This window comes from Etheostoma cragini, chromosome 6 (assembly GCF_013103735.1).
Source record: "Etheostoma cragini isolate CJK2018 chromosome 6, CSU_Ecrag_1.0, whole genome shotgun sequence".
NCBI classification, from domain to species: domain Eukaryota; kingdom Metazoa; phylum Chordata; class Actinopteri; order Perciformes; family Percidae; genus Etheostoma; species Etheostoma cragini.
This window is the reverse complement of record NC_048412.1, coordinates 17,358,041-17,420,555: the sequence shown is the minus strand read 5'-3', so window position 1 is coordinate 17,420,555 and position 62,515 is coordinate 17,358,041. Positions and strand designations below refer to the sequence as shown.

Genomic DNA, 62,515 nt, shown 5'->3' with positions numbered 1-62,515 from the left:
TGGAAAAAGGCTGCAATGAAACAAAGAGTGAAAAATTTAAAGGGGTCTGAATACTTTCCGTACCCACTGTATTTATACAACACCAACCATATGCCAATGCCTCACTCAGACAGCTAATGGGAAATAAGACAAACAGTTGTCCAATAATGACGTAGAAAAATGGGTCCTTCCACCATATGTTTTTATCAGCTGTCAAAAGTATATTTGTTTATGTTTTTGTTTGTTTGTTTTTGTTGTATTTTATTTCCTAAATGCTCTGCATGTGTCCCTTTTGAATTAAGAACGGATTGTTTCATCCGTTTCTTCCACATGAGAGTCTATAAACACAGTAGTGTGTGTCTGCCCTGGGGTGATTTGTGATGGGTCAGTGATGGAGAGGCTGGTTCAACAAGCAAGAAAGGCCTGAGGAAAGGTCAAAGGTCAGGTCTGCATTTTTAAAGATCAAAGCCATTTATTGAGCTTCATTGTGGACAATGGAACAGAAATAGTAAGACAGAAATATATATTTAGGAGTGTATCTTCTTCTGTATTTGTTATACCTGATTTTATCGAGGTAAGACTCATGGTTTTGGTTAAGGGAAGGCAAGTTTATGGATATAGTTTTATTGAATGTCAGGATTGACAAATGCAGAGCTGCAAACCGTTTGTTGATTTATAGATTTATTTTAATTCTGATCAATTGTTGCACCCCCCAAGGAATGAATGCAGTTTAAAAACAAATGTGTGTGGTTGTGGAGGGTTAGCTCATGTGGTTTTGAGCACAAATGCACCGTTGGTACATTAAGTTTTCTTGTTATCTGCTGACATAAAATAGACCCAACCAAATTAGGTAAAATAATTTATATAATAGTTAACTTTCAAAAAACTAGGTTCTCCAATCAGTGTCCTTGATTGAGGCTCAGATCTGGGCTGTCAGATGTCTGGGGGAACATTAGGACTGGCAGAAAATAGGAATAGGAATGGTGGGAAGCCACACTGTATATATCTTTCACAAGTCAATATTGTCAACAGAGATTAAGGGGCAGCAGAGAAAGATGGAGAGTTAGGAGCAATGAAAGCAGAGGGGAGTGACAGAAAGGAGTAATAATGGGCCCATTGAAGGGAAAGGTTAGTCCACAGTTTTGCCCTGCAGCATACGTCAGAGGTGTGGTGGGAGAAATATGTGAACGAGAAAGTGAATAATAGAATACAAGGAAGAATGATAAAGTGGGATGGCAGTTGCTATGCCAACGCTGTAGTATACAGATGAGTCCTCACTCTACCTGATCTATCTCTCTCTCATCTCCCTCCTAATTTAAAGCCACATGAAAGCTTGACTACAGAACAACATATAGGATACTGTATAAATCACGTGAAACATCTTAGTAACACAACAGGTAGGTGGGAGAGAATGGACGAGAATAATGTTGTGTATCGGGTGAAAAATAAAAGATGCAGAGGAAATTTAAGAATTTGGACAAGGACGCTCAGAAGTGAAAGGAGAGAGGGATTGATTAGATTCTGACCAAAAGGACAAAAGAAAATTCCCATGAATCTTTCCATCAGTTGTATGCTTCTGCCAACCAAGTTGCAGTTTACACCCATGTCTGTCCAGACTCAGAATGTACAGTAATTAGACTTCAGAGGAATTCAATAAAAGGTATTAAGTGTATTTTGTGGCGGAATGAAAGTTATCACTATATTGACATGTACGATTCCAGTAAACGTTTATTAAATCTTCTGTTAATTCTTAGTAAATTCCTGGAAACAATCTGGTTATATTCCAGAAATATTCCAGAAGATTCTGGGAAAAATTCAAGGTTCAAGAGCCAAGGGTCACAGTGCCTTTAACCTTTGACCAACAAAATCTGATTAGTTCATCCTTGAGTCCAAGTAGACGTTTGGGCCAATTTACAAGAAATTAATTGAATATATATGATAATATGCCTCTGGCTGTGGTTATCACCGGCTCAGAGGCAAATAAACACAAGCGGCAGACTCTGAATTTAACTAACTTAGCAACTGTTACGAAGTTACACACACACACACACACACACAAACACACACACACACACACCCACACACACACACACACACCCTTAAATAACACAAGGGGTGGGAAAAGTCCTTTACTACAAAGAAACAGTTTGATATTTTGGGAAACATGCGTATTCTTGCTGAGACATCAATGAGAAGATGATATTGAAATGAAGCTACAGCCCATTTAGCTTAGCTTAGCCCTTAAACTGAAAACTGGGGGAAACAGCTAGCATGGCTTTTAGCTGTCAGACAAATGTAGTGGAATAAAACATACTCTAAAAATGTGGTAGAGTAGAATAAATGCATTTACTAAATTATATTTACTAGGTACAATATAAAATGTATACAACGTAGTGAATAACAAAACTGCTCTCTGACTGAAGTACAAGGTGAGTCAATGAAGAAAAGTAAGTGGAGAAGCTCTTTTTTTCTCTTTCTCAAAATCAGACACCTGTTGTTAATTTATGATACAAAGATGATGAGTCAGTGCATTGCATGGCTGCATGGTTCTTCTTAATATACCACTCAATATACCACTACACTGGCCCCACTCTATCAGAGATGCTCTAATCACTGTCCTACACCGGCTGCAGTGTATCCTAATGGCTCAGATTGCATTAGGGGCCTGGAAGCTGTGCGGGCTAACCCACAGCCTAAAACCAACCACTATGCAGATGGATCTCTGCACAGCAAACAGCACTCTGATCTGACTGCTCGAGAAGAGAGACTTATCAAATACAGAGAGAGGGAGAGACTACAGGGGTAAAAGATACAGGGGAGGAGGGGATGTGGGGTAGCTCGCAGAATGCTGTGCGTCTCCCATTCAAGTGGCAAGCAAGCAGCGCAGAACATCTCGCCTCGAAACAACTGAGTCCTTTTAATGAAAGGACTGACACACACACGCACACACACACACACACACACACACACACACACACACACACACACACACACACACACACACACAACACATACTGATGATTGCTTTATGAAACTTAATGTCAGAAAATTGTATCAAACACCAAACAACATGCTTACTGCTCCATGTCAGGTCTTACAATATGAGCTACTATGTGGAAGTAGAGTATGAAGAGCTAATTTGTTATGAGTGCTGCTTACGCATGTCATTTAACTAATTATTTGGAAGTGTGAGTGTGTGAGTTTAGAAGCTAAATGCAGTTTGCAGTTTCTGCATGAAGTGTATGCTGTGCTGGTGCTGATGTACTGGATGTGTGTTTGTGTCAGCTCTCTCCTGACCAAAAGACACTCGTCAGCAGACTGGTGACATGGTCAGATTTCATTTCCATTTTTCCTGTCACTTTAACATTCAGGTCTCCCCTAGCCAACACCATCCTCTGTTCTGTTGATAGCGATGGTGTGAGAATTCTGTGGCCTTTTCTGTGTTGTCATGGTTCTGAGAGGCCCTGTCAAATTTAGGCCTTTCTTAATGCATAGGTAACAGGGGGTCAAGGTCTCAAGCCTTTTGACAAAAGGAATGCTGTATCATGTGCTTTGAAGAGGCAATCAGCTAAGTATGTATGCAAGCGTATGCAGCTGTACTGATACTAACATTTATAAGTGTTTAGAAGCTAATTACAGTTTCAAAGTGTCAGCATGATAGTAAAGTTTAAGTGGTTGATGTTTGTGTGTGTGTGTGTGTGTGCTTGTGACTGTGACTGCAGTCTTCCCAAACAGTTGCCTCCTATCTCTCAACTAAGTGACATGGCCTGATTCCTGCCAGAGACACTGTATTCCTTAAAAATTAAAGACAGCGAAGTTAATTCTACTAGATCTAATGTACTGTGCCATCGTGGTGGTAACCAATTTTGAATGCAACACCTAGATGAGCACACGGCACATGTACAGCTACGAGCGAATGGAGCATTTCCCGGTATAAAATGCCATTAAACAGTTCCAAAACTTGATTGATCTAGTCATATTAAATCGTTTAAGTGTTGATAAGTTGCTTATTTATTAGGTTGCGAGCAATGAATCTATGGTATACAATTCCTGTAGAGTTATAAATGTGTTTGTACTCTGGTTGTTTTTTTGCTGTTGAGTACCATAAATACTGACAAACTGAGGGTGGCAAGCCTTGCCCAGCACACACTAACACACACTAACACACACTGACACACACTAACCTACCTGGGTAGTAGTATTAGAACTTGAAATTGAACACACACATCCGGATATTTCACCCCAAGACTGCACACTCTCTCTCTTGGAGGTTGAACATTTCCTCCTCAATACAGAGGAGCAATAGAGTTGGAACACTTAACTCAAAATGGACCTAATTTTCCAAGTGTATTCTGTGAGTGTCTCTTCTACCCAATAAGGTTAGGACCAGAGGTGCAACACAGTCATTGGACAGCATCCATTTACTTTGACTAATCTTCAGGTTCTGAAAAGTCAAGTAATGGCCACATTCAGTGAGGCTGTATGCAGGCACAGTGGTACTTTGAGCTAGATGCTAAATCCAGCATGCTAACAGTTTATGCATGCAAACAATGACAATGCTAGCATAATGATGTTAAGCAGGTGTAATGTTCACTATCTTAGTTTAACATATTAGCTTGCTCATATTTGCTACTTAACACAGAACACAAAGTACAGCTGAGGATAATGTGAATGTCAATCACATTGGACCATGATGGTGCTATATGAAAGTCAAAAGTTAACCAAAGTTATTACAATTGATTCTGAGGAGACCAAGAATATCTCTATGAAATAAAATGCTGACAGTTGTTGAGGTTTACTGAAAACCACAAATGTCGACCTCCTGATGGCACCAGTGGAAAAGTCAACCATTTAAATCTGAGCATGCGCAACTCACATTTGCACTCGACAGCATTGGTATTCGTACCAATATTTGTGCCAATCAATCAAGTTGTTGTCGAGATTTGGTTGACAGACAAAACTGCTGGTGGTACCCCTGGAGAAGCTAGGAGGCCACCAAAGCACAGTAGGAGTTATCCTCTTGGCATCATAAATGTGTGTACAAACTTTAATGGCAATTCATCAGATAGTTGTTGTGAGTTTTCCGTCTGGACCAAAGTGATCGACTTACTGAATGACCAAAATTATTATGTTTTTAATATTTGTGTAACACCTTTCTTATGCATTAGGTTTCTTAGTTCAAGACAGCCCAAATCCATCTAAACAAAAGGTCAATGTAAAAGCTACAGTATTAGACCATATAATAACTAGACTACAGTGGTGACATTATTTTTTAGTTTAGCTGGTACAGCAACGTATAATATGGGTACATTGGTGCACTTCCAGAGTTTACTAAGAATACTTTTATTGTAAATGTAAACAATTATACATTTACTGTTTATTGAGCCCATAAGTAACATTCTTCGTTTTAATGCCTCAGTATAATTTAAGTAGAATCCCACTATGTACCGTTTATTTAGTGACCAACACCACTGCAAAATTCCATTCAATATGGACACATCCACTGGTAGTGACTGTTAGATTATTGCACCATAGTAATTTGTAAGATGGCAGTAAAATTGTCAATTTTAAAGTGTCTGTGCATTACCCCTTTATATTATTTTATACCAAGGCAGTACAACTGTCATCTTAAGGGCCTGTATATATCATGGTATAAACTGAATTCACCAACCACTTCCCTCACAGTACCATGATCCTTTTCCAGGGCCCCTCTATTACTTTGTGATGATTCATGGACTTGAGGCTCCCTCTATTGTTTAACCCTTGATGACCAGATATAAATTTGGTCACAGGTTGTCACAATCTTGTTTTGTTTTTTTAGCTTAGCCTCTGAGCCATTTCTCATCAGACTTATCCTTTATGCATTCCCTCCTTCCCTTCTCTCATTTATTTCCATTGGAGAGCATCGATTGGTTCATTTAAGCCCCACGGTCTGGACTAATATTTCACTTTACGCAGCCCTGTTCCACTTATCCATTCTTCAATCAATCGTGCTTTACTCCTCTCCCTCTACTATTAGCCAACCCTCCCACCATCCAAATACTTGACATGAGAGACTGTATGAATCAAACTTGCTAGGATCCGGAATGAATCACTATTGCACACAGACCATGCATCTATACGTTTGCCCACATGTTTATATATTTATTGTCAAATTAAAGGAAATCTCATGGATTTCTTAGATCACCATGTAATTAATGTAGGGATATTTTCATGCACATCAGTAGAACCACATTGTGCGTTAATATTGTGATTTATCAGAAGTTGTTGGGATCCCACTGCTGCACACTCTCCTCTAGTGAAGCGGGCAGTTTGGGGGGCATTAACGATAAAATGATTCATGAGTCACCACACTGATTGGCTGGATCTAATGCTAAACAGAGCCGATTCAATTAATCTATTATATGGATGTTTACTGTGTGCAATGATAAAACAGTGGAAACGAATATACACTACTATACTAATAACAACCTTTACCCAAAATATTTCCTAAACTTAAACTAGTCTATAGACAATGCTGGTGCCAGCTAAAATGTCCTCATCTTTAAATATCTATAGTTAAAAGCAGAGAAACATATATACACTCAGACTTACACTGCCAGAAAATTAAAGGACCAAATTATTGCAAGCTTGAAGAATTATGTAATTAATATAAGGTGCTAGTTTATGGATAAAACAAATGTCAGCGCTGCCCAGATCTTGAAAAGTAAATCTACACACAGATTTTGTCAAGCATCCACCATGAATATTACCTTGGACTGATTTCATAACCTTACTCCACATGCATTCACACAAGCACACAGCCTCCTGCCCTAAGTTGAGGACATGCTTCCATCTGCTGATCCTTTGCAACATTGCAATAGGCTCCGCGGCTATTTCAAATAACACTGGATCAAAATGCCACCCTAAGGAAAATAGCCCCCACTGTAATAATTAGCCGCTCATAGTTGCAAACATTTCAGCCTAGAAAATCTATTTTAAATCAATGTTTATGGATAAATGTGATACAAGGCTACGTCTTGGATGAGGAGTCAGAAGCAGAGGCACTACTAGACATTGTAGTCCCCTCAACAGTAGCTCTGACACAATAAACATCCATACCCCCCCCCCCCCCCCCCCCCCCCCCCCCCCCCCCCCCCCCCCCCCCCCCCCCCATGTCACTCCTAGGATAATTCAGATAAGTCAACCCCCCGGTAAAAGAAAGTACTACTCCTGTGAAGAAATATAGCGGTGATATATTTAACAGACCAGAAACACATCACTTCACTAAAACGTTGCTACTCGTTTTATTTCTTTTAACTTTCCAAACTTCCTTGGTAAAAAAACAGCATATTCCATCGCAGTTTAATTAAAACATCAGGAAAAAAATATATAGAAAAGCAATTGTAGATGATTTACAAAATATATACATTAAACTTATACATATACATACACACAGACATATATACAGCTTTGTACTAAAACATCAATTTTTGCATACAGTGGGGTCCAAAAGCCTGAGTACCTACCAGATCTGTACATTTTAATAATAAAAAAAGTGCTGTAAATTGACAAAATTCCTCTGTCTATTGTTTTTAAGCCAGTCTTAAATCTGAAAGGGTTAAACAATAGTATACATGACTACTAATTAAAACTCAAACTTTGGGGATGTAAGAGAGATAACTACACACTGACTAGAGAGCGGTACCACTTTACTGACGTATATCATCACTTCAAGCTAACTCTTCATTTCTGATCAAAACAAGGGCTCTGTGCAATCACCAAAGTGCACACCAAACAGTTTGAAGTATCATGAGTCCTGACTTGCATGGCTTTCACTCGGTTGTTACCTGACTTTAACACAATAAACATCTGTGAGAGACAGAAATGGTAACATCTGATGTGCTCTTAAAAATGTGTGCTTGGATAATGTGGATTCTTAAAATGTTTAACCATTAATAATACAATTAACAAAAAACCGTATGCAACGTTTCGAACAATAAAATATAAGACTTAACATTGTTATAAATGTTTATGAATGAGTTTCTGGATCTGTACTCAGGCTTTTGGATCCCACTGTAACATCTGTGTGTACATGTATTTGTATATACCTGATGTATATATTGCACCAGCCATCTACATGTAACCAAATCAAGAACAGAATGCACACTATTAGACAACAAAACTCTCCTCACTAGGTAGTCCTCAAAAACTGGCCATGCAAGAAAACCTAAAAGCCTTTTCATATCTAGATGTAAATCAACAATATGCAGGCAGTCTGCAGGCAGGACAGTTAAAACTGTGTAGGACTTGCTAGCATGGCCAGCTACTGTTGAACGTTTTTGCCAGAAGAGAAGAAAATAGGAGACCTACTTAAAAACACACAAGCAATAACAGAAATATTGTACTTCTTGAAGGTCGTGACATCAGTAATTCTATATAAAAGCCCCAAAGCACAGAGAAATGATAGGACTGACCAAAGGGTTTCTCTGACCTATGCTATGCTAATGAAAACCAAAAGCACGTGTTAGGATGGACAGGTGTACAGTAAGTTTAAATTTTACTCAGAAAGGGGCCTGATCAAATACTTCAGGAGATAAAGCCTCAAATGTCAAACAGTGAATGTTTGGTTAGCCACTGATCAGACTAAACGTTGGCATTGATGTTCTTCTTATGAACAGTGAAAGCTGGGACTGTGCTGAGCAGGGACTAATTTACAATTTTCATCATTTTTCTAGGTTGAGTGCAATTTTCCAAAATCAAGATTCCTGCTGAGAGCGTCCCATCATTTCCACTCGCTGTTCTTAAAGCCCCCGCTTATAACAGCATAACATAGAGAGCAGAAAATAAGCACTTCATGACAGAGGACTTAAACTCTAAATTAAAAATAAAGTAATCACAATCACTATTACAAACACTGCTGCAATGACGGGTCATATTAGGTTGAAGCAGCACTTGTCAGCTACTTAAGCTCTCAAGGCAAAATTAGAAAAAATGGCATTCTAAAGAGGCAAAATAATCTGAGTCCAAAATGCAACTGCAATAGTCACAGAACCCGCAAAAATAAGATTAAATATAAAGTAGAACAGTGGAAGAAAAAAAATGGCAACATATGCCTAACATCACAATGACAAGATAAAAACTAAAATTACAACTTAAAACCAACCCACAGGTATAAAACAGTGATTATACAACCCAGAGTTGTAGCAGTGTTTCCTATGGTGATTTACTGACTTCAAATCAAATTCCTTTTTCATGTCGTGTTTACATTATCTGTACACGCCGTGGGTCTCTCCATAGCTCTGTTGGTCTATGTGACAACATTCATCCTTCAGGCTTTGCCCTTGCACTCTTCCTCTCCTTTATTCTGCCCCTTTCCGTCACTTTTTGTCTGCAGCCATGTTCCATCAGATGATAAAGTTCTGGCTCCTGGCTATGCACTGTTTGATTGTCCTAATCCACCTTTTCAATCAGCCTTGTGCTTTTCACCCTCCATATATATATATATATATATTTCTATTTACTGCCTAAAAAAAAGACAATTTGCAGATTTAAATCCGGCTCTGTGTTACTGCAGTGTTCACACTGCCCACACACTGATTACACAGAGCTGGTTTGAATAAGAAAACTATCCCTTTAACAGTAATGAACATCCGCACCATTCTATGCTTCCTCTTGCTTGAACTCCATTGCTCCTCCGTTTCTACTGCTGCCGTACCCCACTGGGACACCTGTTCCATTTTTCCCCTCCCCTGACTCAAAGCTCTTCTCCTCCAGCGGCTTGCCAATCCAGGCGCCGTAACCGTGGCTGCTGAGAGCTCGGAAGAACTGCTGCTTGGCTAGCTGGAAGGACATGGCCGACATCTTAGCCTGAGAGTAGGAGGGGAGGCTGAGCAAGTCAATGCGGCCACACCGCTGGCACAGAGAGCGGAACAGACCGAACAGGTTGGACTTGGACACCCTGGACACACTCAGTTTGTTCCTAGAGGGAAGGCAATAGACGGCTGTTTAGTTAGAGTGCTCATTATACAAGGAAGAACATCACAGCCTGGCAAGCTGAAGTGACATTTCCTCTGATCATGCAGTGTTTCCTACCTAGATTACTTAACTGCTTGCTGCTGCTGTTGTTCCGGGCGATTTAATCAAACTTCAATTAAGCTTGTGGTTACTTGACAGTTTTTACAGAGTAAAACAGAGCACTTGAGATTATTAAAAAGTGCTTGATTGACCTTCAACATTTTTTTTTAATGGAATCAAATTCCAGTGTTGTCTCTTCCCAATTATATTGTGTTTGCCAATTTTACAACCAGATATGTGTCAAACCTCTGCTGCAGTGACACAAAGCCGGTTGAAAATTGGCAAAGTAAGCCTTCAAATATTAAGTTGTTAAGGCGCTATTCAATTTTGGCCATTTCATCACACACTTTTAGCTGGCAGGTTTTGCTATAGAGCTCCCCCTACAGCTTTCTGCATCTTTTTTGCAGGCTTAGCGATGACTATCATCGCTACCTTGTTAGCGGGTTCCTGAGTGGGCGTATGTGTCCAGTGAAGCAATTTGTTACATTGCGAGACCCAATATCACGCGATACTTTGAGACGACCACCAACTCGGAAAAAAAGTCACATAACCATTCCAATGACTTAGAAGCTGTTAAGGTAAATTAAGCTAAACAAACTGCATAGTTCCCCTTTGTGTGAACAATCCAAGACTATAAAAACAATCCTAAACTATTAATAAACAATGTGTGTGTTGCCATGAGCGACAGGATTTGGTTTAGCTGCATACCCATCCAGTTTGCCTTTGGTCCCGTCCAGCACCTCTACACTGTGCTGGTCTGGAAAGCTCCAGTTGACACTGGACTCCTTTGTCTTGCCGGTGTGCCGCGTGGAGTCGTACACACTCACCCTGCCAACCTACAGTCCAACCAGGTGGTGTTGGTGGTGGGAGAGAGAGAGCATATTTTGTTAAATCAGGCAAATTTAGTCCTATAGTGTGAGTCAGCAAGTGAACGGAGCATGTGAAATTAGTTGTGTAACGCAAGTGTCAGTGTGAATTAGAGTTGTTCTTGGTGGCCTGTTTTAATTTTCGTTTTGTGTCAAACTGTCATTTGTTTTTAATCACAATCATATTCTTTAGTGTAATTAAGTTTCAGGTAACTAAAAGACTGAGCATTTTAGTCTTATTTTAGTCAGATTTACCCATGACTAATTAAGTCAACAAAAATTGATGATAATTTAGTCTATCTATAAAATGAGAAACATTACCCACTGCCTCATGGGCTTTCTAAAATAGAAAGTAACGTTATGTTTATGTCTTGACTTACCTCAATTTCATTATGGAACGTCTTGAGATTTCTCTTAAGATTGGTGATGTTTTTTCCTGTGATTTTGCAGTCGCATTTATCCCAACCCTTTTCCACAACACAATCAGTTTTCTTTTCCACTTCTATGTAATGAAAGTTTTTCCAAATGTTGTTTATTCTTTTTGTCCCAAAGACAAACTCAGACTTACTTTTGTTTGTTCTCTAACTCCCCGCTGCATCTTCTAAATTAAATAATGCCGCAACAGGGCTTGAGTAAGTAAAGTCGCCTGCGTCTGCGCACTGTGACCTGATGCAGCCCCTGAAGTGAGCCACAGGGAACAGAAATACTGCAAAATAATAATAATAATGCGACTAAACGAGACAAAATATTGTCTGGTCACGTGGTCAACGAAAATTGACACATTTTAGCATAGTTTTTGTTTTTTAAACCACATTTAGTGTTGTTTTATTCGTCAACAATACTGCATTGTACATTTAATTATAGTCATCGTCACATGACCAGCATTTACGTTGCGTCTCGTCTTCATCACATGATAAAGGTTTGTTGTCGGTATTTAGTTTCGTTGTCGAAAACACTATTGTGACGGCTGCGACGATTAGGAACCCTTGATTCAACCATTTTCACTCATGTCTAGATGAAAGCCAAGAAAGTGTTAAAAACGGGCTAAAACAAAGAACAAGCAGAATTGTGCTCAACTGCCAGCTACTGCATTTCTCAGACATTTTGCCCGGCGGTATGAGAAGGACCTACCTGCTTTTTGTTAATTGACAGATGAGATCAATTTAAAGACCATGAGCATTGAAAAAACAGTTGTGCAGGCACAAATACGGGTGTTGGCAGCTTAATTAATAACATTTTTGAGAATAAGCTCAGTACTCCTGATTAATGTCCACATTTGACATTGCCGCAAACTTGTGCCGTTACCTCTGGGTGATTTAGCATGAAAGGAGGAGGGAGACTTTGGGTGAACGCTTCACCATCTCTGGCCAGCCGACAGCAAACAGCACGTGTGAGGTGCCCGTGGCTGTACAGATAGCCTGACGGATCAGAACAAGAAAGTCATGTTGTAGTACAGATATTTGAGACAAAAAGAAATATAAAAGGTTGAACGTTAAGTCTCATGAGTATATTCAAAAACAACAGTTTGTCTTACCAAGCGTGATGGACTTCAGGTAGACTGGATGGAGGAAATGGGAGAGCAGCGCCCCCTGCAGACCCAACACGTTCCAGCGAAGAATCTTATCGCTGCAGCTCATGGTTCGCAGTCTCTCACCGTGCTGGATACCGTCCCAGGTGGGGACAATAGCACTTGACTCCACTGGGATGGTGCCCTCACCTGGCAGAACACAGTCACACAGTCACAGGTCTTGCGTACAGACCAGTAAGTGGACTGTGCACCGATACATAATTGTGAAGACAGATGTGACCCTCTAATCTCTCACCATTCTCTACTTTGGTGCGGAGCTTGCCCTGCTTTGCATTCTCAAACAGAGGCTGATGGCCCTCGACATCGTCCCCTGACTCACTGCATGACTTGTCAAATAGAGCACCATCCCCACAAGGTGCCGTGCTATGGATAAGAGAGTAACAGGACATAAGGTATTGATGTGACACACACAAAAATGACATGCAGCCTAAAAAGGAGGAAGACAACCCTAATCCAAACATGAAACACTAATGCATCTGAGTGACGGACGTGACAGGAATAAAAGAGGAGAGCATGGGGGAGGTTGGGAACAAGGAGAAAGAAAACATCCGACACTCCCACCTGATGTAGAGGTGAAAGGTGATGTCAGATTTGATTTTCAGTTTGTCTTTCTCTGCTTGATCAAATATACTGTCGTCTGTGCCATCATAGTGCTTGAGCAGCTCAATGTACAGAAACCTGAGAAGGAAGTAGACAGTGAGTTAGACTTATAATGTCCTGCAGACTGCGTCTTGGAGAAGAGCAGGGTATTTTCACAATAGGGAGAGAAACATTGATATTGAGCAAGATGTTTTTCACCGAACAAATCCCCTTCTGGAGATGATTTCAGCGTGGCAATCGTTAACGGTGTCCCCTTTAAGGCTCAGTTCTTCCCCTTTAACACAGCGATTTCCTGACAGAAAAAAAAAACAAGACACATTCAATGTCAAAGTATACAAAAATGCAACGCCTCATGGTTCTGCAGTGACATAGTTCTCTTCCAGATTTCTGACAGTACATGCCTCTGAGAACACAAATCCATAAAACTTCTTCACATCATGGAGAAATGCCAATGTAACGTAAGTTGCAACACATTTGCTTATACCTGTGGGCTGTTATCACCAACTACCTCTGCTTCATAGGATATGCTAAAGTTAATGTATATACCGGTTCCCAGGCTGACAACAGTCCCCAGGCCCTCCCCCCTCCTCATGACGATGGTGGCCAGAATCTTGCGTCCCAGAAGGCTGTGCTGGATACGTGTGGTCAGGGCGTTGAAACGCTGGTGACTCAACATTGCTATCTGGTCATGCAAAGTGCTGCCACTCACTGGAAGCTAGAGAGAAGGATGTATACAGGACAGGCAAAATAGAAAAGGCAATGAGGATTATTTAATATTCTAACTGTGCATTCCAATGATACATCTCAGACAATATATTTTAGTACATTATTATGGCTTTCCAAACAAATCAAAGGCTCTCAGAGAATATAAGAAAACATATGTGGCTAGATAATGTGCATCGTTTGTATGCTAATGCAAATTTAACTCTTCCTATAAGTGCTAGAAAGCTAAAGCCTTCCAGTGAAGAAAATTGATTCAGTTACTGTGAAGCAACAAATGTGGAGTTATGGACTCCAGTTTACTTTAACTGGTTATGTTTTAACTGAGGTTACATGTTATATACTGTACTTGTGCTTATATTGTTATTTTATCAGTGAATCCGATTAAGTTAGGTGAGGTGGTTAGGCAATTATATGCAGGTGTGAACTATAATTCTATTATGTCCTGCCTAATTCCCATGTTGAGTCAAAGAAGGCTCATGTTTCATGGCAGAAAACGTGAACCATTGAAAAGTCAGTACCTCGGCTGGGATAAGCTCCCCAGTGCGGGCTGCCCTCTCAGCCTCTCCAATCAGAACCCGTAGAGCCGCATCTGCTGCTTCCTGTTTTCCCTGCTTCTTGTTGGATGCACACACTGGCGGGAACCAGCGTCCGCCCAACTTGGCCTGGTAGGTGAACCTGAGCAGGGACAAAAAGGAATTGGTGGAGGATTTGACAGGGTTTTCTCACTCACTTTAAGAACTAAAGGATCCCAGGGAGTGAGCAAGAAACATTCATGCAAGCAATTTCTTTAGCATTCCAAGTGTTGCTAGAGATAAATTATTCAAAAGGGCCTGTATTAATGTTCCAAAAGCTTTTTTTATTGTACAGTTCTTTTCTCAGGTACACAAAGAACATATTTTTCCAAGGATGTGGTAATCTGGACAGTAAGAGATTTTGTTTTATCCAATGTGTATGTGTTAAATGTGTGCGTGTTTGTGCATTAATGCAGTTAACACATACTTGGGCTCATGTGGTGGCCCGGACTGGCCCACCAGTCGGATTTCGGCGGCAAAGCCCCGAGCTCTAGCGTACTCCAGAAGACCCGACACAGCGTTGTTGTTCAGGTGGTTAATAAGGTCTCCAACCCCTGCCTCGTGTGCTGCTCGCAACTCATCTGCAGTCAGAGGAGGAAGGGAGGGACATGTAGTCCCAGAACCACTGCCATCACTATCACTGGAGGAGCCCAGGGGCAACTGGGGCTGGAAAAGAGAGAAGGGAGAAAGAGTAGAGAAAAAGATGTGAACGATATTGAGCCAACAGAACAGAACAGAAAAGAAAAGCGTGACATTGGCAACAAATAATTTCTTTCAGCCCGAGTAATCTGTGGTTTTCTTAAAGTCTTTCAACTCATTTTGGGGACATGTAAAGCCCCTCTCTATCCTCACAAATGAACAACTCAAGTTTTTCTTTGCTACTCACACCTCACCTTATTAAGCTGCAGTCTCCCGTCAGCCATTAGTTCTTTGACGGCCTCCTCTGCTGCCAGCTGGCGGGCTGCCTTCTTGCTTGGAGCTGAGGCCTCGGCAAACAGGCTCTCTCCTACCTTCACCCTGTAAATGAACCTGAACACAGTGCAGAGAAGGTTAAGAAGAGAGGGATGAGAGAAAAAAGAGATGGGGTAACACTTGCGGGGTGGGATCAGACTCGCCTGACTTATCAAACTTAAATGAGAAGACGCAACAGAGTAAAGGCTACGGAGTATTGGTAACCAAGACAGAAGCAAGTGATCCAAAGAACACAAATGTTTTTATTGTATTTACCAGATGGTTCCCCGAAGGAATAGATCATAAACAGAAAGAGTGGAAAATAGTGAAAAGACAGAGATGGTACTGGGTGTTTGTCAGCTGACTATAGTACTAAGTACAGATTGAACAGGAATAGCTGATCAACTGCTACCTGAGGAGGAACTTGCAGTGTGGGTGACCAATTCAGAGGGGACGGGGGGGTGAGAGGGGGGGTATGCTTAAGGAGCCAGTACCTTGGGTCATGCGGTGGGCCCGCCTGCCCAGTGATGATGAATTCGATGGGGTTACTGCTGCGCTGGCTGTACTCCATGAGGACAGACACCGGATTCTTTCCACCAGGCAGAGAGCGGGACAGTGGCTGGCGAGGTCCCTCTACTGTCCCCATCCCTTCCACACCGGTCCCAAAAATTCCCGCCGTGCCTTCAGCTGACGCCTGGTAGACAGCAGAGGAGACATCACATATATTTTAATTAAGGATATTTTTGGGTGACTGTAAGTATGAATAAAATGATAAAAAATAATTTTGCTACAAAATTGTCACAAGCTAAATGTTGACTTCCACAACCTATAACTTGCCTGATATATATTAACTTTGTTATTTACTGTTTTCATGTTGTCATGTTAAGTGCCTAACCCATGTCAGGTGTTTAAAGCAAAATTTGGCAGTCTTTAGATGGCTGCTGGGCACTTATTTCCAAACATTAATACAAAAGCTTACACTGTTGTCTGGGAGTAGATCCATCACTTGGTCCACACTGGCAGTATTACCCTCGTGCCCTGTGCTCGACCCCCCCTGCATTTCAGCAATGAGAATGCGCAGGGTGGCTGCAGCAGCATCTTTTTTTGCAACCTTCTTACTAGAAGCTTCTGCGACAGGAAACAGCCTCCCGTTGAGCATCACCTGCATACGAAATCTGACAAAATGAGAGAAAATATACAGATGAGCCACAGTGATCCGTCAATAGAACCTTAAACTATTGTGTTGCATAACAAGCAATGCAACTTTCATTCCTGATTAGCAGCATCATGTGTCTTCATTAAGAATAGAAAGGTTTGTCACCTTTGTTACTTTTAATGCCAACAACGTGGCAGTCTGTAGACTTCGTAAAAATAATCCCTGAGTCAGAATAACCGCAGCAGAAAAAAACGTAGATTCTGCTCACCTATGCCTGTCCAGCAGCTCACGCGTATACAGTATGTCCTGTATGAGTATTGTTTCAGATATCTCACAGTTATAATGGCGCACATATAAAAAAGTTGTCAGGTTTAAATCAGGCTCTGGCTCATAATTCCCTTAGAAAGGAGAGAAAAATTGCAAAAAAAAATGTACTGTTATTTTATTTTTAAGTTTAATTTATGTTGTTTATTTGTGTCCTCCTGAAAGTGACTTGAAATGTAAATTTGTTACATCTCATTTCTTATTCATATGCTGCTAAAATTGCACTTTTTTACTGTAAGATTAAAGGAAGAAGAGCTTGGATGTAAAACAAGAGCTTATTCATTATTTACTGTAAAAAAAGCATATGGGCTACTCTTTTTTGCACTTGCTCTGTTTACTTTAAGGTTTAATTTTTGTTTCCTCCTGAAAGTAACTTTATTTTGTTGTTGGACTGATAGCCTACATTTGGCTTCAGGTTGCACTACAAATTAATTACTTGAACAGTGCAGTGTGAAACTGAATAATGAATTGGAGATTTAAACCTTTTTAAATTAGTTTTGTGTAAATTGTTAATAATTCTGCAATGGGAAAATAATCGCTAATTGAAAAAGGAATCGTTTGATTAGTCAACTAATCGGAAAAAATAATTGCTAGATTAATCGTTCAAAAAAATGATTGTTTGAGACAGCCCTACTTTAATGTAAATGGGTCAATACCTGATCTACTTTGTAAGGTCAGTATTGGCCCTGGCACATTGCTACACAGACAATGATCACAGACTAATTTAGCTAACACAAAACTTTACAGTGACAAATTTAAGATGATGTGACAAACCTTGGGTCATGAGAGGGTCCAGACTGGTCGAGGAGCAGGAACTCACAGTTTTGGCCCAGATACTGGGCATACTCCATGAGGCCGCTGACGGGGTTCTTCAGCCTCACCTCTTGTAATTTGGCCCACAGGTTCTGGGGAGGCGGAGCAGCCAACGACACAGCTATAGTTCCCACGGAGTTCGCCTTCTCTGACGCCAGTTTCCCAGCATCTGTCTCTTTGCGAATGGCGTTGAGGAATTCTGGGATATCGTCAGTAGCCCACTGTCCTTCGTTCGTCTCTTCATCTTTGCATGAGGTAAGGAAGGTGGGCAGGAGGGAGGATTGGGACTTAAAGGGGAAAAGCGGGTAAAGGGTTAATAAAATCAGGGTAGTACTCCAAGGCGGGTAATCTTATCTGAATACATAAAGTAAAAAGACACTTCACATCTTCGAGGGACAATGCAGCTTTTTTCTCTCAAAAGGAGTTGTTCGACAATATGCATGCAGACCCTCACACGTCTGACATGTAAACATAAGGCTATTGCCGGTCCTGTTCACTTAGCTTAGCATAAAGACTGAACACTGCAGTTAAGTGTATTTCCCAAAACGTCAAACAATTCCTTTTTTGAAATTTTTTTGAAGAAATTGTTGGCAGCAATTAAAAGTCAAATTCTATGTCAATAGATTCCGTTTTGATGTTTTAAAACATAATTCACATTGTTAATTGAATCAACTTAATACCATTAAGAAAGTAAACTTTGTTTATATAGTACCTTCCACAGACAAGAGAGGTCAGAAAGTGCTTTACAGTAAACAAAACAAAAAATAACACATAAAATACTAAACCATATGGCTAATTAAATGCTTGTCTAAAAAGATGTGTGTTTAGGTGCTTTTTAAAAGTTTCCACAGAATCCAAAGCTTTCAAGGCTAAAAGGAGAGAGTTCTAGAGCCTTGGAGTCACCATAGAAAAGGCATGATCACCTCAGGTTTTAAAACGTGTTCTGGGAACAGTTTAAAGGTCTTGGCCTGAAGACCTCAGAGAGCAACCAGAAATGTGTGCGTGCAATAGATCCTGGATGCAACAGGGTGTACTTCTTAAATTAATACAAAAAGCACAGAAATTGTACCAACCGCTTCACTATGACTTTGCTCTGGCATCCAACCCTCTGGGAGTGGCAGTGGCTCGAGGCCTGGTATTGGTGGTAGTGGAGGTGACGGCAGAAAGACAGACCCTCCTCCCTTCTCATCTCTGGGTTCCTCCTTTAACCAATTCCCCTCAACACGGTTGCTCTTTGCGGCTTTAATGCTCCTTTCCATCCTCTCTTTGCGGTGGGTGGAGAGTTGCCAGGTGGGGGGGTTAACTTCACTGTTCTTAATTACTTCACCTTGCTTCTCCAGTGAGTAGAGGGTGGGGTTAACCTGCTTTGCACTCCTAAGACCCAGATTCTTGGCTATTACAAGAGACGTTGCCATCCCCGATGCCAGGAGGTACTGCAGAACTAGCTCCTTTTGTTCCGCCATTGTGGGAAGTGCAAGTTCTGGATCAGGGGAGCTGGTAGTGCTGGGATGTCGTGGCTCCTGGTGCTGACCTTTCGCTGGGGATTGGGATTCTTCAGAGTCAGATAACTCTGAAGAGGAGCAGTAAGATGAACTGGATTCTGTGTCAGAGTCCTCTTCTTTGCCTTGTCCCCTGCTTTCTGCTGTTTCTGTTTTTAGCTCAACCTTGGCTTCAGGAACTGGAGGGTGTCCTGAGCTGACACACAGACGGGAAGGTGAAATTTGTGCTTTAGAGTTTTGATCTTCCTCGCCTCCGAGAGCTTCTCTGTAAAGACTCCACTCGGGAGGGTGGAGTCCTTGCTTGGAGGCTTTCTGGGAGCGCTCCAAAGAGTAGAGAGCCTTGTTGACTATTGTTTTGGGCAGACGCAGTTTTTTGGCTAAGAATTTTGCAGAGATGCTCTCACTTGGTTTCAAAGCAGCCAAAGCCCTGTGAACCTGGTCCTGGATGTCAGAAGTGAAAGTGATGTTAGTTTTAGAAAAGCTTGAATTTGCAGAGCTGCTGGATGCAGAAGGCCTGCCAAACCTTTCTCCTACTCTGTTGGGCCTGTTTTGATGAAGGGATAAACTCTGAAATTTGTCAAACAGAGAGTCTGTGTGCATGCGCCATTGTCTGTTGGAGCTGTGGTTTGTACCTTGTAGCTGGTTGTGATTTAGGTGTCGAGGACCTGGCGTGCCTTGAGTGGCTCCTGGGTATACAAAATTCTGATCTTGACTATGACCCCCTCTACCCCTTGGGCTGCTGTCAGGGTATGGACATCTACTGTACCCTGACTGGGGCTGGGATGAGGAACTAGCCTGCCTATCGGGTACCACTCCCACTCCCCCTCCACGTAAACTGGCTAAGAACTGTGGTGCCTCAGAGCGATGTCCTCTCAGGAACTCGACCTGTTGGTACTGAAAGGAATTAGGACCAGGATAAGGACCGTGATTCTGATTATGCAAACCGTAAAGGGCCTCTGGTTTAGAAGCCACTTTATTTTGCTTTGGTAAGGGTGGAGCGGAGGGGGTGAGAGAATGAGATGGGGGAAACTGTATGGGCACTACAGGACGGGCAGGGCTGTTGTAGTAATTTGGATATGGGCTCTGCTGTGGGCCAGCTCTAGGGTAGAGTGAGGCGGGCCGAGGTCTGTAGTAATTCTCTTTGGCCTGGAAATCGGGTGGTGGATGTCTGTGGTAGTGTTCTTTGTAAGGCCCTCCTCTACCTCTGCTCATAGCGCAGGGGTTGAGCTTGAAGGGGGCCGGTGAAGCTGGATGTGCAGCTTCTGTAGTGTACGTCCTCTTGCACAAACAGCAGACCCTGATGGATAGTCAGGGCACAGCAATTGGAGCAGAGGAGCTGAAATAAAAAATAAAAAAGGACAGTGTCGGGGGAATATTAATAAGGAAAATGAGTAAGATAATCAAATGATGTAAAAAGGAGCAACAGCATGGACGGCAAGATAAACTGTTGTTCCAGCCAATAACACAAGTTTGGACCCTGCTGTTAAAACTCCAATCTTCTGAAGTGTCCTTGTTTAAGCCAATGAAACTATACCAGCTTTGGGGATGTGATCCTAAACTTTTGCCTTCTTTAAATTTAGTATACCATATACTGTGGACAATGAAATAGCTGGACATTATGGAAAAAATGAAAATATTACGTGAAGAGGATGAACTCTAATGTACACCAACACGGTCAACATTGCTATGTATATCTTCAGATTTTACCCTAGCCAGTCTACAAGGATACTGCAGGGTGACATACTGTCTCTCGCAGTCACACTGAAACTTAATCCCAAGGTAAAAGGATGTTGATTAATAATTCAGACCTTCTTATGACTATTCTGTTTTATTTCGGGCCTTACAAATTATTGCTGGATCTGGATCCATGGCAGAGAGGAAAAGTGAGACACTGATGCATGCAAAAAGGACAGTTCCAAGGACACAAGAACATCAAGGGGCTGCCTGTCAGGGACAAGCTGTGGAGAGAAAATCATGCAGTTTCTCACCGACAGTCCTGACTGTAAGAACGGTTTTGCAAAGCTAAGTTTATTCCTCTCTCCAAAAACAAAGAAAACACACGTGAAACATTCAAACTGAACTGCATAATCAAGAATTAATTTATACTTTTATGGTGCAACAAACATTGATTCAGCCTCAAGTGTCATACCTGACAACACTCAATAATGTCTAGATCAGTGAGACTGACAACACAGAGACACCCAATACTGAGTCAGGTTTCATCCCCTCTGGCCCAGTCAGCATCACTGGCCTGTCCCACAGAGCTGAGCAGGCCCAAACACCTCCACATTAATAGAGAACACCATGGTGTCGGTTCATCACAGTAATAGGGGCCGACAGGACCGGCGGCCCAGGGGCCAAACCGGGCTGGAGCTGACTCATCCTGACCTCCATGCAAGGCAACAGTTGACAGCCAAAATAACGCCTCTGGTTTTCACCACCAACTGTCCTTATGCTACGCTCTGTTTTGAACCTGGGAAGAAAATATAATTTCTCCATTGGGGATCAATAAAAAGAATACATTAAATGAATATATTAAGCATTGGCAAGACAACTGATTAATCAACTATTTTGCACACTTCACGCTGTTATAGCAAGACACAGCTAAATACCACCAATGTCACCAGTCTGAAGTTCGAGTGACCCTGTTCCATGACATAATTTCACGAGCATGCAACACACTACATGTTATGGCACCCCAGGGGCCCGGTGCGCCCACAAAGTGTTGTTGATCTCACCTACAGTACCTGAAATGAAAGTGGCTGAGGTGAATAAAGTGGGAGTTGTTAACGTCGCTAACGTTACTCCTGTGGCCTCCCGATGACCAGATGGCTTAAACAGAAACTTAAAAAAGAATAACAACGTTAAATACACAAATCATAGCGTAAACCCCTAACGTAAGCACGGAACCGGTTGTAGATTAGAAATAGTTAAGAGCTGTAGTTGTCAAAAAAATGCTCTCCAAGGCGCACGGTCTTCAGCTTTGGATGAGCTATGTCCTGTAAACAGGGATGGCGCTGCTTATAAATGCTGTATGCAGTGCTATAAAAACTCGTTGCTAGCTATTGCACCACGAAAGTTAAGGAAAATCCACCTCGTGCATGTAAAAAGTTCTAAACAGAGGCCGTCAGACACGAATTAAGTTTCGATTTCATTTCTGACGAGGAGTTAGCTTTCTATTGTTAGTCACGTGACGGGCAGATGGAAACGACAACAGACTGTAGCACAGACATGGGGATCAGCAGAAGCATAAAGTATGACAAAATTAAAAAAGCTATTCTGTGACTGTTTGTTCATGCTTAAAGAGTAACTACAAGGACATCCTCTCTTGAATGCATGCTGTGTGATCAGAGAGAATAGATGGAGAAGGATAGTTATGTAATACACTACTTTGGGGAGATACAAATATCACAGCAACACGTTGAGATCTTGTTTCAGGATTGTGAAATGAAATGATGATGAAACAAATCAACGTAGAGTACTATAAGGTAAAGGTCACTAACAAAAACAACTTGTGACAACAACAATAATATAGCCGCCTTTCACCGACATTGATGTATACAATGTACACTCATTAAAATGCAGTTTAACCTAGAAGACAGTGCATCGGGAAGAGTGCACTCATCCAAAGATATGACTACATCCAAGTCAAACTTCACTATCGGTCTAAGAGATTTCCCACCATTTATATTTCAGTAAATGCGCCAAATCGTTGTAAATGATTAGCATATATCATTATTAATACACCAATTTAGTTATGCTAAATAAAACGTGTCCACAGTTTTTAACCACAATTATACCTAGCTATCTGTATTACACATTATACTGGATACTTATTGCTAGCAAATGCTGCGAACATTATTTAGACATGTAGCGTTGGGATGAAGAGAAATAGTCTACACACAGTTTCCCATCTGTGTATATCATCAATTGTCTTTTGCTTGTCGTATCCTTTGAATGAACACAGGGCTAACGTTCCAACTCCAACAACTAGCTACAGGTTAGACGAGCTACTTAAATGCAATTAAAACCACAGAGACACCTGTGCTCAGACACAACTGAATGTGTTACGTTAAATCTATATTCAAGGCATTAGCAGACAACAGCAGCCAAGTGAACATCGTCCCTCCTGCAGCTAACGTTAGCCTGTTAGCTTATCACGGGCAGCAGCATCCAATACCGCACTGGCACTGCACCATTTCCGACTGTCGCCTACAGCACAGCTAGGTCTGATAATGCGAGACTACAGCACAGTCAATTCATTGCTAACGCAAAACATTCAAACTACACTTAACCCGAGCCATACAAGTGATTTATTTAACCCAAATGGCTTTAGTCTATTACCTGAATTCGTGTATCACCTCAGTGGGCTCTTGTTGATGTGCAATATTTTAATGCGGTGATACAAACAATCAAAGAAATGGTGCGCGAATAAGTGACGTTTATCGCTTGCGACTCACATGGCTTGCAACCCACACGTCGCATGTTGATGACGCAGCCACATCGGCAAGGTTCGAATATTTTCCAGCTGTGTCCTCCTCATGCTTTAATGTTGTCGTGTACCGACCGTGTCCTACTCCGATTTTGACGCTCACAGTGATACTGCCGCAGTGTGTTGGAACCAAAATTACAGATGTCGCTCGAGCGGGTGGCTACTTAAATTCAAATTGGCTTCTTTGGCTTGAGAATATATTTGGCCAAAGCAGGTTGTAGGACATTCAAGGTTAACATGTCATGCCTTCTTCCATTGCAATGTCATTTATATATGATATAATTTTAAATATTGAATCAGGTTTTAGTCATTTTTATTTGTAACACCTTTCAAAAACAAACATCATAATCATATGCATCATAATAAGTAGTAAAGATAAACACATCAAACAGCAACAACATTAATAAAGCACATTTAAAGTATGAATAAATAAATAAATAAAGGAGGGGACAACAAATACAACTTGTGACAAAAAGGCCAAACTCCTGTATCCAAATAGCATTAACAGTTTTTAGACAAAACTGAAAAATATGAACAGAATCAGCATTTTAGAGTAATATAATGCAGCTCCTTTGTCCCCTTTAGACTTGGAGTTTATTTGAGGGTTATCATTTGTCTCTGGGTTACCAGGTGTGCGTCCATTTTTCTCAATAGTTTGGCTGGTCACTTAGTCTGTATTTAGAAAATGTCTTGCTCAATTTTTTGTTGCTTTTTTGTCTGTTTGTTGTCTTTTGGTTATCAATAAAACATTTAACTTGTCTTCATGTGCTTTTTAAGGAATTTCGGGTGACTTTCAAGTCATTTTCAGTCATAGATAGATAGATAGATAGATATAGATACAGTTTTGCAGCAGCAAAATCAGTCACACAGCACATTATATAAATGTAAATGAAATACTAGGAAACAATATACATACAATATACATGACATAATAATAGGATAAAATACAATAACAAATTTTCGAATGTATACAAGTTGAGAATACAAAAATCTGCAACTGCTTAAACAGTATGATAAAATGTAAATAGACCAATTGTGCAGGTTGCACTAAGTGCAGTATTGTGGTGTCTCAAAGTCTTATGGCACCCAGTGATGACGTGTTAAAACGTTTGATTGCCTGTGGTAGGAATGATTTCCTGTAGCGGTCTGTGCGACATCAATACATATGTATATGTATCACTGCCCTTACATTTGTGGGCATCACATATTCATTATAGGGGAGGAGAAACAGGCTTACATGCTATGATAAAACCAGAGAGAGAGACAGAGAGAGAGAGAGAGAGAGAGAGAGAGAGAGAGAGAGACAACTTCCTCTACCATCTTCTTTGGTGAAAGCAAGGAATGTTTGTTTAATTTAGCTTTTCCATGGTGAGCTTTTAGGAGACCACCGATTGTGTCTGGCAAGATAAATTGTGCACTTTGCTAACACATCCAGTGGGTGTCAGCATTACTCTATGAATTTACTGATTTCCGATTGTAGTTAAAAGGCCAAGCCGCTTTTGAAAATTGCTGGCTGGTGTAAATTAGAAAATTATAGACTGTGATAACTTTAAACTGTTGTTTGACTGAATTAAAAAAAAGTGTGTTTCCTTGCAGGTCACTAGAGTATTTCCACAGACAATGTTATTTTGCCCCCTTTATTTCCTTCCCAAGCTTTGAGTTAAAGAAACCTATGTAGCTTACTGCTGCAATATCATCCCATGAATTAAATCCATTGACATCCATAGACTAAAAATGCAGAGTTCCCCTTGAGCTGTTGTTGGTCAGGGTATGCCGAGCTCCCAGTATCTGACTGACTCCGATGCACAGCATCTCTCTCTTCAGAGGAATATTCGTTTTACTGCATCTCTCACTCACTCTGTCTCTCCTGCTCTCTTTTCCTCTCTTCCCCCTCCTTTTCTTCTCTGCCACTGCTGGTATCACACTCTCTCCACTTGTTTTCTACAACCTTTCTTCCCCTTCAGACGCCGATCTCAATCTCAATCTTCCATTTTCATCCTCCCTCATCTTCTTTTTCTCCCTCTTCCAGTCTTTCTCTGTTTATACAGAGGAATGCAGTATGTGGAAGTCTGTGGCTCTTTTGCTGTTGATACTTGCGACTCTGCTCCGGGGTGAGTGGCTTTCATTGCTGTTGTGAGTGATACTGTGCTCAAACAAGTGTGTTTCTGCATGTGCTGCATATGGGCTACTGCATGTGCTCTTGCATGTCTTGTGCCCCCGAGCACTCTGTTCCTAATCATTTTAGCTCATTTTAGCTCACAACACCAGAAAAGAGAGAGAGAGTTAGAGAGAGAGAGAAAGAGAGAGAGAGAGAGAGTGTGTGTCTGTTGGTGTGCTGCCAGACAGAGAAAAAAAGGACTTATTTTTCTAATGGGCAAGCAACAGGATGAAATGCACTCATCTTTACTGCAGATCACACATAGATAGATAGCAAGACAACAAGAAAGAGAGAAATAAGAGAGAGAAAGATAGAGAGAAAGGAGAGAGAGAGAGAGAGAGAGAGAGAGAGAGAGAGAGAGAGAGAGAGAGAGAGGTAATTACGAGGGCACTTGTGATGGGGATTTACCATAGGGCTGAACATTATGGACACCATAGAGACTATTATTCTGAATTATAAGTGTACCATCTGTGTGGTCATAGTGATAGTAACTAAGGTCTAGTAAATGAATATAGATTTGACACCATATCATACGTGCATACAGCAGGTACATTAATCTCAGACCATTTGGCCCCTCTACTTACTGTTTGGCATTGTGCAGCTAATCAAAGTGTGTATATGGTTTTTTAAAAGTTGCTTAGTGTTTCTCTACATCAAAGTGATTGCCTCATGGAGATTAAATCAAAGCCTTTGGTGGAGTTACATGGCAGAGGGACAGTTCCCCCGCTCTCATTGTTGTGAGTGTATGTCTGTCTGGGGTGTTTTAGTGGAAAATGGCCTCTGGCATTTTCACAGTGATGGGAAGCACCCTGACTGTCTGTGGTGATCAATCAGGGATATAACTGATTGGGAGGAACAGGACTTTTTCTCTCTGGTCTCCTGCCTTCATTCCTCTCTTTCTCTCTCACATTTTTAATATGTTTTCTCTTCTGGTGTCCTGTGTAATCTGCTCTTCTATTTATCATTGTGCTCCATCTCCATCTTTAAACCACAACTCGTTCCTTTTCCCCATAAATGCCCACCCTATGTTTTACCTCAATTCGAGCATGTCTACTCTCCCTCTGTTGGTTTGTTTCTCCTTCTTATTCAATTTCCACAAACTATCTATCACTGTAATTGCACCATTTTTCTGCTACTCAGCTCTGTCTTTAGTGCTTGCTCCTTCGTTCCCTGAGACACAGCTTTCACTTTGTAACTGTCACTTTTTCTCCTGCTCCTCTTTTGTGATTCCATTGAACCCCCCCCCCCCCCCCCCCCCCCCCCCCCCCCCCCACACACACACACAATCCAGTATCAGTGCAGGGTCCTCATCAGCGGTTTCTGCTCAGGGAGCTGCTCAGGGACTACAACCCCATGGAGAGACCGGTGGCCAACGATTCCCAGACTCTTACCGTTCAGTTCTCCTTCACTCTGATGCAGGTCATGGATGTGGTATGCATGGCATGAATGCATCATAAACATAATTATAAACCAGTACAATTAATTTAAAGAAGACTCAATTCACTATTCACATGCCCATGCCTATGTACATTTAAAGGTTTCTTTGCCACTGTAATTGTTCTTCATCTGTGGACTGGCTGTGAAACAATCTCCTCCAAATGCAATTCCAATGTAGAAATGCAGTTCAGCGGAAGCTAAGATGAGACTTCATCAACCTGAATAAAATAGTAAAATCAAATGGGTATCTCCCAAACTTGAAGAAGTAAATTCAGGATGTAGCTCTATGGACAGTGTGTCTTCACAGAGCGATAATACAATGAGGGAAAGACTGTTACCTTTGGAAGATACTGACTCGGTTTTTTCCAGACTGTTGAAGCCTTATGTTAGCTGTAGTTAATATGTGTGTGTTTGCACAGATTGATGACTGTGGGTTTGGCCCCCATCACTTAATTTGGAATCACATTAGAAAGGGATCTCTTTCTCTCAAATATGCATGCACGTTAACGCTACATCATAGCCAAACCTAAATTGAAATTTTAAATCATTTCACATGAGAGAAAGAAATAGATAATATAGACAAGATTAACCTTTCCTTAAATCATTAAAAAACTTGTTCTCAAATATGTTTTGTGTTATGCAAGGATGAAAAGAACCAGATTCTCACCACAAATGCCTGGCTGCAGATGGTGAGTATGATGAATAACATCAAATGTGATATTGATCTGTGTAGTGATAATTCTTGTGTATCCCCCCCCCCCAATCTTCCTGCTGACATCATAACAGAAACCGTACATATATTCTGTCGTAGACTGAAAACTTAACTGTTCACACTGCATCTTGGCCCATGAATAAATGAAAAAAAAACATCTCTTAAAATGGGACACTTGAAGCAGTTTTACTTGTGTAAGGACTGTTACACAATGTAATGTAACATGTAATGTCCTTGCATGATTCCTGCAACTTTTGGGTATTATCTCCATGGTTGAGAGCACTTGTTGTAAATCACTTTGGATGAATTAGCATCAGTTAAATAATAATAATAATTGTAATGTAATGTAATGCAAAATATGTTGTCTTTAGCGTAGACTGAAATTACAGCAAAATCACAACATGGAAAGTCAGAATGACAGTGTTAGTCTTGTCTATGTATATCTTTTTTTTTTCACACGTAAAACCAGTGTTGTATTTGTGTCTCCCAGCAGTGGTACGACCATTACCTCCAGTGGAACCAGTCAGAGTACCCTGGAGTGAAAAACCTCCGGTTCACTTCTGACCAGGTCTGGACACCTGACATATTGCTTTACAACAGGTAAGTGTGACACACACACACAAACACACACACACACACACACACACACACACACACACACACACACACACACACACACACACACACACACACACACAAACACACACACACACACACACACACACACACACAGACACACACACACACACACACACACACACAGACACACACACACACACGCACACACAGAAATCATTAAATTGTATGTACAGTTCTTCCATTCACCATTTTTTTCAAATTTTTCCACATTTGCCATCACGTGTCTTGCTGCTGCTGAGCTCTAAACTGTCTCATCTGTGTGTTACTAACCTCCAGTGCTCATGATAAGTTTGATGCCACGTTTAAGACCAATGTGCTGGTTAACTCAAGTGGCTTCTGTGAGTATCTGCCTCCAGGTAAGTTTTTATTACTGTAATCAGTATCATGTCCTCAAAACCAAACTACCTTTTTAAGTGATTTGGCAACCATACAGTACTACTCATGCTGCATCAAATTACACTATCCTAAAAATGTTTATTGCAATCTATACTTACTTCCAAATGGCTGTACAAAACAACACATTGCATAACAACATAACTAGTGTCATTTTTCCTCATTTTGCCATCATCTTGGGACACTTTTACTTGACTTTGATATTTACTTTCCATTCACTGTAAACTATTTCCCCTGCTTTGTCTTCTTCAAAGGAATATTTCTCAGCACATGTAATGTGGATGTGCGATGGTTTCCATTCGACATCCAGCGTTGTGAACTGAAGTTTGGCTCGTGGACATTTGATGGTTGGCTGCTGGACATCCAGATGAAGGAGGCAGATGTGTCAGGATACATGACCAATGGAGAGTGGGACCTAGTGGGTAAGACAGGCTGCAGAGACCCTAGAAGACAAACAGTGTTGCTTAGTAACAGTGCTTACATTTCTGCCACACAGTCCTGTATGTGTTATTAGGTTTTAGTAAGTTGGAGTATACCTTATGAACATTTTATTCAATTAAAATAATTTAGATATTTACCTCTACATTCTGTCTCCGCTGTGTTCAGTCGGTTTTATCTAATTTTACACCCTCAGTGGTGATTTTTTCATTATAATGCCGTCTTTGTCCCCGCAGAGGTCCCTGGAGGGCGTCATGAAGTTTTCTATGAATGCTGTGCAGAGCCCTACCCTGATGTTACCTTTGTGGTGACATTAAGAAGAAGGACCTTGTTTTACGCTCTCAACCTCCTCATACCCTGTGTGCTCCTCTCCACCATGACCCTGGTGGTCTTCCTGCTCCCCGCCAACTCGGGGGAGAAGATCAGCCTGGGTGAGGAACAACAGGAGTAGGGTGGAGAAGAGAAGTACATGGGTCAGGGATGATGTGATGAATAAGAAAGGTTGAGAAAATAAGAGCTTAGTGTTTCTCACGTCTGTTCATCTTCTATTGTATGTTTCTTTGCATTGCATGACTGTCAATCAGTTATGCCAAACTGTTATAATGTGTCAGAGGGGCTTATTATGAGGGAAGGAGAGACTGAGTGAAGGCAAAGACAGAAGGGAAGACAAGAAAGACTAAAATTAAATGACTTTTCCTACAGGGGTGTCAGAAAGACAGATAATAAGGGGAGAAGTCAGGTGCACCACACAAAATGTACTGTTCTACTAAGGATTCTCTTTTCTTTTTTAATTGCAATCCACTACTCCCTGGTGTCCTGTTTCTGCCTCCAGGCATCACGGTTCTGCTTTCTCTGACAGTCTTCATGCTGATGGTTGCAGAGATTATGCCTGCCACTTCAGATTCTGTACCCCTGATAGGTCAGTTTTTTGTGTGTATGCATGTGTGTATCTGTTGGTGGGTTTCTGGTGTTTTTTGAGGCGGGGTAGGGATTGACATGGTTCTCAGCACACAGAATGTCAGCAACCTTATGAGTAAAATGTGCTCCCTCGTCTGTCTCAGGGCAGTACTTTGCCAGCACCATGGTGATCGTCGGGATGTCAGTAGTGGCCACAGTCATCGTACTTCAGTTCCATCACCACAGCCCCAACAGTGGACACATGCCACGTTGGGTGAGTTTAAATAATTATAGTATAATAATAAACTGTATTAATGGAGCACCTTTCTAAACAATATCACAATCAATATTCAAAATACGTTGCAACAAAAACAAAAACCACAGTAGTACAATAAAATGCTAAGTAAACAAGAAAAGTGCTCATATTATGCTTTTTGGCTTTTCCCCTTTCTTTTAATGTGTTGTATATCTTTTTTGTGCCGTTATAGGTTTATAAAGGGAAAAAGCCCAAAGTCCACTACAAAAGGACTTGCCATCTTCCAGAGAAAACACTGTTCACAAATTGCTTTAAACAACTCCATTGTAGTCCGTGACAAAAATTTATCACTTTGTAATGCTCGCCTAGCTGCTAGCTTGGAACGCTCTCATATTCTGCTTCTGACTAGCTAGTTGTGCTGACCTAGGTACTGCACATGTGCAAAGATGGAATAGAAGTGTAATGCCTCACTCTGTAGCTAAAACAGAGAGCTCAACACAAAGGGTGAAAAGAGGAGCTGCAGCAATGTGCAGTACAACAAAATATGGTGTTTTTGAAAATTAAACCACATAAACCTATTCTGGTACAACCTCTAAATACAATTGTGAAACTAAAATCAGTGTCAGCTGTACTATAAAAGTGTAATTTGAAGGTGGTTTAAAAGAAGACATACATTCAGCTGAGAAGATCTTCTCAGGCTGATCCTTGCAGAGTTTCAGGGCCTCAACAAAAAGCCTGAACACCACTTTATCTTTCAATCTTGGATGGCCAAGACGCCACCATTGCTTGAGAAGGACTTGTCAGTTCAGCAATAAGGCTACTGGTCCTGCACGGCTTAGAAAGTTAACAGTAAAAACTGATTAAATAGTATCCCATCTCTCAGTTCTATCTAAAAGCCTTGGGGCTGAGTTTTTCAGAGTTTGTGACTGCAATAATGTGATGATGTGAAACTTCTCATTGTCTTTGAAACCAGATCTTTGCAAAGTTTCTAACAAGAAGACTGAACCACCTTAGTAACAAGGTTATTCAAATTTCAAATGGAATAAAATGTTATACCAAGACTTAAAACTAGCGAGTTAATGTGTCACGATAAGAATACTAGATGTGTTTGAACCTGATTAGCAGTATTTTGAAGGCTAATAAAGACCATAAAGAATCCTTTATGCTCATCTGGTGTGTGTTTATGTGCCCCTGTGTTCTTTAATTTTATTATTTGTGTCCTTGTGTGTCAGGTGCACTTGGTTCTGCTGCAGTGGGTCCCATGGTTCCTGCGGATGAAGCGTCCAGGCGAGGGAGTGGAGCCGCCTCTTTCAAACTGCCAGGCAAACCCTCAGAGCAGAGCCCTGTCCTCTCCTACCACCACCACCACCACCACCACCATCCCCACACCAGTGCCCCCCACCCACCCTCAGAGCCTCCACTCCCTGCAGGCTAGCCTGGCTCAGCTCAACCACCCTCTGTCATACCCACCGCCCCACCGGCCCAACTCTCAGGCTGTCATTTTCCCTAATCCCATCCACAGAGATCCCGGCCCCAATCCACATCCACAGCCCAATGGCCATCTGCTTTACATGGGCTTCCAGACCTTCCAGACCACTGCAGAACTGGAGCCAGTTCCGTGGAGCAGAACCACCAGTCACGGGAGGGGTAACAGTGGACTAGGTGGAGGGGAAGGAGAGGGAGCAGCGTGCAGACCAGCTGGAGATACATCTACCCATCACCACCTCCAATCTTCCAAGTTTGAAAGCCCCCAACATGAAACTCCACTCTCCCCAGACCCTGACCCTTCAGCCAGATCCTCTGGACCCTGCGGCCTAGGGGCTGAGGCCGGAGCAGGGACATCAGCCACTACACTTACCCACAGCGGTGTGACTCACTCTGTGGCAGTAGAAAACCAGCTGCAGGCTCTTCTGGTGGAGGTGCAGTTTTTGGTCGAACGCGTCAAGGAGCAGGACCGGCAGCTCAGTTTGGCAGAGCAGTGGCAGTTTGCTGCAGCTGTCATCGATCGTCTGTGCCTGATGGGATTCAGCGTTTTCAACGTTATCTGTACCATCGCTATTCTCATGGCTGCACCCAACTTTGGGGAAGCACTATCAAAAGACTTCATCTGACAGACCAAAAACAGAGAGAGTGGGAGACTTTAAGGCATAATGCAGATAAGTATTTGTTGGAAGCACAATTGCTGTCAAGGACAATGGTACAGAAAACAGCAAATATTTCTTATTCGTTAAGCTGTGGTAGATTGTGGCACATGTGGAGTGGACTTCAGAAACATTATGACTCGATTTTTGTGTGTGCCATTTTTTGTGATAGAAGACCTACATAGGAGGATTGGGCCACATGTTGAAAAAACGTTTTGAGTTTTTTGAGTTAGAGAATTCTGAGATTACAGTTAAGTCAGATTTCGGACTTTGTTCTAAGAATTCTGACTTTAAACTCAGAACTCAAATACATTTTTCCAGGTGGCCCTAATCTTCTGTAAATATCACATTTACTGTTCACACATTCTTCGAAGTTTGATTGATGTGTTTGTTTCTCCTATTAGCAGCACTTCAGTCCAAGTGAAAAATTAGTTTTATGCATTGTTCATTTTCAACAGGTTTTCTTGGAATATGGATGATGGTTTGTGGATTTTTTATTTTTTCTTTAAATAAAGTTTGTGAATGAGGATCCTAAAGAAAAATTATTCCAGACTTTAGGTGAAAACTGGGAAGCATGACTTTACAAAATGTGTTTTAAAGTATTTGTACTGCCATCACTGGATGCTAAGTAAAGATGCTCAGTAGAGAAACTGGACAATGATGTGCTGCATGTAAATCTGAATTTTCTGACAATACAGACCAGAGTTTCTGTGTGCTCTTTTTTTACACGTTTCCCCAAATACTATTTATACTGCGGTACACACACTTTGTTACCCTTAATGGGTTTCTTTGCTGAAAAACGTTATTTTTTTTATTTCAATTCAATTTTTCATTTCATTAAAGTTTTTTTTCCAATGTTTCCTTTTTAATAGGATGTCATCAGGATCACTATGTTTCCATATACTTTTTAATCACAATAATACAGCCTGAACATCATTCGTGTAATTGGATGGTGACATTGGTCATTCAGTTCCACCTTTAACAATCACATTAGCCTCATGGCACACTGTAGGGGTCTCGTGATGAATATGGGATACACTTTGATAGTAACAGCTAGAACAAATGTTTCAAATATTTTATCATAATGTGGAACAAAATAGTCCTTCAGTGCAAACATAGACAAAGTTCAGATTGCAACATGTGAAAAAAAGAAGGGATGGCGCCTTTCCAACAATCTTTTTTCACATGTCTTTTTTCAGATAGACAAACACACACACACACACACAGACAGACAGTGTATGTGTATGTGTATGTGCAGAAAAATGTAATCTCTATGACCCTGGCTTTGAATGCCAATTATTTACATAAGTACATTTGACAGAACACTATGAATGCCAATATGTCATGACAGAGCGAGCTGTAAACATTGTAAATAAACAGCCTTGTCTTTTGTACTTCCTAGACATGCATCAACTGTTCTATTCTTTGGCTCCCCTCCCTCAAATCAAAGTTTGAAAAGGATGCAGAAACAGAGGACAGGAGGAGTGTGGATTTGAGGGGCTGTGAGTGAAAAAAGATGGAGGTAATGATGTGCTGAAATGAAGGGGGCAAAAGTAGAGAGTGACAGATAGAGAGATGGAACAGAGGGCTATGCAGAGGAACAGAGATGGAGAGAATGCAGAATGACAGAGAGTAGAGAAAGCACAAGGTGCTTACACGGTTGATGGAAACAGAGTAGAGAGGGAAGAAAATGTGCTGAGAAAGCAAATAGGAGTCAATAAAGTTTTTACTGATTGCTCATTATTAAGAGAGGGAAAGGAGGAAGTGGGAGAAGAGTGGAAATGGAGAGGAGTGAGTCCCTCCTCCTCTCCGCTGGAATGCTGCTGCTGCTAAACTGTACTTAGTCCAGCATTTAGGGGTGACTGGACATATATTCTGAATTGGCAAAGAATGTCTGTAAAGGATCTTGGCCCATGTAAAATCACTTTATGATGATTGAATTTGGCTAATTGCTGTTTTGGCACGGCTGTACTCAAACCTTCAGTTGGAGCTATTAATCAAGCTTTAAACTTTTTCATTGTAAGTACAGTATGTGCAGGCAGGGCAGTTTGGAACAATTCAACATGCATCTTAATGGCCTACTGAGGCCTTTTTGTCTGTATGACTGCAGGGGCTGCAGCGTTATAACACAGCTGAGAGATGCAATATAGCACAGGTAATAAATCTAAGATACTATCCTCCTCTGGTGAGTCTGCCATCCACATGCTCTTTGGCAACAGCTCACAGAGAGCTGTTCAGAGGAAAAGCAATTTGACTCAAATAAAACTGGAGCAGGATGCAGCGAGCAGAAGAGTGAGACGCAGAAATGTTTGGTTTTAAGGGGCCACTGCAATGTGTGGCCACAGTTGTCGCATCCATTTGCACCCACATCCACATGAAGCAGAGCAACTGCAAACTCACTCACCCATCAAGCGGGGAAAATACGGACCCTGCTGCAGACCTAATGCAGTAACCACGCATACTCCCAAAGCTTTCTGTGTCTCTCTCTCTCTCTCTCTCTCACACACACACACACACACAAAGTTCACTTTCACGACTGCTTGTGCAGTGCTGTCAGTTCATCTCTTTGTCTGCCCATGTGGGAAAATTAAAGAGAGGGAGAGAAATGTGATAGCTGATATATTTGTTTTTTTTATAGTTAAATCAAACTATTGGAATGAAAGAGAGTTATGAAATATTGTCTTAGTTCACCCTTTCAGCTTTTCCCAATTTAATAATGAAAATGATGATGGGAACATCCCAGATAAAGAAAGAATCAGAAACAGAGACAATCCCAGTCTTACTGACTTGCACCATGTACAGAGAGAACATGCAAATACCACACAGGCTAAACCAACTGAGCCATCACGCTCCTTAATCTTAATATTTCAGATCTCTAATGTTCCATTTTAAAACATCAAAATCTCAATTTAAGCTGCACCACAGCCTTTTTTTTTAAATTATTAAATTAACCTTTAAAGCTACACATCAGCCTCTTCCCCAAAATTCAGATGTCCCAAGATTTAATTCCAGACCAACAACAGTCAATAGATATTAATTACTGGGTGCAGGCATTCGAAACAGGTCAATATGGAAGTGAAATTTCATTGCCCGTTTGGTAATTGTTTCCCAGATCTCATTAAAAGACGGAGATGGAGAAAGAAGGGAACACATAGTGAGACTGTGAAAATTATCTTCAGAGGATAAATCTCACTCAAGTAACGGGTAACTATATGTTTGTTGGCAGTCCCTGACTCTCAACTAACACCCATTGGATTCAGGTGCACACACACACACACACACACACACACACACACACACACACACACACACACACACAAAACTTAGCATCAATAAATCAGTTTATTTAAAAGAATATGTTACAATTTATTACAGTAAGTGACGTAACCAAACACTTAGTCTTTTTACACTTCAACATGTCAAAGAATCTGCAGGTTGTCAAGCTCCATCCTCTTCTTAGCATCACTCTTTGAAAGCCAAACCATATCAGGTGAAAAAACAGAGATGCTGAATTTAACATAGTATCTTAATGAAATAAATATTAGTGACACTAAACTTTAGTCCTGTGGTTCTCAACCTTTTCGAGTCAAGACCCCCCAGAATAATAAGTTTGGTATTTGCGACCCCTGCCCCCCTCAAGAGCTGCAAATGGGTGTGAACAGCTGTTTCTACACACCTCCCCCTGCTGATTTTGAGGGATTTTTGTAAATGTTCTGATTAAATTACGCTTTAGTGTGTAACCTTTTAATATTAGTGAAAGTCTGTTACATTCAAGCCATTGCCAAATGAGTAGCTACAACGCTAATTAAGGCTATCAGCTCCACAACTCTCTCTGTATTTCACAGTATATGTTCTGAATATTTTGTGGACCGGTGACTTTACCGCCCAGAAGCTCAAGTGAAGATAATTACTTATTCTGAAGAGTCCATCATGTTTGTGCGTGGTCATGGAAGGCTTGTATCATGTGGATGCACAGACAGTTTTGTTGTCATTACATTCCTCGTCGGGGCGACAGATACTACACGCTACAGCTTTAAAGACAATTTAGTTTTATCAGCTTGCTCCTAGCCTTGTCCAATGTACATCAGGCTCTGTGAACTTGTGATGCGTTTGTGACTTTTTCTCTCCCCCTGACCCGCCTACAGACCCGTTTCTGTGTTCCAGGACTTCCTGATTTACAACTGAAGCTCTAAATATAACACATGAAATGTACCAAACTCACACAGTGACGTAAAAAAACATTCCCCAGTCTAGAATGGTATTTCATGTTTTTTTCTCCAACTATTTTGCAACCCACAGAAAAAATCTCCCAAACGCCTTGGGGGTCTAAACCCCTAGGTTGAGAACCACTGCTTTAGTCAGGATGACAGAGAGAAAGAGAAAGAGAGAGAGAGAGAGAGAGAGAGAGAGAGAGAGAGAGAGAGAGAGAAAGAGCTGAGCCTGTTGGGGAGATCAGACAACGTCATACAATCGATCACTTCAGACATGGTCCAGTAAACAGACAACAATCTTGGGAAATGCATTCAGCTTTAAGGATTGCAATTCTCTCAATTCAAGGGTTAACACATTCAATTAAGCCTCCTTTTACACACTCACTAAGGTCTGTTGAAGCTCATTAATCACCCAAAAATGGCTTCTTTGAAGAGCACCATCATTATAACAAGCACTCTTAGCAAAGAGCCACTGATGTCTGACTCTTTACTTGCCTGATAATAAAGAATACTGTTGATTTTCTCATTTAGAGCTAAAGAGCAGTTAGGGCTGGTTCATCTCATGTAACGCATGGCAGTGGAACACAGGTCTTTGCTTTGAGCATCATTATCTTATGTGTTTTTGCAGAAATTTGCCATATTATAATATACTGCTGTATATTGATTTGGTAAAATATTCTTATTACTATTAAGATAATAATCAACCATCACTAATAAAAGGACTCATTATGTAAGACCTAGTAGCAACTGACTATGTATTATGTTTTGGATAAAGTAAGAACTTCAGAAATATCCTTCTACATGAGTTGATAATGCAATTAAGCTATTTAGATTTAATGAATAAGGTAATAACATCAGAATATTGCACTAAACAATGATTCATATTTAATGTCAGCATGTAGTTTAATGTCAGCCTGAAGTCACTATTGCATCGTCAGATAAATATGTTATACCTTATAACAATATTCTAGGAATGAGAACTTTAACTAGGCTAATTTAAAGGGACATTGCAGAATGACATTACACTGCAGCTCTGTGATCAGTTGCTACAGAGCCTTTAGTGAATGTACACACAGTCATCTTCATCTGTTGATGAAGTGTGCAAGCGGCCCTTATTTCCCTAACAAACCCTCTTCTGAATTAACCTGAATCTAGAGTGCAGTAGTACCAGCTACAGAGATAAATAGTGCTGCCAAGTGGAAAGGCCATTTGAATTACAGGCCTATTATAAATCCTCTGGGAGCGCTCAGAAACAAAGTAATCAGGGCCTGCAAGACAGCAGAAAGGAGGAGAAGGACCCCTGGTGTCCCTTATGGGTAATGCATGGTCAAAATACTGTGTGCTCCACATCACTGCTGCTCTACAATGGGCCTCAAAAACTTTGCATGGAGTGTTCACAAAGTACTATAAATACATATAAGTTTGCATGGCTTTGCACGTTGCATTCATGATGCAGTACATAATCATACTGTAGTCAAAAATGAATGTAAACTAGGCACAGTCTAGTTTCAGTATTATGCCCAATACGTTCTTCTTAAGTTAGATCTCACACAATTGGAGGAGTTAATACTGTTGGATAAAGTTTAACATTGTTTCCTGCTCGTATCAAATCATAACAGCGGTGTCTCTGAATGACAAAAAGTATCTATCAATCCTACAACACCTCCACTTTCTCTCTCCCTTCTCTCATAGACAACGCTACAATGTTACTAATTTTCATTATCAATGCAAATTGATTGGCAAACAGTGACTGCGACTTAGATTCTGAGGACCTCACTCTGGTTGGCCCCTTGAATTCTGCACGCATAGTTCACATGCAAAAACACACTTACACGCTAACAATGGGCCAAAAAGACAAAGAAGACAGAGCTCCTCTGATCCGTAAATGGAGAAACCTTCTGTGGTCAACCTTCAACATCACTGATCAGTGTTATCTGTGTTCCCCATTACGAGCACTAACAGCTTTCACTTCCCTTTGTTAGTCCAACAATTTCCTTTTAGACTTCAGCTTTCTCTTCCCTGTAGGACTACTTCCGAGGCTCAAAACCTCCTCATGTACAAGTCACAATCCACTTCAAGTCCCTGCCAATAAGAAGAAGGCTTGCAACAATCCATGACTTGACAGAGCTCAGCTTAATGAATGATTATGGTGGGCTGGATTCAAGAGTTCTGGTTCATGTGTCTGTAGCGTGTTATGCTTCGATTTGTTCATTTGCAGGTGCTTGTTGGTTTGCATGTATCGGGGGGGTAACTTCTCTGGTTGTAGCTGATGGAGTGTAAATGATGACCATGTAGTTAGTAGCTGAGTGTTGCTCGGTCTGGGGCTAAATGAGGGCTGAACTGAGCTGAGTTGGTGATGACTGTGTCTGGTTAAGAGGTAACAATCTCCCTTCCTAGGTGCCTCCATCCCTTCTGTGCCTCAGCAGCTGGAAAATATTCTGAAACAGACACAGCATTTAGGAGGAAGACACACAAATTCCGAGACAGAAAACAGAGTAATTCACCAGGCTAGTACTTAATCATAGACCGGACAGAGGCAGGCAAAGCCTTACCTTGCCACACATACCATCTTTACTGCAGTTCTTATTGTCCTTGTCTGTAGCCTCTTCTTCCACCTGTAGAAAGACATACGTTGCAGGTATAAGTGAAGGATGCAAATAATTGGCTTGTAATAGAGCAGGTCAGTCTGTAAAGTCGTGCTCCTTACCTCCTTCCTCCACTTCAGCTCACAGAAGACTCTCTCGAAGCACTCATGCATGTAGTTAAACTGAACATTGGCCATGCACGGCAAACACAAAGAGAGAAACATAGACTTAGATTGGAAAGACAAATGAGATGATAAGGTTTACATTCTCCTTATAAAGAATATTCTGATATTTTGGAAAAATATGTTTTTTAGCTTTCTGGTAAGAAAATACCAGCCCCTGCGGAGCTTACTGGTTAACATGTTATATCAACATTTAATCTAGACAAAAACTGAAGTGCAAAAAGGAAATTTGCAGTTTTAAGGGGAGTTATATGCCAGACTATTTCTGGCTGGAACCTTGAACTTCCTGAAGTCTCCACTAGTTGCCTGGCAACTGCAAACAGCCAAGAAATAGATGACCACCCAACATTTTGTTTTTTTGTGTGGATAAAACATTCACTACTACTTTAACAATGTGGTATGCTCTTCTACAGTTGTGTCTTACAACTCTGTGCTGCATAGTTTATGTCTGTCTTGTACTTCGTCTTTTAACATTTTATCAAGTTCTCATGATTCTCATATTTGTTGCATTTATTTATGTCCCATTGCTTATTGATGCCCTGCATGTTTGCATGTGTGAAAAATGTCTATAATCAGAATTGCTTGGCTGTTTAATTGCTTCGTTTTGCCTGCTAGCATGGCTACTTGTAATGAATGTGGACATTGTTGATGTACTACTCTACTAATGTTTTGCTGCTTCCTGTTGCTCTGTATGGCTTCTGCAAAATAAACAAGACTCTTCTGTCTTGTTGCTGTTGTTTATATGTCTGCTCTGATCTCAAAACATCTCGCTAAAGGACAACAAACTGAACATTAGCCAGATGGCTAAGACTGGCACATTTATAGTGATGTTGATTAAAGGAGAATTTCCACCATTAGGACCAATGTCTGAGTTGAAAAAAATGTTGTTGTCATGTAAGGCCCTGTTCATGTTCCACAGACCTTTTAATTCCATCTTTTGTCTGGTAAAAGGCACAAAGGCACTCTAAAACTTGCCCCGACAAATGCCATTTTAGCTGAGCGGAAGCTCGTACACGTAGCTGGAGCTGGTGTTGCCTGCCGGAATTCTCCTTTAATGTGCGTTGTCCAGTCAAAATGCAAAGCTATGTAGCTTCATATTTACTTTAGATACATGAGGGTAATCATGATCGTCATACCTAACTCTACGTACAAAGCGAATAAAATATAATATATAATAAACATTTCCCAAATTGTCAAAATATTTCTTTAAATTTTTGAAGTAAATCTACTGATCTTGAGCTTTGTTTTAATCAAGACATTTTTATTCTACTTACAAAGAAAAGCAGGTACTGAAGGCATGCAACAGGAATTTAAATCCTATAATGAAAGTTGCAGGTGAGAAAGATGGTCAGGAAACTGCTTAGCTACGTCATTATTCTATAAAATGTTGAAAAGGAGATGACCTACATTTCATTTAGATAATCCTATTTTTCCCATGAGTAATAGTACCAAAATTCCATAACTTCAGTTTTTTTTGCCTGTAGAGGCAGTTTTTTTACTAGACTACTTTGAGTAAATGTGTAATAATGTGCGTGTGATACTCACATAGGGTGTAAATATCTTGACCCAGCGTGGTTTCTTCTCTCCTCGGGCATATTCAAAGCAAAAGGCCATGCCCTCTTCATCTGTGTCCCACCTCTGCATCTCCCCCCAGTCAAACGCAATCACCTGGTTCTGCAACAACACAGAGGCTTTAACACACTCACTCCATTAGACATACAACATATGTTTATACACACACTAACAAACATTTGCCCTTGCCTCGAGAGTCCCTTCCTCGGTGCAGGCGTGCAACTTGAAGTGGTGAATGCTGATGGCTGTGATGACGTGGCCTTTACGTCGGGAGTCGCAGGAACAATGGGGGAATATGATCTCATTGTAGCCCTCACAACCTCTTAACAAACTCAGATACTAAGACAGAAGAGGCAGAGGAGGCAAATTAGTGCTTTTTACCATATTACAGCATCTAGTTCCACAACTGACTGACGTTTAGATACAGGATAAACCTTGTGATGTTTAACTTTATCCAAGCTTTGTTTGCCAAAAATCAGAGAACAGTCAGACATTTTTGTGATTTTCTGCAGCTAGATCTGAAAATAGGGTGTGAGTATTTATTAGGGCTTTTTTTATTGTCACTGCAATATTAGCTGACACAATATACACATTGCGAAAGGCAGTGAAATATTGCGAAAGACACTCAGAGATTTTTTGTGTTCGTTGATAGAAAATATCAGTAGCAAAGTGCCCTTTTTCTAAGATTATTTTCTGTGCCGTTCAGGCCTTCATTGTGACAGTTTAGACTCGTGACTTCTGCAATGAGGATTGAGCCTGGATACGAATATGGGCGCTCGCTCTACCACTAGGCCATTGCAATTCTGTGAGTGATTTTTATTTTTATGTATATGTGATATATATGTGTATGTGTTCTAGATAGATATTTGATCTATCTATCTATCTATCTATCTATCTATCTATCTATCTAGGCCAACCAGGCACCTTCAAACTGCCCTTTTAAATGTCAGTCTTTTTGTTGTGGAGCTGTTTATTCAATTCAGTTTTTAAACTTTTTCAATTAAGCAATGTTGGACATTATTTCCTTGTAGAATACTGAAAACAGAAGAAATGCAAAACTGAGTACACTTTAATATCTATTTATTTTTTGAATTGATATCGTTATTGCGTTTTGCATGTTTTCTTCATATTGTACAGCCCTAGTATTTCCCTGCTGGGGCAGGTATAATTTCTCTGTATTTATGTTTTAGACAGTGGTAAAACTCACTTGCTTTGTCTATTCCTCTTGAGGTCAAGGCTACACTCTCACGCTGTACCTATCCACTTGGTTGTATCACACACAGTTAAGAGAGACTGAACAGTGACATAAACCACACTGTACTGTAATGATTAACTCTCTCTATCTCTTTCTGTGCATGTTATTTAGGAACAGTAGTAGTAGTAGAGCAGCTGAGTGGTGTGGTGTATGTCCATGTGTGAGAGACTGACCATGGACATCTTCTTCTGCTCAGCCAGCTTCTGCAGCTGGTAGGACTTTTGTTCTGCTTTAATGAAGCCTTTTTTCACATCATCCAATGCCTGCAAAGACAGGGCCAAATAAGGGACACTGTTAAAAAACACAGATAATAATAATAATAATAAAAAACATTCATACACACACCACAAAGAAAGACACCTGGTGAAAGAAGTAGTTAACAGCAAGCTGGTTGTCATTGAGCAGAATCTCTTCTTCTGTAGTAAAGAGCCACTTCCGCAGGGTGAGGCAGGTTCCTGGGATGGCTGAGGTATAGTTCTGTACATACAGTTTGTGGGGGAACTCGTTGGGGGCAAGCTTACGCACTAAAGAAGAAAAAGAGAGAAAAAAGGGAAAGAAGTTGAGTGATAAAACGTGTTGTTCTTTTTTTGTTATGTTTTTTTTGCATGTTTGTTTAAAGCTGAAATCTATTATCTTTCTGCATGTAAACCCCCAGTAAAGACAACAGAGCATTTAGTGTAAAATACGCTAGATTCTAGATGTACTGCTTGATGCGCTCATCTTGCTGCAGTAGAAAAATAAAAAAATAAAATAAAGTGATAACTAGTATCCATATTATCTACTGATGCTTGTTTCCAAACAGGATGATACCTTGACTTTTCTTCTAGCAACATCATCAGGTCTAAACGCATTTTGTACTTGTCCATTACTTTGGCTCTGACCATCTACCTGTTAAACTAATGACATTCCTATCAGCCTCGGCTGTAGTTCATGCTTCATGCTAATTACCAAATGTTAGCACGCTTACACATAAAACTAAGATGTGTTAGCACAGAGGTGCTTGCACAGCTGTAGACTCTCAGTCTTGTTTAATTCTGCCTTGCCACTAAAGCTGTTTTAAATTTAAAATTGAAAAACTGACAAGCAAGAGGTGAAAACAGAGGTTCTATAGTGAAAGCAAGACACAATATCATGAGGTGATCTAACAGATGACAGGATTCAAATTCTCTGGCAGACTAAAGTCCAATAGCGTTGGCATAACCAAAGGGCAAATTGATCTACACCTTAAAGTAGATGTGTATCTGACATACCCTTGTACTAGAGCTGTCAGTCTTCCTCTATAATACCATTCAAATTTCATTTGCATATTTAATGCTCAAATGCATCCTGTTATTGGTATGTACTACACTACTGAGACTAATTTACTGTCACTGTCACTATAAGCATGTGGTTGTTGTTACACTTTCTGTCCACAAGAGGGACTTCTAACATTAGCCTGGCCTTGAAGGGGACCTCATCGTGGCACATTGCAGGCAAACTTGATTTTCCAGAGAACTCCACAATTAAACATGTATGTTGTAAAGGCTAACGGTGCTCTGTTTGCACAATGATATCATCTTAGAAAGCACAGCCAAAACGATTTGTCATAAACTAGCTAGCCAAGTAACAATGGTTTTCAATACAATGCTGCCAACATTAATAACCAAACCGTGCTGTCACTACTATTTTAGTGACTCACAAGCAACCCGCTAACTTATTGTTCCTAAGCTGTGACATGACATTAGTGTACTAAAGCCTCAATGTTGTTCCAGTGACATGTGGGTAGGAGAAGGCTAATGTTAGCCAACATATTTATACAAAAATCACATTTGAATAGGGATTTCAGCATTTGAATGTTATTTTATTGCTATTTGAATTATATTTGACTTTTGGTATTCATTCCAACAGCTATACCTTGCACCACACTAGCCCTGAGAAAGTGAGGAGCAGCTGAAGTGACTCATGCACAAGGAGCAATGAGGTATTTATTTTAGACTAAGGTTGGCTGTTAGGGACCATAACCCTCATTAGGCAATACTGACTACACATGAAGAATCTGTAGTTTAAAGAAAGATGGGAACCATTATCAGCGTAGAAAAGGAGGATACACACAAAAATGTAGAGCTCAGTTACATATTCTGACTAACCAAAGGTGTGGTTGATGACTTCAAACAGAGCAAAGTAGCTGGCTGTTACGCTATCCATCCCTAGTTTCATAACCAGAGCCTGAAGGAGAAAGAGAGACAGAATAAAAGAGGGTGAAAAAGGAAACAGAAAGATTTAAACATTTGCAACATTGTAGTTATAATGGTTATTCAGGTATACTGTGTATGTGTTTACCTGGTAGACCTGGTCTGTAGTAGAGTTTTTGCGAACTCTAATGGTGAGCGTGGTTTTGTCGGGCATGGCTATTCTCAACTCCACATCTGACACTCCATTGTAGTTCTAGGTTGCAAGAAGGAGAGACAAACGGCATGGTGAGTCACCAGCAGAGGACTACAAAAAGTATCATCTATGTTTTTATTTTGTTTTACCTCATCTGATTCAGAAAGGAACTCCTGCATGATCTCACTTTCTCCAATTACCCGTACAGAGCACACTGCAGACAAGAGACAAAATATTTAATACAATAGACGGTATACCTACTGCATGTATTCTGTAGTGGACAGTATTTCTCCAAGATCTTTCTAGATGCTTTCCCCCATTACTTTACAAATCCCATAGATTATTACCATCATTATTACATTCTGACTTAACAAAACTTTTTTTTAGAAATCCTAAATTACACATCCCCTTCTTTCTCCCTGACCTTTTTCCAAGTATTCTTCCAAGCCTCTGCGTCGTGCGTCCAGCTGCTGCTCCGACAAGGAAAAAGGCCATTTCCCAGGCAGCTTGGGGAAGGTGAAGTTGGCAAACTCCCTCTTCAGGTTTTGGTGTAGGATTACAAACTCACGGTAACGCTTGGAGCACAGCTGCCTGCCTGCCATGTACACATTAAATACCTAAAAGAGGGAGAATGCAGAAAATAATGAAAACAATTAATGTCCTAACCCAATGTCTCCAAATTTAACCTCATCATCTCACCTAGCCATCTATGATTTCATGCACAAGTGCACCCACCACAAACTTTTCTTGGTTGAGCTCTGTGTGTTTGTAACTTGGCACAGAGATGGGGACGGCCTGCTTGTCGGAGTAGTCATAGCAGGACTGGGCTGAAATGTCGTCTCCAGGATCCAGGCAGTCAGCCTCCTGGGGCGGGACGGAAAGCACGGCCAGCACCAGCTCCCTCTCTCCAGCCCGGATCAGGTCCACCACCTGCTTGTGGGTCGCTCCCTCTACATTTACACCATTACTGTTGAAAACATGGAGGGCGAGATGAAAAAAGTTGTTGAGTTTATTTTTTATTCACGCAGATCTTTTTTTTTTATATATTACAATAAATACTATCTGGCTTAGTCTATTTATTTTTCTAATTGCATTGTTTATAATGGCATATTCTGTACTGGACTAAACTATCCTAAAAGGTTTTACATATCCAAGAGTAAAAATACAAGAAATATCTCACAACATAAATCAATCAAATATATCAAATATAAATTAAAAACTTCAGCTTAAAAAATGAAGATAGACTTGAATCATTGAAACATCTCTTACATAGTTTCTAGGATTTACAAAGGTAGTATTTACACAGAACTGTTGTAGTCAGACACTTATAATACATTGTAGGCTTATTTTAAAAGGAAAAGAGTGAGGCATTACATTACGAGAGCCCAAAATAGAACATTCAATTCCTTATTAAGTGGCAAAAAGTAAACGTGTTATAAAATGAGTCAGGTGATACAGCGTCTGTCTTTGTGTGGCGATGTCCTTAAAATCCCTCTGGGCTCACATCTTTCCAATCAGGAATAAGACCTTTGGTCTATGTCATTAGCTTAGCTGAGCATGAGCAGCATTGGGTGTGTGCCCTTTGGCAGGCATGTGTCAGAAGCATGACACAGTGCTAATGACAGCGCTGTAGCGTCCCAACCTATAGTTAACTTTACTTACAACCGCTACAGAATTTCTTCTTAAAGCTCTCAGCCTCGCCTCTAACTGTTTCTGACACTATTAATAACAAAAAAAAAATGGATTTATAAAGCATGCCAGAATGAGATTCAGATTTTTAGCTTATGTAAAGGACTTTTGCAAAAAAATAGTAAAAAATTTAAAAAATAAAATATTAACAATTTAAAATATTTGCATGGAAGCATACGTTGGCCTCACTTCTACTTGAACGTTTAACAAAAACAGAAACAGACAGAAGCCAGAACTGCTTATCTAGTTGTTTTGTCTTTTATCATTCAGTGAAAGCTGGCTATGAACTTTGAATACTATGGTTTCCTACTTGAGTATTGCAGAATAGGTTGATGTTAAAATTAGAATATGTTGTTAAATTATACTATAACATTTTTAGACTGCCTAACCATGACCAGAAATGGCCAACATTCTTCAATAGCATTCAGGGGTGTAACTGTATGCAAAATGTTTGTAAGCTAATCCTACTTTTAGAATGATCTTTCGAGCATTGCCATTTTGTAAACAAGCATGCCTAACTCATATCCAGAGAGGCCAACAAACTTCCTCATGAGAACTACAGAGGCAGTCAATGTATAATCATGTAGCATGTCATACTACTGCCTCCCTATGTCAACGGTGAAGTCAGCACTGTGACAAGGACAACGGTGCATAGGTGAATGGAAAGGTAGAAAATAAGGAAACTGAGGAAATACAAACTGTAATCTTGATAATACACATACTCAAAACAAGGCACTCCCTCGCATTGATGCAGAATTGCTTTAAATCCAATACTGCCATTCATTTGCATGTTTGCATGTTTATATGCAACATAGAACTTCTGACTGACTGCTGATCTAATATATCAACCATCATGTCATGCCATGGCTTACATTGACAGGGTGACACACAGCTAAAGCTCTGTAATACCTAACACCTCATTGTGAGGCACATGAACATGCAAGCGATTCATGGAAGGTCTTCTGAGCTAGAGCGCACATAGCTAAACCTGAAAGATGATTATGTAGTTAGGTAGAAATAAACACATTGATCGGGGAGACAAATAAAACCATCTTGCACAAAGTGTAGATAGAACAAATGTTTCCTACAACATGAATAGAGACTAAGCATTTTGGCAGCGCTTTAATTTTTGCAGCTTTATTACTATATAATAAGCACCTGACGTAGTGGCCTTTGCACTTGCACCATCAGCACTTCTATGCGTCATAAATAGTTTTAAGAGACATTTTCCAGTGTGTCATATTTTCAGTTCTTCTGTCAATATGATTCAAGGTGATTTGAGCTCCAAAGATTAATCGATGAGTTGTCAACTAAATAATTCCTCAAGTATTTTGATAATTGATTAGGCCTAACAGTTTGAGTCATTTTTATGAAAAAAGAAGAAAGACAGGTAAAAGTTATCTTATTTCAGCTCATCTATGACAGTTAACTAAATATCTTTGATTCATGGACAAAACAAGCTATTTGTGGACGTGGTCAAGGTCTTTGGAAAACACAGATCTACATTTTTCACTATTTTCTGACATTTTACAGACTAAACATCTATTCAATTAACTGAGAAAATAATCAACCGATTACTCTGCAATAAAAAATAATCGTTATTTGCAGCACTAAAGCAATAATTTATTTATTTTAATGCTGAAGAGTAGTTTTCTATTTTGTACTCTATGCATCAACACTTATACTTAATGCACAAGCAAAGACACATCCAGACAGACTCTAAAACCCAGAACTAAATCTGCCACAATAAAATACAGTGCAGATGTTAAGGAGAGAAGTGTTGCCAGTGATTAAGATTATACATATCCTTTATCCTCTAGCAGGAGGCTGACAAATGTGTCTAGCATTATACACTATTCTGCATCAAAGGCTCAGAAGCAGGAGTTGTTTTTAAATGTGCAAAGAAGTATTGATTGCATAGAGAATAGCAGAGGCAATATACCACCGCAGCTAGTATGCAGGCACTCCATTGTGTGCATACTTAGTTATTGTCTCCATACTGTGCCTTGACAGGAAGTCAAAAAGGCTCCATGCACCAAAATCAAATATTCAGCTATCCAACAATAAAAGATCAAGATCAAGTCATATTTGGGCCTGTCTTGTCTTCTGCATGGGAGACAAGTGACTAATAAAGCATTATTAGTGGAAGCCTACACTGACACAGCTCACATTAGTGCACATGCTAGATATGAACATGAACACAAATATGAAATTAATCATAATGAATAAAGCCAATAATCAGAGTTCTATGTTGACCAAAGTAACTATTACATGGGTGAAATAAATGGGCTAGCATATTTTCCTTTTTGTATACAATATACAAAAATGCAAACACATACTGTCATGCTTGCACACAATCACATTGAAAAATTGGGGTCAACAAACTGCCAGGTTACTGCAGGCCATCCATTAAGAAAGCAGTGTGCAAAAGCCACCCAATGAGATCCTGAATTTTTAAGAGAGCTGTACCAATCAGAATTGAACTGAAAGCATCCCTCCCTTTCTGCATCACCTTACGCCACACAAACAGACACACTTAAGCGCCAGTACTGATGCCGAACAGTGTGCTGCTGCGTGTTCCTCGCCATAGCAACAGAGCCTAACATCAGCAAGCAATCTCCATGCATACTAACGTGCCAGTGAGGACAACCACCCCTATCCTACATGCAGCAGCACACATCAGTGCACACTGCTAGCAACATTAAAGCCATAGTGGTTAACTGGCCACATTTAGTTATGCTGATGATAACGATGTGCATTGTTTTAACCTTCACTAGATGCAGTGAAGAAATGCAGTAGATGCAGTGCCGAAATAGTAGGGTACACTAGTGTACCCTACTATTTCTGCATGTTATTAAGCTTAATCTGGCTCCAATGATATGAATGTGATGGGGTGACTTGAGAAATGCTGTGGATGAGTGGAATAGGCTCCCGTGTGACGGGAATTCCTAATAATCCCTGGATCTTTTCTCTCTGGCACACAGACACTTCTTTCATGAGGATAAACAGTTATTCCCAGCCAAACCACTATGCTAGTGCACGCACACAGAGGCTTCTTGGTGGCCGACACTGGACCCAGGAAAAATACAGTGCCATGCTCACAGGTCCTGCTTGCCTCGATTTTCATTGACAATCATTCTGAGATGAAAGACTCATTTGTATTTCACTCATAACATGCTTTTGGTTAGCTAGGCTAAGGCAGTAATCACTTACACCTCAAGAATCCTGTCTCCCTTCGAAATACCGGCTCTGTCGGCAGCACCTCCCGGTAGGACAGCACTAACATGCTGCAGGGGAGCGTACAGTTCTCCGTTAATGCTCCGTAGTTGCCCGCCTTCACTAACTTGTCCCCGAACATTGAAACCATAGCCCGAGTCAGACTTCACTATTCGAACTAGCCGTGGGCCTGAAGTAACGGTGGTTGCCGTCTGGCAGCTGCCGCCGGTGCCCGGTGTAACGTTACTGCTACCGGAGCCGTTACGAAAAGAAGGGTGAGGCAACGGAGGGACCGATGAACAAATTCCTTGTCCCTCGACGTCCGACATTTTTTTATAATCTTTGTATCATCCACTCTAATATAGCTAACAATAAATATTCTGCAAACATTAGCTTGTAGTAGCAGGCTAGTCAGCTTGGCTAGCTAACTGACCGAGATCATCGGAAGAAGCCGACAGAGTCCGATATTTCGCGAGACCGCCACAGGATGCGTTCCATGTGGGTCACGTCAGACTCCTTTTGGAGAATGTTGGAGAGTAAGCTGGGTAGGCCATATAATTGTATCCACACGAGTTGTGTCAGTTAATGTTATTTCCAGGCTAAAATAGCCATGTACCGTCATAAACAAGTATGACTGTAGCCAGCAGTTTCCAATCTGTGGTTTCCTGATGGACCCAAATAAAGGTCTCAGGGGTCTAACTTTTCACAATTCTTTTTTCGAAATAAATTTTTTGGGGGGGGAAATTTCGGATAGTTGCACATATTCAGTTTTCTAAACGTCCTTAAAATGAAAGGTTAAAATCGTTGTTTGGACTACATTCACAACTTCTAAGACCATAACCTGTGATTACCGGTCATAAGAAGACATAAAGATGAGTAGACCATTCTTATTGCCAAGGGATAAAAGATTATAAAGTTTTTTTTTAAGTACAAATTTTAGTTCAAAAATATAAAGGTAGTCCATGTTTTTAAAGATTGTTTTAAGGAATTTCTGCTTGTGGAGAGAGGATCATCTGCCTGAGTTTGCACAATATCTGTTTTTTATTTAGGAACAGACACAAAATCATAAAACGTGAGAATATTCATTTTTGTTTCTTTATTAGTCACCAGTTATGCAATTAACATCAGTGAAAACACACTTACAAGTACCATCTTTCAAGTCCCTTTAGCCAAAATAATAAGCCATCTTTGATTTATCTGTGTTCGACAAAGTTTTCTTTTTTTGGACATGTGACAATGACATGTACATATTTTATAGATATGACTGTAATAAGTTTGATTCTTTTTAAATTTTGGACAAATTTAATAAGGCACCTAAGTTCTGAGGCAACGTGGCCAATACTCATTTCTCAGTGCTTATCACAGTGAGGGCTGCTACAAAACTGACATATTCCTCGAAGGAAACAACACCATCACCATCGTTATCCAGCATGCCGAAGAATTTGTCCATTTCAGCTTTGCTTTGGGACTAAAGAAAGAAAAATAAGTAAAATAAGAGTTATAAGTAAACTTGTAAAAAATGGTCAAACAGGCATTCACAACTCTCTGTTGCAATAGTGCAACATGTTTTTATGTACTTACTCCTGACCCAGAAAACTCTATGCGGAGCAGTTCGGCAAGTTCTTTTTTGGTCAAAGTATCTTTGGCTCCTTCTTTTCCAGCGTACTTATCAAAGACAGCCTTGAGGAGATCCATTGCCTGCATGAGCTGGGACATGGTGGCTGGAACGAGAACACATTGCTGACTGTGTAGTTTAATGTTTAGGTATTTATTAATGTATTAAATTTACTTTGCTGACATTATGTGGTAATGTTTCATGTCACATTTAAACACATGGGTGGGACTCAGATGCATTTAAAACATCAACTTAAGAGGAGTTGGATGAGCACCTTGTCAAGACCAAAATTGTTACTTCCACATTTGTCGGATGAATACAACTGTTTTTTTCAAAGAAAACAGTCAGAACAAGCTTTAATTCAGATTTTCCTTTTTTCCCTAAGTCGTGCTCTACTGTTGCCTTGTCATCTTTTTTTTCCTTAAGGGGGAAATTACAACATTTCTAGTGACCATTGGTTTTACACAAGATGCATGATCAAGTATGGGTGGTGAAAAGCAAATTGGCAGTTTAGTGCAACAGCAAGGCATCAAAAACACATATAGTCTTGCACATACAGCACATACAGCATATAGTCTTCATGCCAACTCACTTAACGGGCGGTTTCTTCTCAATGGCTTAGGCTCAATACTCCCATACATTGTCCTCACTCATTAATTGTATATTCCTCTCTCTCAACTTTTCATTGTTGTTGGTAACTTGAATTTACTGAATTCCCTTGAAAAAGCCAAATTGTATAATTGTTATAATATTTCCAAAGATTGACATGTAAGTCCTATTCAGACATACTGTAGTACTCCACACAGTACACAGACCACACCCAGAATCTTACTCAGGCATCTCATGCCACATCATATAAGGAATCATCTATTTAGATTAACTAAATTCAAAATCACTAATGCTATATTTCAGAAAAGATTATTTTAAACATATTTCCACTTACCAAATTTGTATGAGAACTTGTGTAGGTAGAGGGGTTGGAAGAGAGGGATTTGAGAAGAGAGTACAGACACAGATGTATTTGAATAGAGTTTGACACACCCTCTTTCCAAGCCTCGCCCCTCTTGATTTCTTTTTTTCTATTTTTCTTTCAGGAAAACAAGCAACAGTGCTGGGGTGTACTTTTAATTGCTTTCCATGTGAAAAAAAGCCTCCTTTCATACCAATAATACTAGTTTTGGAAATGTAAAAGACATATTTGAATGTTAGGATGCAAATGCATGATTGCATGTTATGCAGTAAGTAATGGTGGTCGACACGGTCTCCTTCAGTCCGCAGGACAGGGCAACATCAAATCCTCCATTCATAACCTGTTGGCACATGTTGCTATGAGAGTAGCATTTAGTTCACAACAGGGCGAGTTAGTAGAAGTAACACCTACTTAAAATGTTTTTGGCATTTTAGGCCTTTATTTTTTGTAGGAAGGCTGTTGAAATGAAATTGGAAAGAGAGGGGTGTGGCAGCAAAGGGCCACCCTCACTCCTAGCCCTTGGCCCTTGAAACCAAGTGGTAAGGACTAGGGGTGAAAACATACCCCTATGAAATGGGACACCAATTGGTTACATCACCATACAGTATTGATTACAAACTTCCAAGATGCCGTTTGCAAGTGTGTCTTGTATGTAATATGTCGATTGCGTGGGTTTTGACAACAGCGTCATATGCATTTATATATTTATATACTTCAAAGTTATTTTATGGTCACTTTGGAGGTGCAGAAGCAGATGTTCCTATCTGTGAAGTAGTTATATGTGTAGGTCTATTTGCAACACATATGTGTATACAAACACATGATGTGTTGTACAGTATATATGTTTCCGTTATCACCGTTTTGAATGTCACTGATGTTCAGAAAAACACTTTAACAAAAACCTTTCTGTATTGTATATATTAAATATATAACAGGCAAAAAATTATATCAAATATATGATATTACAGAACCATTATCAACTAATACAACCATAACATACATGTCACACACATAATAAGGCACTTAAATGTGTAAAACTAAAAGACACACAAGACCACAAACAAACAAACAAACAAATTAACTACATCTATTCTGATATTCCAGACCAGTCTGATGCCTGTTGGCCAGTGTTTCAGTTTAACTGGTATTTGAGTTAACTGGTGCTATGTGTATGTTGCAGGCGGGACTACACCGCTGCAGTAAACAATCCTATCAATTCGCTTCTTTTTCCCATTCATTTGTCGGGGTCTTGTGAAACATTACGGTAGGAACATATTGCTGGGACAGTAGTTTTGGACCCGATAAGACACACAGTACATGAACAAATGAGCCATTTTCATTACGAAAATATCACTCGTTGTCTGGCGAGTGTAACGTTGTGTCTCTACCACGGTCTCTGTAGTCTACTGCAAACCACGGACACCGATATTTTAGTTTTAGTGACATTCACGCTTAAATAAGTTGTAAAACGGTGCCCAACCTGTTATAAATAAACAAGCTATCAACAAAGACACGAGCACAAGACTGATATTTCACCTTTCCGCACCTGCACTATACCTAAATTGCTAGAAAATGGGAGTTTGATACTCGTGACTAGTGTCCAAAATGTGATGACTGAGTTGTAATGTGTAGTGTAGACTAGCAGAAGAATGATGCACTTCCGTAGAATTAAATATAAAACCCAATCAACGGGATCGAAGGTACACAAGTTAATATAGCATGAGTCGTTGCCAGAGCTATCTCCAGCACATTACATGTGCGAACAACTCAGAAAGTAGGTTTTACTTATCTCTGTATGAAAGCCTCCAAAATCGAGTTGAAGTCAGATTAATAACGGAATGATAGGCTACAGATATAACATTGATAAGGGAAAACTTTTGGAAAACACTGCGTTTGTAGTAGCCAGTTGTGAGCAGGCATCGACACAGCCACCCATGTTGTCAGTCTTCGTTCTTGCAAAGGCATCACGTTAATTCAATGGCAGTACAGCATGAGTGTATTGAGATCTGTTTCAAAACAGCCTGTAAGTTAAATGTGAGCTATGTGAGGTGTTACACTCATCTAAACGCAGCTGGAAGACAGCTGTCTGCTGTGGCAAAATATGATCCGCTCAGAATAACTTGTGAGAGGCTACATCTACATGTCTGTTTTGATGATCAATACTTTCCAGTTAAACGTCACTTATTGTTTTACGTTTCTATCATATGAAGACCTCCATGCATGATCCTCACTAACCCACTAACACATTTATGTGCCAATAATGAAACACTAAATGGGACCATGGTAACTTTGGTATACTTTTATGACATGTATAAAGTATAAAGGTAGGCCTACATTTACTTGTTAGGAGTAGGCTATTTTTCCTAACCTGATGCACCAGGTTTTTTTTTCTCAAACCATCTGAAATGCTGTGAAGCCATCTTTTTGTAGATTTTCTCATTAACATTTTCCACAGGCTGAATTAATGCATAAAGTAATTTCCCTTACATTTGGTAAATACTTTTCATCTGGCATGGACAGTTCAGGTACTATCAAGCTGCATAATCGTCTGATGAACAGGAAGAAGTACAGGAAGATTACTTCTACTTAGTATCTTAGTTTTATTGAGATGGAATGAGCTTCTTATATGGTATAGAATATTAATTTTAATATGACTCATGTAAGTTACTACTGTTTTCAAGCCATACTTAAAGCCTACCACCCACATAAAACGGTTTGCCTCTCCAACCTTGTTTTTTTTGGTTCTTCCTGTAAACCGTCCAAACAAAGACATAATAGTGTACATGGGATGGGTCCCTGAATGAGGCGCTAGGAGACGTTTTAGTTCACGTTATATAAAAAGCCATATTATCTTCTTAAAGATAATTTTAAAGACATTTCTGCCATAGATGTGGAGAGAGTGTCGTTAGCCTGAGTTTGCACAATATCTTTATTTAGTTTCAGAACATACAATGTGAAATTTCTTTTTGCTTTCTTTATTGCTTTCTTTACTGAAATTCAAAATCAGTGAAACACACTCAACTTCCATGTTCTTTCAACCAACATAATAACCCATCTATGATCTGTGTATATTTAACCAAAGTTCTAAGGCATTAATTGAAATATTTATTCATCAGAGGACATAATCACAGTGAGGGCTGCCACAAAAGTGACATACTCCTCAAAAGAAACAACACCATCACCATCATTATCCAGCATGCCAAAGAATTTGTCCACTTCAGCTTTGCTTTGAGGCTAAAAAAAAGAGAAACAGGAGATGTTAATAGATTGTAAAACAAAAAAAATATGTCAAAGAGCCTTTCACAGCTCTCTGTTGCTGTAGTGATAGATCTTTTCAACTTACTTCTTTCGCATCTAACTCTATGCGAAGCAGTTCAGAAAGTTCTTTCTTGGTCAAAGTATTTTTGTCTCCTTCTTTTCCAGCGTACTTATTGAAGACAGCCTTGAGGATATCCATTGCCTGCATGAGCTGGGACATGGTGGCTGGAAAGATAACATGTTCCTGACTGTTTAGTTCAATGTTTATTTATTTATTAATATATTAAATTAACATGGCTGACATTATGTGGTAACGTTTCATGCCACATTTAAACACATGGGTGGGACTCCACTGCGTTAAAACATGAAATTAGGTGGAGTTGGATGAGTACCTTAAGACCAGTAATGTTACTTCCACATTTGTCTCATGAATATAACAAACAATATAGCACAAGCTATAATTCTGATTTTCCTTTTTTCCTAAGTTGTGCTCTGCTGTCGCCTTGACATCTTTTTTTCTCCTTAAGGGGGAAAATACGACATTTCTAGTGACCATTGGTTTTAAACAAGATACATGATGAACAAGAAAATTGGCAGTTTGGTGTGACAGGCAAGTCTCTGAACATTTTTAAAACAATTCAAGACATCAAAAACACTATGCTGACTTCCAGCATATAGTCTTCATGCCATCTCACTTAACGGGCAGTTTCTTCTCAATGGCTTAGGCTCAATACTCCCATACATTGTCCTCACTCATTGTCTATTCCTTTCAGTTTTCCTACCTTACTGCATGTCTGTAGACCTTTTAAAACAACTTTTTATTGTTTTTTCCGAGTTGTTGGTAACGTTAATCTACTGAATTCCCTTGAAATAGTCAAATTATATAATTGTTATAATCTTTTCATAGATTGACATGTAAATCCTATTCCGACATACTGTAGCACTCCACATAGAACACAGACCACACCCAAAAGCTTACTCAGGCATCTCATGCCACATTATATTAGGAATCATCTATTTAGATAAACTAATTTCCAAATCATTAATGCTGTATTTCAAAAAAGATTATTTTAAACATATTTCCACTTACCAAATTTGTATGAGAACTTGTGTAGGTAGAGGGGTTGGAAGAGAGGGATTTGAGAAGAGAGCACAGACACAGATGTATTTGAATAGAGGTTGACACACCCTCTTTCCAAGCCTCGCCCCTCTTATTATCTTTTTTTTTCTTTCCAGGAAAACAACCAACAGCGTTGGGGTGTACTTTTACTTGCTATTCCTGTGAAAAAAGGCTCCTTTCATACCAATAAAACTAGTTTGGGATATGTACAAGTCATATTTGAAAACAAGTGTGTGATTTTGGGATATTGCTTTGTTTTCTGTTCCTCCTTCTCTGTTTTTTTGGTTCTGTCTTGTCTTCTCGTGTTTGAGTCCTAATTTCCTCCCAGGTCTTGTGTTGTGCCTGTCTTGTGTTGTTGAATGTCCCGTCGAGTTTTACTACCTATCTTCTTTTCTCCCGCCTCTGTGATTGTCGTGCTGCTTGTTTGCTGGTTACCTTTTATATTTAATCTCTGTGTTCCCTTTCTCTCTTGTCAGATCATTTTGTATGTTGCTGTGTGTGTTCCTGTTGGCATGCAGCTTCTCTGACCCACCTGGCTTCCCTGACCCCCAATGGACACTTAGTTTTCTGGAACCCTGTTTAGGGTCCCTTTGCCGTGAGGCCACCCCAGTGACTTTGCCAGTCTCTGGCGCCCCTTAGACCACCCCAGTGATTTTTCCAGTCTCCGGCACCCCTGAGGCCACCCAACTGACTTTGCCTGGGATGCCTCCCAGCCCTAGTTCCCAAGGTCCCCCTGGTCCTAGTTCCCGGGATTCCGCTGGCCCTGGTACCCGAGTTTCCTCTCGAGGTTCCCCTGGTCCCGGTTCCAGAGATTCCCCTAGTCCCAGTTCCAGAGGTTCCCCTAGTTCCAGTTCCAGAGGGTCCCCTGGCCCTAGTTCCCCAGGTTCCCCTGGTCCCAGTTTCCTTGGTTCCCCTGGCCCCAGTTCCCATGTGCCCATATCTGTCCCCATCACCATGCCAGTTTCCTTCTCCGTGTTTGTCTCTGTCCCTATCACCGTGTTCGTCTCCGTCCCTGTCTTCCTCCATACCCCAGTTTCCAGTCTGTCTAAGCCAATCCCGTCTGAGTCTGTCCCGTCTGTGTCTGAGCCCTTCCTGTCCCCTCTGAGTTTCTCCCGCCCCACGTGCCTTCTGTCCCTGGTCTCACTATCTCTTGTTCCCTCTCTCATTCCCCCTTGCGTTCTCTCTCACGTTCCCCCTCTCATTGCCTCTCTCGTTCCCTCTCTAGTTGGTTTGGCACTGTCATACATGCATTTTAAATTCCTCTCAGGCCTAATTCACACAGACACAGGTAAAGTTAGCTTTTCTAGAGTCTGCAGGATGTTTTCTTCCTTGGTATGTATTATGTTTTTTCCAAATACTGTACAGATCCTTAGGTATTCTATTATCTTAGAGCTACCTGGGCGCTCAGGTATTGCTAATTTTAGATAAATTTAGATAACATTTTAGATAAAAGAATAGGGTGTTAATTCCAACACTACCACAAAACTGTGTTAGAACTTTGTCTGATTAACATTACACCAAACAATAAGCTTTACTGAGTCACTACAGCAACATGGAACAGCAAGTCTTTTTCTAGTTCTCCATGTCAGCCCAACTTTGTGTCGTTATGAATTTTAACAATACAGACCTAGTATACAGCAATATGTCAGAGGAGAAGAATACACACTTTCATGAAACAACAAGTACAAGAGTCTATAGCCTCCAGGCTGTGACTCTCAACAATCCAAAAGTCTTTCTCTGCATGCACAAACAATATGTTGCAACTGTGGGTTGATAATATCCTAAGATGTGTTTTTGCAGGGCGGGTTTGGTATTCGTGTGATGAGAGATGCCGGAAAAGACAAGAGGAAGACAGCAGAAAATAGACGTGGTCAATGACTCACTGTTTGCAGACAGACACTGTCCTCCCTTCTCAAACTCACCAACATCTACAAAAAAAAGTACTCAGTACATCAGCCATTAAAAGTGTAATTATTTCAGAGCTATTGTGATAATTAACCCTATCTTGTAAGGATTTGTTCAAGTATAATGAACCCCTGAGACTAAGTGTGGCTGCAGACCTTTGGTCTTGTTAGTATATTTTTAAAAAACCTTCAGCTGAACACTGGAAAATAATTTGACTTAGGAGTGACACAGAGGATGTGCAGATGTTAAACACAAGGAGACTACTAACACCTACCAATAAAAGTACAAGTTGGCTAATGCGTATTTTAAGTACATCTACTCCAGGTGTTGCATGTGGTTAGTTTTTTCTATTTTACTGTAGGCATATGAACTTCATAATAAAAATCTACCTTCAGAATATTACATGTATGTATTATTTCAGGGCATGGGGCTCTCTGTTTTTGTCAAAACAAGTTGCTATAGTGTGCTGTGTAGGCTCCGCTTCTCTCAGAACACCACACAAAATTTCCACTACAACCTAGTGGTTTATTGTGTGTGTGAGAGAGAGAGTGCCTGTGTGTCAGAAAAAGCTTGTTTACCTCAAGCAGAGGATTGTAGAGAGGAAGCAGCTAAATTGCTATTCATTCTTTCTTTGCCCTGTTGTTCTCATCTTTTAATCTTTTAGTTTCTCTCCTTAGTTTAAACATATGAACAGAAAATCCAAAGTTATGTGATGTGAACAAATCACTCACTTCCTGATTCTTGTAAACCAACAAACAGCATATGTGTTCAATTGCTGTTTGATCAAAAAAAGCTTGTAGCCGCTCCAACAGCTAGAGTGTGACACAATCCTGTTGAGTTCATAGTATGTTATGAGCTTTGATTGTATCCCTGGATATGAATGATGGTAAAAACTGGTTAGTTCTCGTACAATTGTGTGGTTTGAGCAATAATGATGCCGAGCAGGTTGGTTTACAATGAGTCAACCATTGGGCTGCAGGCAATGGTAGACCCAAAGACACAATGGAGTCCAAGTTAGTTGTTTGTGTTACTCTCTCATACTCTCTATTTCTTTCTTTCATTGGCATCTGATATCCATTGTTTTTGTGCTTTGTCAATTTGTATCACAAACAACTGCTAATGCTGATTAATTCTCTCATCTTTCTTTCTTTCTTTCTTTCTTTCTTTGGCATTGGATTTCCATTGTTTCTGTGCTTTGTCAGTTTGTATTACAAACTATTGCTTATGCTGAAGCGGTTTTTCACAATATGCACTGTCTTGTATGTCTTCACAGCAGAATGAAAGAAAAAGGGTGTGGGAGAAGAAATCTGAAAATGTGTCTTCAGAATCTGAGGCTAGCCCCCCACCCACCGCCTCATTTTCTCATGTTATCACTGTTTTTATGGATTTTGTTGTTATTATTTTTATTGAGATGGAACAAGTACACAATGAATTTCACTGCACATTGTACTGTGTATGTGACAAATATTTTTATTTTATTTTATTTTAATACTTGTGTGCCAATCTCCAAATTTGTATTAAGATTTGCACGTGTATTAAGATTTGTATAGGTGTAGACAGATCTGTGTGTGTACATGCATGAGTTACAAAACTCTAAATGTGTACTATATGTATTATGGCTGAAAAATCAATGTATTTTGCTCCAAGAGACGGAAATACAGACAAATCATCAGTTACAAGTCAGCAGGCCTCTACACATGACTTTTGCTACACTCCTGCTGTGACAGAGAACTGCAAACGTGTAGAAATTTGTCTGTACATACTTTGCTCGCACTGTGCCTGCAGCCTATACACACCACCATTCGGCTGTGGCCACATGCTAGCTGTAGCACTCAGTGAGTTTAGGCGTGACATTGCTGGGCTGCATAGACGCTGCATTGTACACCAGCCAGGTATTATGTTACTCTATGTATTGTCTGTTATTCTGATGTAGGCTACATTGTTTTAAATGACTCTGTGGGGATACGTTAGTGGTTTGTACGGCTTCATCCTCTCAGATTTCTTCTTTGTTGTTAAGTCTCATACATGCAGCTGAGAATCTAGCAACCTGAATGGCCTCTTGCAGAAGTGGAAGTAATTAAACCTGAGTAGGGTGTGTTCTGTCTCCAAGACATTATCTAGCTTAGTTTAAAAACAGGAAGCAGGGGGGAGTGTCTTTTTGTACTGAAACACTCACTTTCTTCATTTACAGTAATTTTGTGTAGTCTTTTCTGGTCTTCAGGATTAATTTTATGTGGCCTACTTGTGAAGTAGAAAAGTCATATATGTTAATTTATGTTTGCACTACAGTTAGCTATAGCTTTGCCTTTGCAGACAGTAATTTGGGTCCCTTGCAGGCAATTTATTGACTTAAACTGTGATGGTGGAGTTACACAGAAATATGTGAAGTTCCTGTATCTGAAGTTTGCCTGTCAGAAAGACTCTGACATGAGCAAAAGCAAATACTGTGCTGCTGGTTCAATTGCTCCACCTGGCACTCACTGTACATTCAGACTTTCAAAAACTATTCTCCGTACAACTTTCTCATGCAAATAGATTAAGTCCTGTATATAGCACATTCTAGTAGCTTGAATAGATAAGTGGCCAGCAATGAACCCAACCTACTCTATCACAGAGTTTATCAATAAATGTACGGTAACATAAAACGTCTCTCCAAAATGGCCAACTCAGACCTCTTTTGTGTAAGCCTGACTGAAAAGAAGAAAAGGTGTAGGCTTTACTTTGTCCCCTTGTTTAAATTTGTCTAGATTTACTTACATGTTGGTTGGACCATTTAAACAAATATCAGACCAGGTGCATTCTGTTTATTCAGCTTCAACTGGCTGACAAATGATAAATGATATGCATTCAAACAAATGATAAAGGCGGTGCATTCAAACAAATAGTTGCAAATTGTCCAAGATTAGGGGCTTCACAAGTGACTCTTACTGGGGAACACTGGTGCAAAATTAAAATATTGGACAAAATGCCCTTGAGGTACCATCACTGTCATGTAACTACAAAGTACAACCTTTTGCCCTTTGGAAATTGTGTGCACCTTGCAAACTCACCCACAATCTTGCTTGTCCTCCACTGACAGGTAAGTTTTCCTCACTGTGCTCAGATACCATCAAACAAGATCATTTACCAGAGGTAACTGTGTTGTACGGCACAGGTCCACTGAACTTTTCCGGTCAGCTTTCTCTATTAAGCGACGTTTGGAACACATTACCCAACACCATCAGGCAATGTACTACTCCAGGGATCTTCAACAGGGGGTCCGGGGCCCCTAGGGATCCTCAGAGATACTGCAGGGGGCCACTAAATTATTGTTAAGTTTTTTAAAAAATGTAAATGTCTTGAATCCTGCAAATTATCAGCAAATATAAATCAGCATATTTGTAAAAAACATAAAAACAGCAACATCGATGATAAGCTTACTGGCCTTGATAAGGTAGTCACTAAGGCTGCCACCCACAGACACAGTTAATCCTAAGAATTCAATGTGCCACATGTATGTTCAATATTAAAAAACATAATTTATAAAATCACACCAACATTATTCTATGAAAATGTATATACAAAGGCCTTAGTCTGCCCATACAATATTGTAGGCCCAGTTTAATATGTAACTTAATTTTAGATAATACATGTAGTAGGGGGTCCCTGCTCCATCTCTCTTTCAGTTAAGGGGTTCTTGTCTCTAAAAACACTGAAGACCCTGTCTAGTTTTAAATCACCACTGAAATCAGGGCTTAAACATAACCAATCGTGTGACCGTTAATCAATCATGTTTTATATAATTTAATGTTTCAAATGAATAAGGCTTGTAATTTTGTATGATTGTTTATTTTCCGTACCTGAATGCCATAACTTTGTTTGTTGATTTGCTTGTCAAGGCACT

The 62,515-nt window shown here is 40.3% G+C and overlaps 4 protein-coding genes across 8 annotated transcripts; 1 reads left to right on the top strand and 3 right to left on the bottom strand.

Annotated features, from left to right (window-relative positions):
• Positions 1–8,306: 8,306 nt before the first annotated feature.
• On the bottom strand, positions 8,307–23,606 carry adar (adenosine deaminase RNA specific). Of its 3 annotated transcripts, none has more exons than XM_034875004.1 (16): positions 23,472–23,606; positions 18,702–20,463; positions 17,590–17,915; positions 16,315–16,510; positions 15,830–16,029; positions 15,278–15,413; positions 14,812–15,050; positions 14,331–14,487; positions 13,636–13,804; positions 13,288–13,381; positions 13,051–13,167; positions 12,725–12,852; positions 12,436–12,618; positions 12,207–12,319; positions 10,744–10,871; positions 8,307–9,940 (listed from the first exon to the last, which is right to left on the bottom strand). In XM_034875004.1, exons 2-16 carry the CDS (start codon positions 20,337–20,339, stop codon positions 9,622–9,624), a joined length of 4,143 nt encoding a protein of 1,380 aa, XP_034730895.1. In that variant the 5' UTR covers positions 20,340–20,463; positions 23,472–23,606; the 3' UTR covers positions 8,307–9,621. The 3 variants fall into 3 exon arrangements, with proteins under 3 accessions (XP_034730895.1, XP_034730896.1, XP_034730897.1); XM_034875005.1 differs by lacking the exon at positions 23,472–23,606 and adding an exon at positions 21,866–22,266; XM_034875006.1 differs by lacking the exon at positions 23,472–23,606 and adding an exon at positions 21,875–22,266.
• A 1,807-nt stretch (positions 23,607–25,413) lies between these two features.
• LOC117946709 (neuronal acetylcholine receptor subunit alpha-7-like) lies at positions 25,414–32,838 on the top strand. 2 transcript variants are annotated; one of them, XM_034875040.1, is made up of 10 exons: positions 25,414–25,730; positions 27,069–27,208; positions 27,859–27,903; positions 28,420–28,526; positions 28,842–28,921; positions 29,213–29,380; positions 29,633–29,827; positions 30,229–30,315; positions 30,458–30,567; positions 31,782–32,838. In XM_034875040.1, the coding sequence occupies exons 1-10, from the start codon at positions 25,421–25,423 to the stop codon at positions 32,658–32,660; spliced, it is 2,121 nt and encodes a 706-aa protein (XP_034730931.1). In that variant the 5' UTR covers positions 25,414–25,420; the 3' UTR covers positions 32,661–32,838. The 2 variants fall into 2 exon arrangements, with proteins under 2 accessions (XP_034730931.1, XP_034730930.1); XM_034875039.1 differs by having other exon boundaries at positions 28,417–28,526.
• A 3,172-nt stretch (positions 32,839–36,010) lies between these two features.
• snx27b (sorting nexin 27b) lies at positions 36,011–50,270 on the bottom strand. 2 transcript variants are annotated; one of them, XM_034875059.1, is made up of 13 exons: positions 49,762–50,270; positions 45,595–45,826; positions 45,284–45,476; positions 45,009–45,073; positions 44,815–44,919; positions 44,622–44,700; positions 42,856–43,019; positions 42,669–42,758; positions 41,430–41,579; positions 41,214–41,342; positions 39,609–39,668; positions 39,454–39,516; positions 36,011–39,339 (listed from the first exon to the last, which is right to left on the bottom strand). In XM_034875059.1, the coding sequence occupies exons 1-13, from the start codon at positions 50,091–50,093 to the stop codon at positions 39,295–39,297; spliced, it is 1,707 nt and encodes a 568-aa protein (XP_034730950.1). In that variant the 5' UTR covers positions 50,094–50,270; the 3' UTR covers positions 36,011–39,294. The 2 variants fall into 2 exon arrangements, with proteins under 2 accessions (XP_034730950.1, XP_034730949.1); XM_034875058.1 differs by having other exon boundaries at positions 39,468–39,516.
• Positions 50,271–50,848: 578 nt separating this feature from the next.
• LOC117946753 (ictacalcin-like) lies at positions 50,849–52,456 on the bottom strand. Its single transcript, XM_034875120.1, has 3 exons — positions 52,323–52,456; positions 51,346–51,485; positions 50,849–51,232 (listed from the first exon to the last, which is right to left on the bottom strand). Exons 2-3 carry the CDS (start codon positions 51,478–51,480, stop codon positions 51,107–51,109), a joined length of 261 nt encoding a protein of 86 aa, XP_034731011.1. The 5' UTR covers positions 51,481–51,485; positions 52,323–52,456; the 3' UTR covers positions 50,849–51,106.
• Between the last annotated feature and the right edge of the window lie 10,059 nt (positions 52,457–62,515).

What these genes read in the sequence shown, in the direction of transcription:
- LOC117946753 (XM_034875120.1), bottom strand. Translation starts at nt 51,480, where the DNA reads ATGTCCCAGCTCATGCAGGCAATGGATCTCCTCAAGGCTGTCTTTGAT. An exon ending in TAGAGTTTTCTGGGTCAGGA is followed by an intron (nt 51,233 to 51,345) that starts GTAAGTACATAA and finishes TTCTTTCTTTAG; the next exon opens with TCCCAAAGCAAAGCTGAAAT.
- LOC117946709 (XM_034875039.1), top strand. Translation starts at nt 25,421, where the DNA reads ATGCACAGCATCTCTCTCTTCAGAGGAATATTCGTTTTACTGCATCTC. An exon ending in TGATGCAGGTCATGGATGTG is followed by an intron (nt 27,209 to 27,858) that starts GTATGCATGGCA and finishes GTGTTATGCAAG; the next exon opens with GATGAAAAGAACCAGATTCT. An exon ending in TGGAGAGTGGGACCTAGTGG is followed by an intron (nt 29,381 to 29,632) that starts GTAAGACAGGCT and finishes TTGTCCCCGCAG; the next exon opens with AGGTCCCTGGAGGGCGTCAT.
- adar (XM_034875004.1), bottom strand. Translation starts at nt 20,339, where the DNA reads ATGAGCAGAGGTAGAGGAGGGCCTTACAAAGAACACTACCACAGACAT. An exon ending in GGCCCACCGCATGACCCAAG is followed by an intron (nt 15,414 to 15,829) that starts GTACTGGCTCCT and finishes CACTGTGTTCAG; the next exon opens with GTTCATTTACAGGGTGAAGG. An exon ending in TCATGCTAAATCACCCAGAG is followed by an intron (nt 10,872 to 12,206) that starts GTAACGGCACAA and finishes GTTGGACTGTAG; the next exon opens with GTTGGCAGGGTGAGTGTGTA.
- snx27b (XM_034875058.1), bottom strand. Translation starts at nt 50,093, where the DNA reads ATGTCGGACGTCGAGGGACAAGGAATTTGTTCATCGGTCCCTCCGTTG. An exon ending in AGTCATCAACCACACCTTTG is followed by an intron (nt 43,020 to 44,621) that starts GTTAGTCAGAAT and finishes TTTCTTCTTTAG; the next exon opens with TGCGTAAGCTTGCCCCCAAC. An exon ending in TTAACTACTTCTTTCACCAG is followed by an intron (nt 42,759 to 42,855) that starts GTGTCTTTCTTT and finishes CTGTCTTTGCAG; the next exon opens with GCATTGGATGATGTGAAAAA.